The 64,261-nt window shown below is 37.4% G+C and overlaps 5 protein-coding genes and 2 long non-coding RNA genes across 10 annotated transcripts in view; 2 read left to right on the top strand and 5 right to left on the bottom strand.

The window, feature by feature from the left end:
- The window catches only part of wbp1lb (WW domain binding protein 1-like b), a 26,784-nt gene extending 24,334 nt beyond the window's left edge, over positions 1 to 2,450 (bottom strand). For both annotated transcript variants that reach the window (XM_016295331.1, XM_016295332.1), the window contains exon 1: positions 2,137 to 2,450. In XM_016295331.1, coding sequence (XP_016150817.1) covers positions 2,137 to 2,196 — 60 coding nt within the window. In that variant the 5' untranslated portion in view covers positions 2,197 to 2,450. The remainder of the gene's footprint in view (positions 1 to 2,136) is intronic.
- Positions 2,451 to 6,370: 3,920 nt separating this feature from the next.
- On the top strand, positions 6,371 to 6,649 carry LOC107602742 (uncharacterized). The gene is made up of 2 exons (XR_001611065.1): positions 6,371 to 6,409; positions 6,500 to 6,649. It is a non-coding gene; the product is annotated as an uncharacterized lncRNA (long non-coding RNA).
- A 2,229-nt stretch (positions 6,650 to 8,878) lies between these two features.
- On the bottom strand, positions 8,879 to 9,686 carry LOC107602741 (uncharacterized). Of its 2 annotated transcripts, none has more exons than XR_001611063.1 (4): positions 9,579 to 9,686; positions 9,462 to 9,470; positions 9,189 to 9,359; positions 8,879 to 9,116 (listed from the first exon to the last, which is right to left on the bottom strand). It is a non-coding gene; the product is annotated as an uncharacterized lncRNA (long non-coding RNA). The 2 variants fall into 2 exon arrangements; XR_001611064.1 differs by having other exon boundaries at positions 9,201 to 9,359.
- Positions 9,687 to 16,050: 6,364 nt separating this feature from the next.
- Positions 16,051 to 23,725, bottom strand: poll (polymerase (DNA directed), lambda). Of its 2 annotated transcripts, XM_016295329.1 has the most exons (10): positions 23,654 to 23,725; positions 23,271 to 23,402; positions 22,059 to 22,356; positions 21,783 to 21,891; positions 21,371 to 21,685; positions 20,974 to 21,147; positions 19,495 to 19,623; positions 18,233 to 18,401; positions 18,085 to 18,114; positions 17,899 to 18,013 (listed from the first exon to the last, which is right to left on the bottom strand). In XM_016295329.1, exons 2-10 carry the CDS (start codon positions 23,377 to 23,379, stop codon positions 17,985 to 17,987), a joined length of 1,362 nt encoding a protein of 453 aa, XP_016150815.1. In that variant the 5' UTR covers positions 23,380 to 23,402; positions 23,654 to 23,725; the 3' UTR covers positions 17,899 to 17,984. The 2 variants fall into 2 exon arrangements, with proteins under 2 accessions (XP_016150816.1, XP_016150815.1); XM_016295330.1 differs by lacking the exons at positions 17,899 to 18,013; positions 18,085 to 18,114 and adding an exon at positions 16,051 to 16,641.
- Positions 23,726 to 27,945: 4,220 nt separating this feature from the next.
- Positions 27,946 to 32,406, top strand: LOC107602740 (protein DPCD-like). The gene is made up of 6 exons (XM_016295315.1): positions 27,946 to 28,053; positions 28,688 to 28,768; positions 28,861 to 28,976; positions 29,061 to 29,194; positions 31,658 to 31,760; positions 32,097 to 32,406. Exons 1-6 carry the CDS (start codon positions 27,990 to 27,992, stop codon positions 32,199 to 32,201), a joined length of 603 nt encoding a protein of 200 aa, XP_016150801.1. The 5' UTR covers positions 27,946 to 27,989; the 3' UTR covers positions 32,202 to 32,406.
- A 6,055-nt stretch (positions 32,407 to 38,461) lies between these two features.
- On the bottom strand, positions 38,462 to 41,752 carry fgf8b (fibroblast growth factor 8b). The gene is made up of 5 exons (XM_016295313.1): positions 41,707 to 41,752; positions 41,575 to 41,611; positions 40,187 to 40,373; positions 39,060 to 39,166; positions 38,462 to 38,816 (listed from the first exon to the last, which is right to left on the bottom strand). The coding sequence occupies exons 1-5, from the start codon at positions 41,736 to 41,738 to the stop codon at positions 38,541 to 38,543; spliced, it is 639 nt and encodes a 212-aa protein (XP_016150799.1). The 5' UTR covers positions 41,739 to 41,752; the 3' UTR covers positions 38,462 to 38,540.
- A 12,987-nt stretch (positions 41,753 to 54,739) lies between these two features.
- On the bottom strand, positions 54,740 to 63,780 carry slc2a15b (solute carrier family 2 member 15b). Its single transcript, XM_016295303.1, has 11 exons — positions 63,655 to 63,780; positions 63,199 to 63,359; positions 62,939 to 63,063; positions 62,495 to 62,640; positions 62,184 to 62,316; positions 60,320 to 60,507; positions 60,124 to 60,234; positions 59,768 to 59,869; positions 58,355 to 58,430; positions 57,658 to 57,785; positions 54,740 to 55,480 (listed from the first exon to the last, which is right to left on the bottom strand). Exons 1-11 carry the CDS (start codon positions 63,778 to 63,780, stop codon positions 55,226 to 55,228), a joined length of 1,551 nt encoding a protein of 516 aa, XP_016150789.1. The 3' UTR covers positions 54,740 to 55,225.
- Between the last annotated feature and the right edge of the window lie 481 nt (positions 63,781 to 64,261).

Raw genomic sequence — 64,261 nt, 5'->3', positions numbered from 1 at the left:
ATCCAGTTTGAATGTTATTTTTAATGGGATGACCAAAATATACTTTGTGGTAAACAAACACTTATTTAAAATTTAAAAAATACATCAAATCACAATTATAACCAGTACGGCAGCAGAGGAGCACTTATTGGCTTATTAATCATTAATTTCTACTTTTTCTCCATATTTTGAAATTATAAAATCACTATTATAAAATATCAAATCATCAAGAAATCAGATTTTGTCAGAATTTTACACTTTGTGTATGAAGTAAGAAAAGTCACAAAGTGCCTTGAAAAACAAACTTTTCTTCAATTTGCTACTAAATCACACATAATCACTGAAGTTGTTCAGTTCCATATACTAGAAGAATAATGGTACATTTAATAAGAGTGGAATATATACATTTTCTATATAAAAATTAGATTTTGCACCTATTACTGTTGTTAATAAAAGTACATTTTTTTATGCATCTTAACTCTTTACTGTGCTTTACTGTCAAATCTGTATAAACAATAAAAATTAGAAAAACAAACAAGAAATTAACATGTAATATTATTAGTAACTGCACTTATTAATGCAAAACAACAGTCATTTTATTATTAAATTATCTATATTTTAATACTCCCTCACACCACCCCCAGCGCTACCAAATCTGCTCCTGGTGCCACCATCTGTAGAACTTAGTGGTGCTGGTGCCAATGCTCTCAAATGTTAGTCTGGAGCCCTGTTGAATTATAAAGTAGTTTTTGTTGTTCTTCTCTCCCGCACAGACTCAAACCCAGACAATCACTTTTTCTTGACTTTGCATTTACTGTATGCACTGACAAAACCCCAAGACTGACAGCTAACCCAAACTCTATAGTGATACCCATGTAAAAAGACAAACAACTTGACAAAACTTGAATGACAAAAAGGATCACTGACCCCAGCAACCTCTACCTATAGGAACTTCAAACCAATAAAGGCCTACAAGACCATCAGAACCTGCTCATGTCCTTTTGGAATGACTCTTCTCTTTCACTAAAAGTGAAACAAACATTGTATATTTCTTTTTGAACTTCAGTTACATCCAATAAATTAAATAAAATTATAATGTGGACCTCAGAACCAGTAGACAACAACAACAACAACAAAAATACACCAGTATCTCTATACACAACACAGTCTACATAATTGTTTATGTAACCATGCAACCTATAGGGCCTACTGTACTGATATTCTGTTTATCCTGCTCTATAAAATGTGAATTACATCACATGTAGAAAAAATTACTTTAATATGAAGGAGATCTATTTGTACTAAATGGAATAGAAAATGCTCTAGACACCTTGCTACTTATCAAAATATATATTTGCATATATTTGAATAAAACTGAGTATGGCGCAAACTTAAGTTTGCTGTAACAGAAAGCATAGATAAAAACCTACATTGTACTAACTCTGATCGCAAATCAGGAGGGGGAAAAAAAATCACTAAGCACACTTTATTGATGAATTCACTTCTTTGAACTACAGACAGAGAGATTAGCTTGTAACATACTTGTGACAGACTAGCCTGTTTACGTTTGTAGAGTAATGACTGCTTCATCTTAACGGGTGAATCAACAGTTATATTTAACTTAAATTGTTATTTTTCACACACACTGATTCATATTCACAACATAAACAACTGATAGTTTATTCTAGTTTAAATTTAGCCCATTAATCTTGAAATGTGTGACAGTTGAATTGTTAGCAACTGCTAACACTGTAGACTTTTGTTTACTTAACTTGGCCCAGACTTACTCTTAGGCCGTGTCTCAAAAACCTAGGTAGTAGGTGTCTATCTAGACAGCATTTTGGCCATCATATTACGTCCAAAAATGCTGCCAAGTAAGCAACCAACACAGTCCCACAATTCCGTGACCTGACGCAAGACTGGTTAGCACGCAAGACTTGTCACAAACAGATGTATCAGATTGCAAAGGAAATCAAACGAAAGTCGAACGCTGTTAAGTTAGCATGCGCTACAAACTGTGGATAAAAGATGCACATTAATGTTCAATCGGCGAGTCAAAATGTGGTAGAGCCCGCAGTGAGAATTCAAAGCCCAACAGTGTAAATAAAGTTTGACACAAACAACCGGCTGAAGACATTTGAACAAGACTTTTCTCACCTCATAGACAGTGGCCTCGGTGGGGTTGGCAAATCCAGCGCTAAATAAAAACAAGCCCATTTTAAACAGGCGGGTAGAATGTCTCAGTGTTGACTTTGGTCACAGCGCACAAGAGTTGTAAATACATGTATTGTTCGTTAATCGTACAAACGCGTAAAAGGCTCTCGCTCATGCGCCGCCCGTCTTCTGCTGTTATTGGGACATGAGGGGGGGGGGGGGGGGGCACATCAGTGGAGCAGCAGCATGAGCTCCGTGCCACTGGTAGCCCCCAACTATTACACAAGCGAGTCCCTGCGATCTGCAGTTCAGGCTCAGCTGGGTGTGGCGCAGTCACATCACGCCATGTGCGCAACGTGATGATGGGAGTATGGGACAAATTGTGCTTCGATCCGCCCACGAGCAGTAGTGGGGATTTGAATCATCTCAGTGACTCGACTCATTTGAATCAGTTTACGAAAAAGAATCACTCACTGAGAAGTTCATTGACCCTTTCTATAGATTACATCGCAACGCCAATAGGGGGCGACAGGGTGTTTGTTTGTTTATTTATTTATTTTTATTTGTGACCATGGACCACAAAACCAGTGAAAACTAGATTTATACATCACCAGAAAGCTGAATAAATAATCTTTCCATTGATGTATGGTTTGTTAGGATAGGACAGTGGTTCTCAAACCTGTCCTGGAGTACCCCCAGCCCTGCACATTTTGTATGTCTCCCTCATCTATCACACCTGATTCAACTCATCAGCTCATTCATTAGTGGAGACCGCAAGACCTGAAGTGGGTGTGTCAGATACAGGGATACATACAAAACGAGCAGTGCTGGGGGTACTTTCTGGAGAGGTTTGAGAACCACTGGGATAGGACAATATTTGGCCAAGATTAGTGTTGCTTTCGTCAACGAAAATTATGACGAAATATAGTCGTCGACGAACCTTTATCACGTGACGAAAACGAGACGAGACGAAAATGCTGGTCACGTGACGATGACGATAATTAAATATACAATGCAATATCGTTGACGAATGATCTGCTAACCGTTATGCTCATGTGTCCTCTGATAATAATAGCTTTCTAAGATTAAACATTTGGATAATTGGTAAAATTTTTTATAAATCTCTTAATAGCCCTACAAAAATACACTGAGTGAGCAAAACTTTGTTTAATTACCATTATAACTATCTCACAATGTTTACATATGAATAAAAGCCTACATTAAAATCTGTCATATAAATTGGTCTCTTCATTAGAAATTAGCCTACTGATTTTTTATAATATTAAAAATATCTGTATGACATTATATTCTGCAGTTCTTCCCTGTTGTACCAAATATCTATACTTTTCAAATTATCATATTGAAGTTAGAAATTTAAATATTGTAACCAAATTAATTTTGTAGGGTGCCACAAATTTGTAAAAATTTCCAAAGGGTGCCGTGACTAAAGAAAGTTTGGGAAACACTGATTTAGAAGACGAAAACCAAACAACGTTAAGTCTGACACAGAGAAAGGGACCGATGGCCGGCAGCCGGGGGTCGGCTTTATTTAAATTTATGTGTATGTACTTCTAACATGTTTGGTTGGTAAAATAAATGTTGTAAATTCAAATCAGAGCATCTTCCGTGTCTCTATAAGGTAACAATAATATAATAAGATAACCTTGTTTGAAATGGGTTTGGCTAAAAGAAAATTTTGGTTTCGTCTATACTACTAGGTACTTATACTATATTGACAGGGTTAAATAGAATTGCATTTCTAAAAAGAGACTACAATACAATTTTCATTGACTAAAACTAGACTAAATGTCATCAGTTTTCATTGACTAAAACTAGACTAAAATGCTCAGACTTTTAGTTGACTAAAACTTGACTAGACTAAAAAGAGTATGAACGTGACTAAAACTAATACAAACTAAAATGACAGTTTCACACAAAGACTAGACTTAAACTCAAATTAAAACAGGCCGCCAAAAACAACACTAGCCAAGACACAACTATTTGAATATCTGAATCTGAGGGTGCAAAAAAAAATCTAAATATTGAGAAAATTGCCTTTAAAGTTGTCCAATTGAAGTCCTTAGCAATGCATATTACTAATCAAAAATTAAGTTTTGGTATATTTACGGTAGGAAATTTACAAAATATCTTCATGGAACATAATCTTTCCTTAATATCCTAATGATTTTTGACATAAAAGAAAAAATTATAATTTTGACACATACAATGTATTGTCGGCTATTGCTACAAATATACCTGTGCGACTTAATTCTGGTTTTGTGGTCCAGGGTCACATTTGCAAGAGTTGAAGTACTTCAACAATAACATGACAGAAAATTAGAGCAAGGCCTAGGCCCTAGGGTATACAGAACATCTTTTAGTGCGTTTAAAAATAAAATGCTGGACAGAAAGGTTTTTGTTTTCAGTTTGTTTAAAAATGCTGGATGTTTTTCAAACTATTTTATGGGAGGATATTTACTGGTTGGGTGAAGCGGTCATAGCTGTGCTTCATCGTGAATAAAACACAGCTGTTGACCAATCAGAAGCGAGGACTGGAACTAACCGTTTTATAAGGTAATAAGAGATTTTTTGCACTTAAATCATAAAACCATGCATATTTATTGAGTCTTGTGTCTACATTAATGAGTCTACACCAGTGAGTATTTTAACAATAATGGATTGGCAATATTAACTTCTATTGTAAGTGCCTGGTTGTAACCACTGATCTACATATACAGTGGTGTGAACACACCTTCCAAAAAGTTCAACTTTTGTTGCATCAGTCCACAGAATATTTGCCCAACAGTCTTGGGGATAATCAAGATGCCACAGCCATATCACCCTGCAGCCCAAGACTGGTTGCCCACTGAAGCTAAGGAGGGCTGAACCTGGCCAGTACCTGGATGAGAGACTCCTGGGAAAACTTGGTTGCTGATGGAAGGTGTTAGTAAGGCCAGCAGGGGGTGCTCACTCTGTGGTCTGTGCGGGTCCTAATGCCCCAGTGTAGTGATGGGGACACTAAACTGTAAAAAGCACCATCCTTCGGATGAGACGTTAAACCAAGGTCCTGACTCTCTGTGGTCATTAAAACGGACTCTCTCTCCTCATCACCTGTAGCTGGTGTGTGGTGAGCGCACTGGCGCTGTTGTCCTGTGGCTGTCGTCGCATCATCCAAGTGGATGCTGCACACTGGTGGTGGTTGAGGAGAGACCCCCGACCCCCCCATATGATTGTAAAGTGCTTTGGGTGTATAGAAATACACAATAAAGCACTATATAAATGCCTCATTCATTCAAAATATTTTTTGGCAAATGTGAGACTTTATGTTCATTTTGGTCAGCAGTGGCTTTTGCCTCGGAACTCTCCCATGGATGCCGTTTTTGCCCAGTCTCTTTCTTATTGTTGAATCATAAACACTGACCTTAATTGAGGCAAGTGAGGCCTGCAGTTCTTTAGATGTTGTTCTGGGTTCTTTTATCACCTCCTGGATGAGTCATCGTTGCGCTCTTGGAGTAATTTTGGTAGGCCGGCCGCTCCTGGGAAGGTTCACCACTGTTCCAAGTTTTCTCCATTTCTGGATAATGGCTCTGACCATTGTTCGCTGGAGTCCCAAAGCCTTAGAAATGGCTTTATAACCCTTTCCAGACTGATACATGTCAACTATTTTGTTTCTCATCTGTTCTTGAATTTCTTTAGATCACGGCATGATGTGCTGCAATTTAAGCATGCTTCACTTCATCAGACAGATTCTATTTAAGTGATTTCTTGATTCAACAGGTCTGGCAGTAATCAGGCCTGGGTGTGGCTAGTGAAATTTAACTCCGCTTTCTAAAATAATGTGGTTAATCACAGTTCTTTCATGATTTAACAGGAGGGGGGGGGGCAATTCATTTTTCACATAGGGCCAGGTAGGTTTGGACAGCATTTTTCCCCTAATAAATGAAATCATCATTTAAAAACTGCATTTTGTATTTACTTGCATTATCTTTGTGTAATATTAAAATTAGTTTGATGATCTGAATCTTTTAAGTGTGACAAATATGCAAAAAAAAAAAAAACAGGAAGGGTGCAAAATCTTTTTCTATGAGATACATTTTCTATGTGTTTGTGTGTGTCAGAATGCTGGAGTCTCTCTAAAGGAGACTATGAGATACCTGGAGTCTGTCTTGAGGAGATCGAGGCCATGCTTAGGGGGGAGATACAGGACCAGGAGATCGGGATCTATTTTTCGACCTCATGGATGCCGAGATCAAATTCTACCAGTGAGACAGAGCAGGTAAACAGAAAAATGTCAGCGTATCGCTCACATATCTGACCTGTGACTTCCACTGTCTGATATTGCCTGTAACTTGTGGCTGTTTTGCAGTTGTCGTTGTGAATGTCAGTAGTGCTTGCTGATCTGCCTGGAGAGAGAGAGTCCAGAGCGCACAGATTCTTACCTGCTCAAATCCTGCTCTCCTAGTTCCCTTGATGCCATGCCAAACTAATTGTGATGTCCATGCCACGCTAACTGTAACTTAAAAAAAAACAACACTAGATGTTCATGTGAGTGGATCACCCTTATAACTTGTATATTACAAATATACAAGTTGCCTGCTTAGTGTTTAATGCAGTGTACCTTTGTACAGATATCATTATGCTAGTTGTATTCAAGTTCCTACATACTAAAACTCATTAGCCATCCTACATCACTGTGCTTTTATAAAAGAAAACTATAACGACCAACAATTCGTTGCAGAATCATTCAACGGCACCAAACAAAACAATCATCATATCAAGATAATCGCAAGCTGAATTGAATAGTGATAAAGCTTCTGAAAGACACCCGCTGGTCAAAACGGCGTGCAACGTAAACACAGACAAAGCGTGGGTTAACCACTGACCCATAAACTATTCTCTATTATAGATCAGTGGTTAAAACAACTTTTATAAAGCAAAAGTTTTTCTATAAAGTGTAACCTATTGAATGAAATATACAAATAATTAAATACTACTAAATATGAAGAGTCTTGTGCTTGTTAATTGTGTCCTCTCACCCAGCGGCAGGTAAATAGGCCAATTATATATAACAATTAACTAGCATCTATCTGTTAACTCAAAAGTGAAACTAAATGATAAAACTAACCCTAGATCAGTCACAACTATTATAAGCCACTACTACTTGTCTTGACTATATTTGGATATGACAAGGCATCGACCAATCATTTTATCACATTGTCCAACCATAGGTTAAGTCGCTTTATGTCTGCACACTACTTCATTTGTGTTTCTGCAGACTTTGGAAGGGTTCAGTGTCGGGGAGGAATGGATGGTGTATTTTTAATTGCCTAGGCCGTCCTAGACAGTTCGCGTCGTATGTTCGTTTGGTGCATTGACTGCATATTGTTTTGTAAACGAGGTACCGTGTAATGGAGAGTTCACACAAAGAAACATTCGTTGAAAGATGAAGCAGCCAACTATTGAGTCTGACAGCAGCTGCAGCAAACCGTGAGTAAACAATTTCATAATGCTTTGTCTTGTTTTGTATGGATAATGTTTTTAAACACTTATTCATGGGAGCGTTAGTACAACTGATCTATAACAGAGTTCATGTACATTTATATAGTGGATTATACTTTTTCCTATGGAGTGATGTTAGCCATTATAACAGTGGCCTTTTACTGGAGCCACCCCTTAAAATGGATAATATCGGACAGATGAAAATAATAATGAGGGTTTGTTTTGTTAACAAAGACCTCAAAGAATGCAAGTTATTGCACTAATTAAAAAAAAATCAGAGTCATGACAGTTTAAAAGATGCGATTCTGGACAACCAATCAACGTCGCGGAGAGAGGGACTGTTCTAAATCCTCTGTATGACGTAACGCGTCAGGCCCGATCACAGCAAGAACTGTAACAACCTTAATTTAATTAATTAGTTATGGTAAAATAACGGGATTAAAATATGTTAACGCACCGCCCGGCACCTAGACCTGTACATCGTCTTATATTTCATACAGTTGACTGTTGACTACGTGATGCAGGACAACAACTACGTAGTCCATAAATGCAGTTATGTGCCCCCAAAATTCAAGATATTAGGCCAAAAAAATGCTGCTGTAGGATTTTTTTCTCATATTTATATAAGCCATATCACATGAGTACTGTTTTTGTCCCCAATAGCATGCAAAAATGATTTCACTAATGATTTCATACAGCAGTTAAGTAAATAATAATTTTTAACAATAAAAAGTAAATATTTTAACAAAATGTTGTCTGTTTTTGCTCATAGGCGAATATTACCTATTAAAACCACATCACAAGTGTTGTGCAATTCCGAGCACAAAAATACACAATTTCTGAATATATCCGCATTTTTAAGAATGGGGTGAACCAATGATTCAGTTACCCATTCATAAGGATTCGTTCCTGAATGAATCAGCCGTTTGAACAAATCCAGTGAATTAATAAATTACTCAATGACTTGTTCATTAAGACATTTTACTGCCACCTACTGGCAGTTTAAGTTTCTTTTTTAGTGTAATTTAATTTAAAAATCATATTTATTCTAAAAAAAAATCTATATTAATAAAAAAAAATGATTAAAGGGATGGGTCACCCAAAAATGAAAAAAGAAGAAAAAAAATCTAATTACTGAAATATCGATTTCATGCTTTTCTCATATCTTTTGTGGGTAATTTCTCAATTTGATGTGCGATTAATATGTGATCAATTAGATTAATTTTCAATTGACAGCCCTGGTAGAAAATACTCCAAACTCGATAGTCTTCAGTGACTTGCTAATAATAAAATGTATAATACAAAAGCAGGACATCCTATCAGAAGCCAACATCTCAGAGAATTGGTAGTCTTTGCATCACAGCTTCACTCATCACAGAGTTTGATGAAGCACCTCAGTGGGTGACGGATGGGCCTCTGTGTTCAGTTTCCCGTGGGATCGCTGTCTTGGATGGTGATGTTGAGTGGCGTCCCTCCACACCCATCTATGGGAAGGAATCACGGCGTCAGGTGGTGTGACGCTCTCACTCACCCTTGCTCAGCTGAGTCACTCTTACCATAGCGAATACCTGCTTTATATCTCTCACTGACAGTGAAGATCAATAGTGAAGCTTCGCTCGGTGGGTGACGGTTGGGGTCCGATTCAGCTTCTCGCGGGAGGCTGACACCTGTTTGGGAGGTGTTGTGCTGAACTTGGTGGAGCTAGAAGGAGGTCAAAACCTCCTGTGCTGTGATGCATGATAAATAACAACAACAACAATAATAACAATATTTACAAATAACCTCTGATGCAGTGACTACCAATGGGAGAAAAGAAAGTGGTCCGCCACCTGATACAGCTGGATACAGAAAAATAAGTCATATTAAGAATGAATAAAGAATAAGAACAATAGAGAAAACTAAAATGATAATGAATCATTTAATTTAGTACTAGTAGTAAATAATACCATGTGTGAGGGTTCTGAGCGGGCAGCTTTGTCTATGTTGTCTTTGTTTGTCTTGTGTCTTAACACATTGCTTTGTGTCTGCCATGTGTTCCTTTGGTCCCACTTCCTTTCTTCCCTTGGGCACGCCCTCTTGTTTAACCCTTGTCTTGTTCTCGTTTCATTAATTGTGCTCACCTGGCCCTCATGTACTTTCCTCCTTTCCTCCCTTTATGTTGTGCTGGTTCGTCTTGTGTCATAGAGACAGTTATACTGATTTGCTGCTCTGTATTCCAGTCTTGCCCTATTATTTGCTGTGATTGTATGTCCTTACTGTAGTTTTTGCTCTTGATTTCTCTCTGTTGTTTTTTGGTTTTGATCTTCAGTTATCTTGCTTATATTTACTTGTAATATTTTCTTTAGTTCTTCTTCAGTCTCATTTCTAGTCTTGTATTCTCGAGTCTTAAAGAACTTAGTTTTTCTACCTCCACAAGTGCATCTATTATGTTGCCTTGTTTATCTAAAAGTGCACTTTTCCTTGTTTTAAACCTAGCCAAAAAGCCTGAAACACAGCCCAGACAGCATGCGGATGTGGGCCATGTAAGGCAATGATATGACAATGACACTGCTGGCCTTCTTATGGCCCAGGCAAATGTAAGCCTGAAGTGGCCCATATGTAAAACGGCAAAAATGGCCCAAATGTATCAAATCACATGTGGGCCTCTGTAAAGATGCGGTGTTGACAGCAATGTATAATCTGAGTGTGACCCTAAAGTGGCCCATGTGGTAAACAGTGATTATAGCCCAAATAGTGCCAACCCAATGTGGGCCACTTTTGGCAGAAATGTGGCATTATTGACAAAGGCTAATCAGGGTGTAAACCAAATGTGGCCCACATATGTTTCAGCAAATGTGGCCCAGGTACATTAAAACGTATCTGGGCCAGTTTTGGCAAAGATATGGCACAGTGAGCATTGGTTAATGTAGCTGTGAGCCAAAAGTGGCCCACATATGATGCCACAAATGTGGCCCAGTTATCCTAAACCATATCTGGGCCAGTTTTGGGAAAGATATGGCATGATAAGCACTGGCTAATGTGGCTGTGAGCCTAAAGTGACCCTTATATGATGCCGCAAATGTGGCCCGCATATAAAATGACAAATATTGCCCAAATAATTAATAAGTCAGTCAGCATTGGCATATCAGTGTGTAAGCCAACTTGTCCCACATTTGACATGGCAAATATGCCTCATATATTATAAAACAGATGAGAACCACTTCTGGTTGTAACACTTGACACTGGCTAATTGAAATGGAAGCTTGAAATTGTAAATTTAACCGAGACTTGTCATTTGCACTTATATATTGTTGCTCTTTTGTTAGTTTTGACTGCTTTTATTGTCCTCATTTGTAAGTCGCTTTGGATAAAAGCATCTGCTAAATGACTAAATGTAAATGTAAATATGGCCTAATAGAATTTGGCTACTTTTAGTAGGATGCAACACCGCTAACTGATGCACGGTGATCTGGATGTGAGTCTTAAGAAGGCTACATACACAGCAATTTATTTTTTGAAACATGCTTTTAATGGCAGTTTTTTAAATATGTGTACTAGTGATGTTAGGTTCTTGAACGAATCGTTCTTTTGAGCTGGTTCTCAGGAAATAACCGGTTGAGCCGGTTTACAAATCGAACTGAATCAAACTTTAGTTCCGGGTTGATGACGCAGGGCGCACAGCCGAAGTAGCACGTCCAACTCAAAAAGAATGAGCTGGTTCAACCAACTGTCGAAGTTAGTGTGCCTAGTTAATTATCCTTATTTGGTCTGAGTACTTAAGTTCCTGTATGTTCACTTTGAGTTTTTCTGGTCTTATGGTTACATATCTTAAATGTTGCTGTGCTACATTGTGTTTGGATTTACTCTTGTTGGATTTACCCTTGTTGGATTAAAGACTAATGATATATAACCTTTGGTTTATTTTGTTCATTTATTACCTAAATTGTGGCTGTGTAGTGACCTGCTTGTGGACCACTGCCAAAATGCCACCATTCCATGCAGCATGTGGGCCACATGAGGAATGTGGGGAAGACCAGGGTTAGAATAAAAATCAACTGTGGCCCACATTAGGGTCAGTTTTGGTTTATTTGGTTTATTCATGGCAAAATAAATGTTCACCAGTGATAAACTCTTTTGCTAAAAGCATTGCAACAAGCTAGTTTAGTTGAACCCAAAGTGTATTAATTGACAGCTGGATATATGCAGATATCGGAAATTGTACTTTGGAAGGCATAGCAGATGAATAAATCAGCTAAGAAAACAACACGGCAGGTGTGGGCAATGATGGGATGAACACAGAAGTAAATAAGCTGATAAACTGAGGCAGGTAAACCAAACTGACTGTGAAGTATTCAAATAAATAGTCTAGTGCAGTAGTTAGCAGGAGACAGACAGAAATCACCGGAGACTCAGGTGAATATAGGAGATCACAGGAGAGTATAGGAGATCACTGGAGGCTCAGAGGTGAGTATAGGAGATCGCTGGAGACTCAGGTGAGTATAGGAGATCACAGGAGAGTATAGGAGATCACTGGAGACTCAGAGGTGAGTATAGGAGATCGTTCAAGACTTGAAGGAAAGTATAGGAGATAACTGGAGATTTGAAGGTGAGTATAGGAGAGATCGTTGGAGACTCAGAGGTGAGTATAGGAGATCGTTCAAGACTTGAAGGAAAGTATAGGAGATAACTGGAGATTTGAAGGTGAGTATAGGAGATCACTTGAGACTCAGATGTGAAATATGAGATCACTGGAGACTTGAAGGAAAGTATAGGAGATAACTGGAGATTTGAAGGTGAGTATAGAAGATCGCTGGAGACTTGAATGTGAGTATAGAAGATTGTTGTAGATTTAGAGGCGAGTATAAGATCGTTGGTGACTCAGGTGAGTATAGGAGATCGTTGGAGACTTGAAGGAGTGTATAGGAGATCACTGAAGATTTGAATGCGAGTATAGGAAATCACTGGAGACTTGAAGGAGAGGATAGTAGATCACTGGAGGCTCAGAGGTGAGTATAGGAGATCGCTGGAGACATGAAGGAGAGTATAGTAGATCACTGGAGACTCAGAGGTTAGTATAGGAGATCTCTGGAGACTCAGAGGTGAGATAGGAGATCACTGGAGACTCAGAGGGGAGTATAGGAGATCTCTGGAGACTCAGAGGGGAGTATAGGAGATCTCTGGAGACTCAGATGTGAGTATAGGAGATCTCTGGAGACTCAGATGTGAGATAGGAGATCACTGGAGACTTGAAGGAGAGTATAGAAGATCGCTGGAGACTCAGAGGTGAGTAAAGGAGAGATCGTTGGAGACTCAGAGGTGAGTATAGGAGAGATCGTTGGAGACTCAGAGGTGAGTATAGGAGATCGTTGGAGACTCAGAGGTGAGTAAAGGAGAGATCGTTGGAGACTCAGAGGTGAGTATAGGAGAGATCGTTGGAGACTCAGAGGTGAGTATATGAGATCGTTGGAGACTTGGAATGGAACAAGTAAGACTTTGATGAAGTAAAATCACTTGAGGATCGTTTACAGTGAGACAGGAGCGATAGAAGAACAACTGACAGGTTTAATGTGAACTAATTTTGTTATATGAACATAATTACACTATTTTTAACTATCTAGGAAACGAGTTTAATGTAACTGTGGAGCTTCAATTACCTGCTAACAAGATGCCACACAGTGCTCACTACCGGCTCATATAGCATGATCTATTCAGCAGTAACTAATGGCACATTACTCACATCAATGTTTGTTAAAACCCCTCTTTACAGAAATGCTTCAGTACAAAAATAAAAAATGCTGGCAATTATTTAAAAAAAAAAACCTATCCCTCAGTTTGTGAGAAAAAAAAAACATGTATCAAGTGTACATTAATTTACAATGGAAGCCTGTGTGGGGCAAGACTTTGCATTGGAATAAACGTTAAAATTCACACAGTTTCAAAAGTATAACCATAAAACATATACATTATACGTGTTGACATAAAACTTTGATAAAATGGCTACTAACTGTATGAGCAACGTTATATTCATTTCAACAGACAGGCCACTGAGAGCATGTTGCTGGAGGAACAGTATCCTTCACTCTTTATGCGTCACACTGATTAATTCTTATTTTGTTCATGTTTGGTTTTCACATCCCATAATGATAAATGGATGTGATCATTCATTAAAAGCTTGTGGCTGTTTTGCTTAAAAGAAAAGGTATTATTTTGCCAGTAAAAAAGCACCAAAGGTGGAATGGACCAATGAGAAGACTAAAGGCAAAAAGTGAGCTTATGTTCATGAATATGTAAACACCTATACAACCATTCAAATGTTTGGTGTGTACGTAAGATTTGTTAACACTAATATTCCAGCAAAAATAGATTTAAAAAATGACAGTAAAGACGTTTACATTGTTACAGACATTTCATTTTTGAAGTAAATGCTGAAAATTCAGTTCTGCTGTCACGGGAATAAATTACATTTTAATATATAAAACTGTTAAAGTGCCCCTATTATGCCATTTTTAAGGTTGCTAATATTGTTTTATGAGTCTCCTAAAACGGATTTACATGCATGCAAGGTCAAAAAACACGTTATTTTCCTAAATGATTCGTAAATGACTCGTGCAGAGCAGTTCAAAGAATTAGTCTCTCTAAACCCCTCCTTCCCGTGAGCCCTGCTGTGATTTGTCAGGTGGCGCAGTCCTTTGTGATTGGTCCAGAGCCGTAGAGCGATTGACTCTGGATTGGTCTACCGCGTACAGCCGCGAAACGCCCATTGCCATGACGGAATGACAGCCCTGGAGACTTGTCAATACATAGAAAAGATGGTATCGATTGTACCTTACCAATTCGAGCCAGAGTCTAATGATGAAACGGTTGACCTGGCTGATTGACAAGAGACTGATTCGCAAGCACGACTGGAGCAGGACATTTCTCAGTGGTAAGTGTCAAGTGTTAACAAGTTTGTGGTAATTATAAGATGTGATAAAACAAATTTACTCTCACAGTGTAGGATACAGCGTCTTCTATTTTATATATAAAATAAATATATAATTCTTTTCAGCCACCAGTTGCTTGTCACATTCAAATTGGTTGTCATAGAAACGACACTAATTTGTGAAGATTCAGTGCATTAAGTTCCACAAATCTGAATGCATTATTTGTAAATTGACTGTTAAGATAAACATTTTGCACAATTTAGTATCTGTAATATCATTGTGTTGCCACTAGATGCCTGTATAGCCCTATGTAACAATCCCTAGTGGCTAAGACATTGCATATAATTTACACATAAATCACACATAAATTAATTTTATTACATTTTGATTTGGATACTATATACTATACTACTACATATTGTTTAGCTATTATCAATGGCTGACACTCCCATTACAACCAGTGAAGCTATCTATGCTGGAATTTGAAGACAGACATGTTTAGTGTTGGAACAAAAATAAAATAAGTGAGTGTTTTTGTGTTACGAGTGAATCACGATTCAATTCAATCGAATCCTTAAGAGTCATTCATGATAACCGAATCAAATGTGTCGACCTACTAAATGACTCCATAAAGTGTGTTTAAACGTGTTTCCCCACAAATGACAACAAAGTAGTCATCTAGACTACAAAACTACAGAAAGTCATCAATACAGCCAATGAAGTAATGTCCCCACTTGTTCTGGCGAGCAGCATGTTCTTCTTGTTTAGCAATGAGTTGACTTGTTCAGGCCATTCATGAACAAGTGCATTCCATTTGTTCATGAAAGTGACTCGTTCAGTCTCAACTATTGTTCAGAAACGAAACACCAACTCATCAGTGAAGATCGGATCATAATAAAATTCTCTTCTATAGCATTCAGTGTTTTTGTGTTACGAGTGAATCACGATTCAATTCAATCGAATCCTTAAGAGTCATTCATGATAACCGAATCAAATGTGTCGACCTACTAAATGACTCCATAAAGTGTGTTTAAACGTGTTTCCCCACAAATTACAACAAAGTAGTCATCTAGACTACAAAACTACAGAAAGTCATCAATACAGCCAATGAAGTAATGTCCCCACTTGTTCTGGCGAGCAGCATGTTCTTCTTGTTTAGCAATGAGTTGACTTGTTCAGGCCATTCATGAACAACAAGTGCATTCAATTTGTTCATGAAAGAGACTCGTTCAGTCTCAACTATTGTTCAGAAATGTTGTTTGTGTTTTGAATCTTAAGTGAATCACTCCTTTTCCGTATCTTAAATGATTTGTTCAAAAAGACTAACAAAACAGTTCCTGCCAATCGACCGACAAAACTTCAGGGTTGGGTTGATCTGTTTGAAACCGTTCCATGAGCGTGTGGAAAAAGAACCTTTTATAAGAGTTTATAATATTTAAATTAAAGCAAAAGTAACAGGTGATATTATTACCAAGCTTTGAAGATAAAAGAAACAGTTAAAAACATGTTTTGAGGTGCTTTAATAATTTACATATTTTAAGTAATATACATCAAGAGGTAATGACATTTCTCTCATTAAAAGGCATCCAATAAAAAGGTTAAGAACTTTGATGCCATATGATGCAAATTAAAACAATTCTATAGTGCACTCCCACATTAGAAATGTAATTCCATATAGTTAAAATCATAAAGTGTTGTCATGTAAAGCTTGCAGTCATGTAATATAATATATGAATGTAGCCTTGTCACCAGTCTCGCTCATGTGGTTCTCTGTAAGGTATGCCGAGGTGTTTGAAGACATCCTTCTCCGTCGGTGTGTGTAAAGGAGTTCCCGCCACCAGCTTCACACCACGCTGCCGCACCACAGCACAGTTCAGCGAATGCTCTGATAGGCTCATGTGTTTGGTCTTAGCCAATGCCCTCATTGATCTATTGAAGTGGGCGGAGCCAGTGAAGTACAGAAGAGCACATGCAAATTCAGCATAGGGCACTACAATGATGTCTAAGCGCCTGTGGCGCTGTGAAGGGCCTGGAAGCCGGCAGATGCCCATGTACTTCTTCTGTTCATCATTCTCCTCATGGCTAACAAGGTCATCTGTCAGGAAACCTGGATGAGAAAATAAAAATAATAATAAACAATATAATAATAAACAAAAATTACAAACTGGGTTTATTAAATCATAAATTAAAATGATTCTACATTTCTCTATGATATATCAGCATACCACTCTGATGGAGGAGGTGCAACACTTTGCTGAAAACACCCTTGTGTGATTCTCCATCAGGGTGAGTGATGAGGACGTCCACATCTCCACACGTGCTCTTGTCCCTGCGGTATGAACCACATGCCATAACCACCAGCTGTGTGTCCACACTGTGAGCTGCCTCCTGCACCTGTCAGTCACATAATAGTCATATATTTTAGTTAAGTAATTTACTTTGTTTTTGTATAATCGATATCATTTATATACACTAGTTTAATTTTTTTAATTACTACTTTAAACAAGGATGCATTCATTTGATCAAATGTAATAGTTAAAACTTTAATGGTGTTCTTTAGTCACTTCTATTCATAAATATATTTTTTTAATAATTTCTAAAGGCTCACATGACTCTGAAGACTGCATGAAATTCAGCTTTGCATCACCGGAAAATAAAGTATATTTTAAAATATATTACCATAAAAAAAAAAGTTTTTTTAAAATGTTAATAAAATGTCACATTTTCTTTATTGACTAAATAAATGCAGACTTGCTGAGCATAACTCAACATTTTCAAAAACACTTACCGATATATATTTAAATAATTTTTTTTCTCCCTCTCTGGCATCTTTATTTGAAAAAAAAAAACGTGCATTTATGACTATAGCAGAATAAAATGGATGAAGTTCTGAAGTTACATTTTTAATTAATTTTTAAACACTAATTTATACCTAGCATTTCATTCATTTAGAGCTGAAATGCTGAAGGTAATCAGTTTACATGCTCTACACATCATTTAAATTAAAATGATTCTACATTTCTCTATGATATATCAGCATACCACTCTGATGGAGGAGGTGCAACACTTTGCTGAAAACACCCTTGTGTGATTCTCCATCAGGGTGAGTGATGAGGACGTCCACATCTCCACACGTGCTCTTGTCCCTGCGGTATGAACCACATGCCATAACCACCAGCTGTGTGTCCACACTGTGAGCTGCCTCCTGCACCTGTCAGTCACATAATAGTCATATATTTTAGTTATAAAGTAATAACTAAATATAAATATACATCCTTCTCCGTCGGTGTGTGTAAAGGAGTTCCCGCCACCAGCTTCACACCACGCTGCCGCACCACAGCACAGTTCAGCGAATGCTCTGATAGGCTCATGTGTTTGGTCTTAGCCAATGCCCTCATTGATCTATTGAAGTGGGCGGAGCCAGTGAAGTACAGAAGAGCACATGCAAATTCAGCATAGGGCACTACAATGATGTCTAAGCGCCTGTGGCGCTGTGAAGGGCCTGGAAGCCGGCAGATGCCCATGTACTTCTTCTGTTCATCATTCTCCTCATGGCTAACAAGGTCATCTGTCAGGAAACCTGGATGAGAAAATAAAAATAATAATAAACAATATAATAATAAACAAAAATTACAAACTGGGTTTATTAAATCATAAATTAAAATGATTCTACATTTCTCTATGATATATCAGCATACCACTCTGATGGAGGAGGTGCAACACTTTGCTGAAAACACCCTTGTGTGATTCTCCATCAGGGTGAGTGATGAGGACGTCCACATCTCCACACGTGCTCTTGTCCCTGCGGTATGAACCACATGCCATAACCACCAGCTGTGTGTCCACACTGTGAGCTGCCTCCTGCACCTGTCAGTCACATAATAGTCATATATTTTAGTTAAGTAATTTACTTTGTTTTTGTATAATCGATATCATTTATATACACTAGTTTAATTTTTTTAATTACTACTTTAAACAAGGATGCATTCATTTGATCAAATGTAATAGTTAAAACTTTAATGGTGTTCTTTAGTCACTTCTATTCATAAATATTTTTTTTTAATAATTTCTAAAGGCTCACATGACTCTGAAGACTGCATGAAATTCAGCTTTGCATCACCGGAAAATAAAGTATATTTTAAAATATATTACCATAAAAAAATTTTTTTTTTTAAATGTTAATAAAATGTCACATTTTCTTTATTGACTAAATAAATGCAGACTTGCTGAGCATAACTCAACATTTTCAAAAACACTTACCGATATATATTTAAATAATTTTTTTTCTCCCTCTCTGGCATCTTTATTTGAAAAAAAAAAAACGTGCATTTATGACTATAGCAGAATAAAATGGATGAAGTTCTGAAGTTACATTTTTAATTAATTTTTAAACACTAATTTATACCTAGCATTTCATTCATTTAGAGCTGAAATGCTGAAGGTAATCAGTTTACATGCTCTACACATCATTCCTGTCAAGCTAGGAAAGCACATGTTGCACTCATCTTCATTGCCCTTTTTATCTATCAGGTCTGTTAAGAGGAAAACAGTGGGACGTTCCAAGCAATAGCAAGAAAACAACTGGCTTGGGCCCAAGACTCTGTAAGGGAGCTCAGTAGCTTCTGACTTATGAAGCGCCAGCTTTCAAGAGCTCCCACTCTTCCTATGGGACGACAGACTCACTAACAATCTCTGTTATGTCCATCAGCTGACCAAAGAAGATTGACAGTTTTGCTGCCGCCAACACAAAATTGTTTTCATTTTTTTTGATTGCTCATCTTTTTGAAATTCAGTTTTATTATTTACTGCTGTGAAAATCAAGTAGCTACATTCTTGTTCTTCACAACCGGACGATGTTGTTATGGATGGTAAGAACAAAGAAAGCCCCTCAGTTTAATTGCTTGCTTATGGCTATTTTCTTTACTGCAGGCCATAAAAAAAAAAAAAGGTCTGTACAAACCGTTTTCTCGATGGCATTTGCTTCACTTCTTGGCATCCGCTCAAGGAGGTCATCGTAGTGTTTTAGTCCAATCCTTAGAGTGTGATTCAAAACCGCCTTAGTGCGAATATCCTCCAATGTGCGAAATCCCTTTGATAGTAAAATAAATCAAATCATCCGTTTAAACTTGTAAAATATTATGGTTGTTGCTTAATATTACTGAATATGTTCCACAAAGTTTAAAGCTGCTGTAAATGTTCTGCACCACTAATAGCAAAAAAAAAAAAAAAAGTAGTTTCCCAAACATTTCCCATCTTAGCTTGGAAGGAAGGTTAAAAGGGGGGGAACCTGGCATACTGGTGAGCCTACTGCTGACTTTCTCTACTGAGTACTAAGTTCTGAGAACTTGGAAGTGTTTTAGAAAAACAGGTAGTCCTGCACTACATTCACAATACTGATTGCAGCCATTTCTATGTTTTTTTCTGATTAGATAACAGGCTCGCTTTCAGATTTATTTATTTTTATATTTTTGGCCATTTACAGAGTCTAGGGCTGTTAGACTAAACGGTTTCTCAAGACACCTATTTTAGTGTTTATATTAATTTGTGGGCATGTTGCATTAATTTGTGAAAAAAAGTGAGGTGACATGTGGCCAAGTATGGTGACCCATACTCGGAATTAGTGCTCTGCATTTACCCATCCAAAGTGCACACACACAGCAGTGAACACACACAAACCGTGAACACACAACCGGAGCAGTGGGCAGCCTTTTTTTTTTTTTTTTGCTGCGGCAAAACTGCACAGAATAAAATGGATGAAACTGCCTTGCTCAAGGGCACCTCAGTCGTGGTATTGAAGGTGGGAGAGAACGCTGCACATTCACTCCCCCCACCTACAATCCCTGCCGGTACGAGACTCGAACCCACAACCTTTGGGCTATGAGTCCGACTCTCTAACCATTAGGCCACGACTTCCCCCATTTGAAGAATTCTGAAGAACCAAACATTTGTTGATTTCCATAGTAGGGAAATAAATACTATGGAAGTCAATGGGGACCATCAACTGTTTGATTACCAGCATTCTTCAAAATATCTTCTCTTAAGTTCAGCATAACAAACTCAGGTTTCAAACAACAAGAGGGTGGGTAAATTATGGGTGAACTATCCCTTTATACCCTTGAATTCATTTTAACATTTGTTTTTAGCTAAATTGTGCCACATTGTACTAAATCAATCCCTCATTTGAGTTAAATTATGGCCACATTGTATTAATTAACTCCCTCGTTTTAGTTCAATCGTGGCAGCATTGTACCAGCTCGTTCCTTAAAACAGCTTCTTAATTTGTGGCCACGATATCTATTTTTTCCCCCCTGCATTTCATGTGTGGGGCTCTGTATAGTTTAACAAATCATGTTGCAGTACAGTGGCACCCAGCACATACAATTAATATTAATCTTTCAAATTAAACATTGAACTACAATTCCCTGTATAACAGTCTTACTTGTTGATACCACATCTGAGCAGTCTTGGCCCCAGCGCCCCAGATGTTAGTGAACATTTCAAGAACAGGCACCTCCTCCCCAATGTGATCCAGTTTACGCAAGTGCCCACTTTCCATAATTTCCATGATCTTGTCTGCCATGCGTTTACCAATGCCTGGGATCTTACATGCTTCCTATAAATAGATAGGGTTAAAAAAAAAAAAACATTTATGTATATTTACTGTATTTTTAAAATAAATAAAATGGTAATGTCGGTTATTAAAGTATTTATTTTTTAATCACTGATGCATGCTTGAAACTAGTCATAATATGCAATGACAACCATATGTGTTCTACAAATAAGCACCTCAGTGAACCCCAAAACCTCTATGGACTCGTATCTGTATCTGAACTGACCTCATATGAAGTGATGGGCTTGTGGTAGCTCTTGAGGGCGTTGATCGCTTTAGAGTATCCCAGAGCTCTCCATTTATCACCCGTGTGCGTATAGGCTTTGGCCAGCGGCTCCAGTTTGTCAGTAATGTGCTTATTGTGGTTCTCCCCTTTAGTTGTGGATGGTTGGGAACAGACCCACTTCCCAGACAAAACGGGATTCTCTGCCAAACTCTGAGTCGGGTTGCTTTCAGATGGGTGGACGCCGCTTATCAAGGCCTCCAGATCGTTCTGAGATACACCATCTTCCTCATGGTGCTCCTCCTGAACCTCTGGCACCTGGGAGTCATATTAAAAGCACTACATGAGGGGAAAACCAACTGATGGATCTTACAGATGGAGACAATTACATCCAATTCCAACCTTTCTTTCTTACCATCTCTGTGAGATTTTCAAGGATTTTCAAAGGGTCCTGTGCTGCTGCTACATCTGGAACTGAGCTGACTGCCGTCTCATTTGACTCCTCAGCAAGACCAACTGTGGGACTGAGGAGATGTTCATTTAGAATTTATATCTATGCACTTTTGCATTGAATAAACAATTACAAATGTATTCAAAAGTCAAACAGGTATCTAAATATCAATGCAGTTTTTCACATTTCTTAAATAAAACCTCAAGCAATGCCATGGGAATAAAGTCTCCAGTGCCTTACCTCTCAGGAGGAAGAAGGCTGTAGTCTTCAGGGTCTAGTAAACTTTTCTCACTGATGCAGGCACTCAACCAAGTGCATTTGACCAGATGAACAGCAGAGGACAGTCTTTCCACTTTCAGAAGTCTCAAAGCTCTCTTACAATCAACTGAATCATCAACAATGACGTGTGTGCAGCTGGGAGAGAATGTGGAAACTACCTGTCCTCCATTCTGGGTGACCTGCCGATGGAATATATCACACCTGGATTTCCCTATACCAGCTGGAACTATGTATATTTCAGTTCCCTGGAAAACTGTACCTAAGAAAAAGCAAAGACATTTAAAATACAACCACTAATACTATACATACTTGATTGGGCTGCATGAAGAAGATTGTGAGGAGGAGGAGATAAATTCTAATATGACAAATAATACTCTTTAAATTCATTTTTGTAAACGCATTGGAATCAGCAGTTGGAATTGTTTTCAAAAATGCTGATATTAGAATAGAACTACATTACACAATAAAAGTCTGATTTATTGATAGACTGATTGTATAATGTTGATCATCACATTCAAATGAACAACCCAAACCCTAAAATGACCTTCACAATTATTTTAAAAACTTTCTTTTTCAAATAATAGAAATGTTGACAAAAGAAAAGGTCAACAAAATTATAATTCTCACATTTCAATTTAAACAATTGTAAGAAGAAAACAATTCAAGTCAAAATTACATTGCATATATTTGAGAAATTGCACTGTTTTTTTAATCCAAGAATATTCCTTTAAATTTTCAAACGAGCCTCAGTCACAGAAATCAATGTGTTGATTAACAATCAGAAAGTATCTGAATACTGTGTTTTCTGAACAGGACTGCATTTCCCAAGAGCATCAAATAGGTATTAATTATACATACCATTTGCATATAGACTACACAATAGCTGTATATTTCAGTATTGACAGAAAATAGATTATTACTTATAAATCATGATGTTTTTGATGTAAAAATCTTGATAACATAAGAGGATCTTAGAGAACAGTACAAACTAAAAAGAGGCAGTTCATGACCCCTTTAAAAGCAACAGCACTTCACCACTCATCCAGGAATAATACATAATTAAGTGCAACAGGAGGATCCAATCGAAAATATTGCATGCAGTAAAACATGGTGATTTAGTCTCTGAAACTGCCCTTGTTGTTTTACTCAAGTGTGTTTTAGAGAATTATGAACCTGTTATTGGTTCAGAAGGCGTCTTTTTGAGGGGAGGCGCGTCCTTCTGCTCATTAGGCCTGGGTCTCTTTACTTTAGGGAAGACTTTCATGATGCCATGACCCTCCATTCCGGTCAGGGAAAGGAGAGGAGCTTTAAAAACGAAATGACTGTCATCAGTAGGCTTCACATAGACACAGAATACAAAAATATAGAGAGCTACAGCAGAAGGCATCATAAGACTGAAGTCCTTATATTGGCAACCAGCGCTGTCCCAGATAAGGAAGCGACTGACCATATCGTAACATTACAACGTATACTCACTTAACATTACATATCTTTAAACGCATAGTTATATTATATTAGCAACTTGGATAACTTCAAAACAAACACCACAGACGTACCTCTACCAGCACCACTTTCGAAGAACAACTCACGAGTGTTTTTAAACGGATCACCTTCCGGGTCATAGTCAGAACTGGCGCTGACGTTTTAAAAAAAAAAAAAAAAACTTAAAATTATACATTATTCTTTTTACTTCTTTTCAATACGTCCTTGTTTCTTATAATTACGTATACTGTTGTATATAGACTAGGTAAATCATTAAAAATACGAAACATATTGTTTGAGAAATAGCGGTTGCCTTGGCAACCTCTGGCATGGGATTGTTTGAGGAAATGAAACCGCATGAAGCATGGCTGTTCAACGCTGGGCGGACACTCTCAGGAAAGCCAAGAAAACTGCATTAATAGCTGATGGTGCGTATACATATTCTCTGTTATTTTTAGATTAGTTCATTTGTATGTGTATTTATGTTTATGTATGCTGGCAGTCGTGTTAATTCATCTGTTCCACCTTTATTTGACCCTCTAACTCTAACACTTTCTATTCTATTATAATTCTACTTTATCTATATTTATCGTTTTCATTTCAAAACAAAAAAAACAAAGGCTAGCTTTCTATTTTTTTCTATTCTACTTGTTTTTCTTTGTTTGTGTGTGTGTGTGTGTGTATATAATATATGTATGTATATATATATACATCTTGCTACGTGTACTGCGCTAGGCTAACCGAGACTAGTCATTTGCACTTATATATTGTTGCTCTTTTGTTAGTTTTGACGCTGCACATTCACTCCCCCCACCTACAATCCCTGCCGGTACGAGACTCGAACCCACAACCTTTGGGCTATGAGTCCGACTCTCTAACCATTAGGCCACGACTTCCCCCATTTGAAGAATTCTGAAGAACCAAACATTTGTTGATTTCCATAGTAGGGAAATAAATACTATGGAAGTCAATGGGGACCATCAACTGTTTGATTACCAGCATTCTTCAAAATATCTTCTCTTAAGTTCAGCATAACAAACTCAGGTTTCAAACAACAAGAGGGTGGGTAAATTATGGGTGAACTATCCCTTTATACCCTTGAATTCATTTTAACATTTGTTTTTAGCTAAATTGTGCCACATTGTACTAAATCAATCCCTCATTTGAGTTAAATTATGGCCACATTGTATTAATTAACTCCCTCGTTTTAGTTCAATCGTGGCAGCATTGTACCAGCTCGTTCCTTAAAACAGCTTCTTAATTTGTGGCCACGATATCTATTTTTTCCCCCCTGCATTTCATGTGTGGGGCTCTGTATAGTTTAACAAATCATGTTGCAGTACAGTGGCACCCAGCACATACAATTAATATTAATCTTTCAAATTAAACATTGAACTACAATTCCCTGTATAACAGTCTTACTTGTTGATACCACATCTGAGCAGTCTTGGCCCCAGCGCCCCAGATGTTAGTGAACATTTCAAGAACAGGCACCTCCTCCCCAATGTGATCCAGTTTACGCAAGTGCCCACTTTCCATAATTTCCATGATCTTGTCTGCCATGCGTTTACCAATGCCTGGGATCTTACATGCTTCCTATAAATAGATAGGGTTAAAAAAAAAAAAACATTTATGTATATTTACTGTATTTTTAAAATAAATAAAATGGTAATGTCGGTTATTAAAGTATTTATTTTTTAATCACTGATGCATGCTTGAAACTAGTCATAAAATGCAAACTGCCATGCAACGACAGCCATATGTGTTCTTAACACAAATAAGCACCTCAGTGAACCGCAAAACCTCTGCGGATTCATATCTGTATCTGAACTGACCTCATATGAAGTGATGGGCTTGTGGTAGCTCTTGAGGGCGTTGATCGCTTTAGAGTATCCCAGAGCTCTCCATTTATCACCCGTGTGCGTATAGGCTTTGGCCAGCGGCTCCAGTTTGTCAGTAATGTGCTTATTGTGGTTCTCCCCTTTAGTTGTGGATGGTTGGGAACAGACCCACTTCCCAGACAAAACGGGATTCTCTGCCAAACTCTGAGTCGGGTTGCTTTCAGATGGGTGGACGCCGCTTATCAAGGCCTCCAGATCGTTCTGAGATACACCATCTTCCTCATGGTGCTCCTCCTGAACCTCTGGCACCTGGGAGTCATATTAAAAGCACTACATGAGGGGAAAACCAACTGATGGATCTTACAGATGGAGACAATTACATCCAATTCCAACCTTTCTTTCTTACCATCTCTGTGAGATTTTCAAGGATTTTCAAAGGGTCCTGTGCTGCTGCTACATCTGGAACTGAGCTGACTGCCGTCTCATTTGACTCCTCAGCAAGACCAACTGTGGGACTGAGGAGATGTTCATTTAGAATTTATATCTATGCACTTTTGCATTGAATAAACAATTACAAATGTATTCAAAAGTCAAACAGGTATCTAAATATCAATGCAGTTTTTCACATTTCTTAAATAAAACCTCAAGCAATGCCATGGGAATAAAGTCTCCAGTGCCTTACCTCTCAGGAGGAAGAAGGCTGTAGTCTTCAGGGTCTAGTAAACTTTTCTCACTGATGCAGGCACTCAACCAAGTGCATTTGACCAGATGAACAGCAGAGGACAGTCTTTCCACTTTCAGAAGTCTCAAAGCTCTCTTACAATCAACTGAATCATCAACAATGACGTGTGTGCAGCTGGGAGAGAATGTGGAAACTACCTGTCCTCCATTCTGGGTGACCTGCCGATGGAATATATCACACCTGGATTTCCCTATACCAGCTGGAACTATGTATATTTCAGTTCCCTGGAAAACTGTACCTAAGAAAAAGCAAAGACATTTAAAATACAACCACTAATACTATACATACTTGATTGGGCTGCATGAAGAAGATTGTGAGGAGGAGGAGATAAATTCTAATATGACAAATAATACTCTTTAAATTCATTTTTGTAAACGCATTGGAATCAGCAGTTGGAATTGTTTTCAAAAATGCTGATATTAGAATAGAACTACATTACACAATAAAAGTCTGATTTATTGATAGACTGATTGTATAATGTTGATCATCACATTCAAATGAACAACCCAAACCCTAAAATGACCTTCACAATTATTTTAAAAACTTTCTTTTTCAAATAATAGAAATGTTGACAAAAGAAAAGGTCAACAAAATTATAATTCTCACATTTCAATTTAAACAATTGTAAGAAGAAAACAATTCAAGTCAAAATTACATTGCATATATTTGAGAAATTGCACTGTTTTTTTAATCCAAGAATATTCCTTTAAATTTTCAAACGAGCCTCAGTCACAGAAATCAATGTGTTGATTAACAATCAGAAAGTATCTGAATACTGTGTTTTCTGAACAGGACTGCATTTCCCAAGAGCATCAAATAGGTATTAATTATACATACCATTTGCATATAGACTACACAATAGCTGTATATTTCAGTATTGACAGAAAATAGATTATTACTTATAAATCATGATGTTTTTGATGTAAAAATCTTGATAACATAAGAGGATCTTGGAGAACAGTACAAACTAAAAAGAGGCAGTTCATGACCCCTTTAAAAGCAACAGCACTTCACCACTCATCCAGGAATAATACATAATTAAGTGCAACAGGAGGATCCAATCGAAAATATTGCATGCAGTAAAACATGGTGATTTAGTCTCTGAAACTGCCCTTGTTGTTTTACTCAAGTGTGTTTTAGAGAATTATGAACCTGTTATTGGTTCAGAAGGCGTCTTTTTGAGGGGAGGCGCGTCCTTCTGCTCATTAGGCCTGGGTCTCTTTACTTTAGGGAAGACTTTCATGATGCCATGACCCTCCATTCCGGTCAGGGAAAGGAGAGGAGCTTTAAAAACGAAATGACTGTCATCAGTAGGCTTCACATAGACACAGAATACAAAAATATAGAGAGCTACAGCAGAAGGCATCATAAGACTGAAGTCCTTATATTGGCAACCAGCGCTGTCCCAGATAAGGAAGCGACTGACCATATCGTAACATTACAACGTATACTCACTTAACATTACATATCTTTAAACGCATAGTTATATTATATTAGCAACTTGGATAACTTCAAAACAAACACCACAGACGTACCTCTACCAGCACCACTTTCGAAGAACAACTCACGAGTGTTTTTAAACGGATCACCTTCCGGGTCATAGTCAGAACTGGCGCTGACGTTTTAAAAAAAAAAAAAAAGAAACTTAAAATTATACATTATTCTTTTTACTTCTTTTCAATACGTCCTTGTTTCTTATAATTACGTATACTGTTGTATATAGACTAGGTAAATCATTAAAAATACGAAACATATTGTTTGAGAAATAGCGGTTGCCTTGGCAACCTCTGGCATGGGATTGTTTGAGGAAATGAAACCGCATGAAGCATGGCTGTTCAACGCTGGGCGGACACTCTCAGGAAAGCCAAGAAAACTGCATTAATAGCTGATGGTGCGTATACATATTCTCTGTTATTTTTAGATTAGTTCATTTGTATGTGTATTTATGTTTATGTATGCTGGCAGTCGTGTTAATTCATCTGTTCCACCTTTATTTGACCCTCTAACTCTAACACTTTCTATTCTATTATAATTCTACTTTATCTATATTTATCGTTTTCATTTCAAAACAAAAAAAACAAAGGCTAGCTTTCTATTTTTTTCTATTCTACTTGTTTTTCTTTGTTTGTGTGTGTGTGTGTGTATAATATATATGTATGTATATATATATATATATAATATATATACACCTTGCTACGTGTACTGCGCTAGCCTAACCGTGACTTGTCATTTGCACTTATATATTGTTGCTCTTTTGTTAGTTTTGACTGCTTTTATTGTTCTCATTTGTAAGTCGCTTTGGATAAAAGTAATGTAAATGTTTGGATAAAATGTAAATGTAATAGTCTTGCTAATAGGATTTATAAGTCGTATATACTTGCTACTCGCTAATAGCAACGGGACCTATGCTAAACATCATAAAATTACCAGTTAAACGAATTGTTTATTTAGTTTAAAGCATGAATAATGTTCGATGTACGCTTACGTATAAATTGAGAGCCACTTTCATATGCCTTTCTCATTAGGGAAAAGGAAAGTTCATTATCTGTTTGAGGATGGCAGTGAGATGGCTGAGGAGTATGAGCTAAAAACAGATGAACTTGTCTGTAAGTCACTTTTCTTTTCTGGTTTTACCTAATTAAAATGCATTCGAATTCAGTTTTGTATTATTTTGTTATTTCATGCTTCTTTAACTTAGTGCGAAAGTGGCGACGTAAAAGCACTTTTGGAGGCCAGGGACAGTGGACATTGGAAGTTGGTGAAACAAACCCAAACGGTGTTACCTCAGATTTAATAAAAGAGAGCAGTTCAAATGTAAGGTTACTTTTTTACTTTCTTACACAATAGATGCCGATGTTCTTAATCTGTGTATAATGATGTCTCTTTTTATGCACACAGCCATTGTTCATGCGTAAGGACACAAAGACCAGTTTCCGGTGGAGGGTCCGTAATATTTCTTACCCTATAGAAGTTTACAGTGTGTCAGCAGAGCCAGCGGAAAGATGTTGTGTCATCCGAACCTCAAACAAAAAGTTAGTTATTTAAAATTGATATAAACCATTGGAAAACCCCAATAGTGTTGATTGTGGTTTATGCAATGAGTGTTTTAGAATAACTTGGTGTTTATGTGACTGGTTGAATTGGACAAAGAATCACTTTTTTTTTTTAAGTAGGCAGTTAATAGTTCACCCAAAAATGAAAATTTGTTGAAAATGTAGTCATGCCATATAAGATGTTTAAGAGTTTGTTTCTTCGTGGGAACAGATTTGGAGAAATGCATTACAAAAGCATTACATCACTTGCTCACCAATGGATCCTCTGCAGTAAATGGGTGCCGTCAGAATGAGAGCCCAAACAGCTGATAAAAACATCACAATAATATACAAGTAACGCACACGACTCCAGTATGTCGATTAACATCTTGCAAAAAGTTAGTTATTTAAAATTGATATAAACCATTGGAAAACCCCAATAGTGTTGATTGTGGTTTATGCAATGAGTGTTTTAGAATAACTTGGTGTTTATGTGACTGGTTGAATTGGACAAAGAATCACTTTTTTTTTTAAGTAGGCAGTTAATAGTTCACCCAAAAATGAAAATTTGTTGAAAATGTAGTCATGCCATATAAGATGTTTAAGAGTTTGTTTCTTCGTGGGAACAGATTTGGAGAAATGCATTACAAAAGCATTACATCACTTGCTCACCAATGGATCCTCTGCAGTAAATGGGTGCCGTCAGAATGAGAGCCCAAACAGCTGATAAAAACATCACAATAATATACAAGTAACGCACACGACTCCAGTATGTCGATTAACATCTTGTGAAGCGAAAAGCTGCATGTTTAGAAGAAACAAATCCATCATTAAGACGTTTTTAACTTGCTTCTGGCTAAAATATGAGTCCACAATCCATAATAACACTTCCTCCAGTTAAAAAGTCATCTTGTTGTCACGGTTTACAAAACAAAGTAGTCCAAAACAGTTGTAAACAAAAATGTGGGTGAATGAAAGAGGACAACAGGGGATGGGCTTTTTCACTGGAGGAAGTGTTATTGTGGATTATGGACTCCTGGATTTTAAAAAAGTTAAAACGTCTTAATGATAGATTTGTTTCATACAAACACACAGCTTTTCACATCACAAGATGTTTATGCGTTGTTCTTAAAACTGGAGAAATACATTAAACATATCAAATAAAATTAGTCTAAAAAGGCAACTTCTGCTTATAAATCATCTTTGTTTTCGGTCATACCAAGTAAAAAGTGTATTGATTAACCAATTGTTTAGTAACCCTATAGGTGGCACTGTTGAGCTAGATGGAAAATAGATGTTCTTCGTGAGAACAGATTTGGAGAAATGCATTACATCACTTGCTCACCAATGGATCCTCTGCAGTAAATGGGTGCCGTCAGAATGAGAGCCCAAACAGCTGATAAAAACATCACAATAATATACAAGTAATGCACACGACTCCAGTCTGTCGATTAACATCTTGTGAAGCGAAAAGCTGCATGTTTAGAAGAAACAAATCCATCATTAAGACGTTTTTAACTTGCTTCTGGCTAAAATATGAGTCCACAATCCATAATAACGCTTCCTCCAGTTAAAAAGTCATCTTGTTGTTAGAATAACTTGGTGTTTATGTGACTGGTTGAATTGGACAAAGAATCACTTTTTTTTTTTAAGTAGGCAGTTAATAGTTCACCCAAAAATGAAAATTTGTTGAAAATGTAGTCATGCCATATAAGATGTTTAAGAGTTTGTTTCTTCGTGGGAACAGATTTGGAGAAATGCATTACAAAAGCATTACATCACTTGCTCACCAATGGATCCTCTGCAGTAAATGGGTGCCGTCAGAATGAGAGCCCAAACAGCTGATAAAAACATCACAATAATATACAAGTAACGCACACGACTCCAGTATGTCGATTAACATCTTGTGAAGCGAAAAGCTGCATGTTTAGAAGAAACAAATCCATCATTAAGACGTTTTTAACTTGCTTCTGGCTAAAATATGAGTCCACAATCCATAATAACACTTCCTCCAGTTAAAAAGTCATCTTGTTGTCACGGTTTACAAAACAAAGTAGTCCAAAACAGTTGTAAACAAAAATGTGGGTGAATGAAAGAGGACAACAGGGGATGGGCTTTTTCACTGGAGGAAGTGTTATTGTGGATTATGGACTCCTGGATTTTAAAAAAGTTAAAACGTCTTAATGATAGATTTGTTTCATACAAACACACAGCTTTTCACATCACAAGATGTTTATGCGTTGTTCTTAAAACTGGAGAAATACATTAAACATATCAAATAAAATTAGTCTAAAAAGGCAACTTCTGCTTATAAATCATCTTTGTTTTCGGTCATACCAAGTAAAAAGTGTATTGATTAACCAATTGTTTAGTAACCCTATAGGTGGCACTGTTGAGCTAGATGGAAAATAGATGGCCAGTCATGAGGAACATTCTCTCATTCTTCATCTCCTCATTTCCCAGGTACTATAAGAAGTTCAGTATTCCAGATCTCGACCGTTGCCAGCTGCATTTGGAGAGCGCAGCCTTGAGTTTAACCCACGCCAACAACACTTTAATCATCAGCGTGAGTGAACTCTCACCGCTAGTCTCACTTAATCACTTTCTCTAAGCTCTTTCTGTAGTGTAAGGTATGTAGTCACAGTTTTTTCCACACGATGTAGAGGAACTTTCCCTTTTGCATGGATCTGGGACCAGGTTGCCAAAGCCCTAATCCACACTAAGAGAGCACACAAATCTGGTCTCAGATCATCAAAAGGGCAACTATGCCGTCACTTTTTATTGGTTCACCTAAGTAGAGAAGGTTGGACTGAACTGCTCTCACCTCTGTCGTCTGCTCCAGTACTCGGCTATTTCATCCAGCAATGGATTTTATATGGAGTTTCTCTCACTTGTGTTGTAGTACAAGAAGCCCAAGGAGGTTTTAACACTGGAACAGGAGCTGCTTGGGGAACTGAAGAAACTGAAGGGGACAAGTGAAGGAGATATTGACTGTAAAACTCAGTGAACTGCCATAGATCCGGAGCCTTTGCATTAATGTATTTGTCTGGCTGTTATTCTTCATGTTCATGTAGACTTGGAGTCTCACATTGGCATGTTTCTGTCAGCCTGGTTGTGTCCAATTAACTCACTTTCAATGTGCGTTCTTTTTTTTTTCCCAATGTAAAATTTCAAATGTTATGCTGATTGATGTTCCTACTGTACAATTGTTCTTTGAGTCTAAATAATAAATTAAAAGAAAAACATTATTATTAAAATTATCATAAGAAGTTTGCTTTATTCCAGCTATTTCCACACTATAGCTAAAAAAGAATAATCTAAAGACTTAATCATAAAATAATTATAGCAGATGCATAGGAAATAAAAAATAATAAAATGAAAGAAATAACCTGCAAAAAATACATCAAAAACAAAAAGAGAACAATATATAAATAAAATGATACAGTACAATCTGTAACATGCAGCAAATGTACATTCAGGGAATGTACAGCTTAAGACAATTAATTGAAGCAAATTCATGAAATGACAACTTATGCATTTAACAGTAGTACAGTTGCATAATGGAGATTCATCATCATATTTCTATTACATGAAGGTCACTAACCTTGAGCCTCAGTATGCTGTAATTACTGCCATCTCGACTCCTCAGGTTTCCTGAAGTGCATCGTGGGAAAATTAAACATTTCCTTCATCTGGGTTCCTTGATTTTTATCTGTATTCACCTCATGTTTATGTACGATGTTTGGCATGGACCACAGTGCTGTTTGTGTTTCTACTGTAAATAGAAGACTACAAATAAACTCTTTTTTGGTTTAAGGCAAAGACAACAATACCATGTGAATATACTGTTTCTGACTCTGGTGATTCTTTGCTTCTAGTTCCCACTCCACAGCTTTTGTGCCAAACCAAGAGACTGTATGCATAAAACAGGCACTAAACCACAAGTCATTCTCACTATTGTGTATAACAGCCTCCGAGGAGGATGTTTTCTGCCCTGGAATTCACCAGCCAGCTTTCAGGGCTGACACTGCAGTCTCTTGTTCTGCTTTTTAACATGGAACACGTAATATTTTAAAGTGACAAATGTGGAAAATATCACAGATTAGATATGTTTTTAAGCAATAATAATTATTTTGTTAAAACTTGCATTATATTTAAGTAGTAAAACTGTCATTTTTCTGGGTCATTTTAGGTATGTCATAGCAAAAAAACTAAAAAAAGCATATTGTTTTCGTTTTGTGGCTTTACTTTTGAAACATTGATTATTCAAACATTTACTAAAAAATATTATCGGTTGTTATTTAGATGGAGGCAGATTAATTTTTTTTAATAAGAACATACAAATCCAATGCCAGGGGTAACTACAATGAGAATTCAGTTTCAGGTTGAATGGAGGCAGATCTGAATGAGAGTTTGCAATCGATTACAAGAAAGGGGCGGAGTTTAAGGAGACTAAATGATTGGAGAAGTCTTGTTTATTTCATATGAGAGAAGTCTGTCATTTTACCAAGATGTATGACATTTTAATGCAAAATAAAATATTATTTAAAATAATAGCCTATATATCTGGGGTGTCCAAACCTGTTCCTGGAGGGCCACTGTCCTTCAGAGTTTTGCCCCAACCCTAATTAAACTCACCTGAACCAAGTAATCAAGGCCTTCAGACTCCCTAGAAACTTCCAGGTAAGGGTGTTGGAGCTAGACTGTAAATCTGACCTCCAGGAGCAGGATTGGACACCCCTGATATATATTATAAATATATTCATATTATTATTATAAAAGCCTTTAATAGCTAAAAATAAGCTTTAATGCTAGTTTCCCATTTCATTATAAGCCCAGGACTGACAGAGAGATTAATTTAGCCTGTCTAGGTTTAGCACGTATCTGTGCATCATTTTGTCATATAAACTGATCAAGGTCAGTCTTTGGACTAAAGAGTCTACCTTAAATGAACTAATTGTAGAAGCAGTCAAAAATGAATACATGTAAAGTTTCAAGGTTTTTAAAGCAGTAAACTCTGACCTGCTTGATTTATTCAACATCCTGTGACGCATATTGGAACCTAAATTCTGGCATCAGTCTTCTAGCTCTGTTGATAGTAGCAACTTGCAGGGACATGCCCTTGATATGAATTGTCAAAATGATTAAAAACACGACCGTTCACCTGAATCTGGAGCTTTTGCAGTGTGGCAGCCTCTCATCGTTATGGCCTTGTATTTGACCACAGAGAGACGGAAACCATTGTGCATCATTACACTCGTGTGTTGACAAGCAGTGCTGTGAGCCAAACATCTGCACACATCATTGAAACCTTCTAGGAGCAGAGCAAGAGTCCTGGTGCTGTCTTCACCCCTTCTCACACTGCCCAAAGATGGTACGCTCCAGTTCACAGCAATATGAGATTCCAGATTGAACCAATACCTAATGTCTGGGGGAGATTGTTGGCCTGAGGTCTGTGAAAAAAATTATATAGAAATGTCTTACATGGAAAGAATCAGATGTCTATGGGTTAACTGCTACCGAGAGAGATTCTTATAGTTCCTCCAGTCCTTGTTTTTTTTTTAGAAGTACCGCATTTTTGACAGATTGCTTTGTTTACTGTTATCTGTAGGTCATTGGGTCCTACATGAGCAATCTTTTGCTAATGCCGTTAGCATTTTGGAGCGAGCTCTTGATTTCTGATACTTTTTTTTTTTAAACTGGATGGTGGTCGACATTGATTTGCATTGTTTTGTTTTTACATTTTCTCAAGTAGTTTGACTGGATGTCTGGTCCACATTACAGCTCACTCTGGTAAAGAAAGGCCTACTTAGAAAGGAAGAGTGATCAATCACAGTTAAAAGTAAATTATGTGCAGTTAAATACAGTGCTGCAGGAATGAGTCCTTTAAACCCAGAAACAAGTTAGCATTTTTTAACTTCCGGTTCCATCGTCCTAAAGTCAGTAGGTTTTTTGAATGAGTTTTTTTTTGTTAGATGCCTAAAGGTTTCTAGCCTAAGGTTTGTATTTAACACAAGCTCAAAATATGTTCACATTTCATTCTGTCTTAAAGCACAAGTAATAGTGTCTTGAAAACAATTGTCTAAATGGGACTACAGAGGTTGTCTGGGACAATAAACATCATCATAAACATTTCTAATTAGGCACTGAACAGAATAACCATTAAAATATGTCTTATTTGACCAGGCAGACCCATTTGTTAAAAATCTGCAAATCCAATTGCGTCTTACTAGCTCTACAAATTGTTTTCCAGTCAGTATGCGTCAGACTGACTGCTATTGACTACACAACTTTTGCCCAGATTTTTGCAACGATTTGCAGTCTGGAGGAGTCAAGTCTCATTGCTGAAAGTCAGAGCCGGTCTGCAGATGTTGGGCAGTCGGAGTTTCAAAGAAAATTGTGAAAAGTGTAGACTATGATGAGCACAGACTCGTGCATCTCTTAGCAATGAGGTGCATGCTTCTCTTATGGAGACCAAGGATCGATAGATAAAAATACCAGTAAATTTTGACATTGTGGGGACATTTTTGGTCCCCATAAATCATTCAGAATGAGGTTTTTTGAAAATCTAAAAATGCAGAAAATTTGGTGTGAAGGGTAGGTTAAGGATTAGAGTAAGGGGATAGAAAATACAGTTTATACAGTATAGAAATCATTAAATCTATGGAATGTCCCTATAATGATAGGAAAACCAGCGTGTGTAGTATTTTTAAAACATTGATAGTCAATTTGGTCTCTTAGAAATTTATTATCAATATTCAGACACAAAAACCCTTTTAAAATACTAATTTCTTGAATGATGCAGGCCTAGTGTTAGCCGTGCAGTCTTTTGACACGAATAGAACAAAGCACCGATTTAAAGAGTTTTATTAGGTCAATCAAACGCTTTTCTAGATGCTTTTCTACCGAAACATGGCCGTGCACGTGGAAGTGGTCCAAGGTCCAACTGACAAATCAGAAGTCCTGGGAAAAAGGCGACAGGGGAAGAGCTCAGCGCTGTGATTTTTGTTCAGTGTCTCTTCTTCCCTTTCTCCCTCCCAATCCTGAGGCCTCAATGGTCATGCTCAACTGCTTCAACAGAGAGAGACACTCTTTTTTTGGCCCTTTTCATTCGTCTGTGCCCCTCTTTGCCTCTTCCCAGCCATTTGCCCTCTTTCAGCCCCTCTCGCCCACATCTCAACCCATAACACCCCCTGAACGTTTTTTCTTCCCCCGAGTCGCTCTTGGTTTCTCTCTTTCGCCCGCCCTCACCCCCTCTGTGTGACTGGGCTTCCTTTTTTGATTGCTGACCCCTCCTTGTGTTATTATTCAGGCCCACCATTGTATGACATGTTTCTTTTCTACGGCGCCTACAAAGAGAGCATTTGATCAAGGGGTTACGGTGCGCGGGTCGCAGAAATGCAACTACACGGTGGTAACCTTTGTTTGGGACGGCAATGGTGGGTTGACCTCATCTCTTCTAAAGCGAAAGACCCAAGCTATTCAAAGGCCCAGTCTCACTTGCTGAGCACATTCAATCGAGACCGGCCTGTCACAGATATTGCTTCACAGTTATCTGAGGCTCAGGCCTCTTTTTCTGGGAGTTCGACTGCTGGGCCAAAAACATAACAACAGCTATACGGTCCTGGAAGTATACCTCTTGAATAGACCCGATCATGCCCTTGAGGTTTCTCTCAGGCTGCTGTTGTTGTCAACTGAATAAGCCTGACTCTGAAAGAAACTGGCTCCCAATTTGGCCGACTTGTTCCTGGAGGCCTTCGACTTTAACCCACACTTGTCGTGCTCGTGTTCTTGATGCGCCCACACACATACAGAGTGATCTATGAGAGAAGGAGAATTCGACCTGTCAGCTAATGATCGCTGACTCCTTCAAAGCAAATTCGGCGTAGAAGCGCATCTCAAAGGATTCGAATCAATCACGGGCCGAATTTAAAGTTCCCACAAAAGGCGTTAGGGAGTCAATGAATCACACATCCCGAGACCCTGTTAAATCAATACTTTTACATGAATTTAATACACGCTCTAAAATAAATATTTTCATTTTGAAGTATCTTACAATCTTCCAATAAAAATATATAGTCATGTACAAACAATAAAGATGCTTTTTGATAATATCACTAAACATCATGGAATCATAATGGAATGTGTATCTGCATATGCTTGGGATCATCAGTAGGTAGCTGCCATGTTCACTGTCAGAATAAAGTGTGCAAAAGTTGTACAACAGCTTGTGACCGGGGCAGTAATCCTTACAGGGATTACTTTGTACCTGACCTATCTTTAAAGGTGCATATTAGTGCCTTCGAGGATAAAATGTACCCCTAAGCTATGCAATATATATATATATTTGAATCGTCACCATACATTTGCCGGTTTATTAATCACAGTACATGAAGACAATTGTTTTGTATTCATGTTATGTTAAGTTTTCAGAAATGTTATGTTTAGATATGCAAATGAGGCATATCCAATGAAATCCAATTATTCGCATTCATTTCTAGAACAGAAGTCTGAATATTGGATAAAGCCAAGTGTAAAATTCTTGTTTCATTTTGATGACATATTAAAGGTTTTTATAGAGTTTTTTTTTTTAATCACTCCATAAATCAGAAAATACTATCAACAGCCAAAAATATATCTATTTCAGCCATATTTTATGCATTTTAAACTTATATTTTGCATATAAATCAGGCGAATGGTGTATGAACAAACTCCTTTGTAAAAACTTTCAGAATATAGATAGGAATACAAGTATAACGTTTGGTTTATGGAAGTGGAGAAAAACTCATTTTGAGAAAACCAGCTTTAAAGATATGTGTTGTAATTGATATCTACAGATGCAAATGGATAAACTGTAATAAAATGAACACTTAAATGTGACTGTTTTATGATTTTTTTTTTACTAGTAGTCTGAAATAAAATATGTTATGGAAGCAAAACAGCCCAAAAATCAAAAAAATTGACCAGTGCCTGAAAAAAACAATGGTTTTGCCTCTAGTGTCTTAATTCTGCCCCAGTGACGAGCTGTTGTACCCCTGAAGATAGAATTTTTGCACATTTTTCTGAGAGTGTTTGTGTGTCGTGTGTTCTTTTGTCTTGCTTCATTCCCAGAGATGCGTTGCTCATTATTACAAGGCTTACAGTGTCCTTTGTTCAGTCAACAGTTCAGTAATTGTCCCAAAACAAACTGTTCTTGGTACTGCGATTCATCTCAGATCTGAACCTGTGCAGACTCCTTCATTTTTACACAACATCAGTTCGGCGTGATGTCCAGTAACTCTGGATGCACATAGATTAGATAAACTCGAATTAAGAGAGCACTCCGGTATAAGATACGATTCTGTCCTCAATTCACGCTTGTGCGCTGATGGTGCTTAGTCCTCTTGTTTGGGGGATATGGGATTAAATCAAAAGGCTTCTGTTCTGTTAACAGGTGTCCTCGAGGAAGACGTTTCATGAAATGGGCCTCTCGCTGATGCTGCCGGGTCTGCGTGGCTTTCCTGGGTCGACCCTTACGTGTAAAAGCCATGTACCAGCCTTTGTACTTGGCGTTCTGCAAAGCCGTGTAGTTATTTTCCAGAACAATCTCGGTGAATATGCAGTCCCTTCCACGGCCCTTCCTCTGGCAACAAAAAGAGACAAACAGCGGAGGACTGAAATGACAAACTCGGAAATCTGCTGTTCAAGCCTGAGAGATTTATGAGGCTCAGTTTTGTTCTCAGGGCATGATGGGTTTACCTGTGATATCATTATTGCCATTCGAACCAATTTAGTTGTCTATATTTCTTAACGTATGATTTCAACAACATAATTTTGCAGAATAATTCAACATAAACACACCAGATGTTTAATTACTTAAACTCACCCGTCCAGTAAGTGTGCCTCTCTTGTTCATGCAAATGTAGTATCCTGTTTTCGCTCCTCTGATTCGAACCCGGCTTCCAAATGTGTCGGTTTCCACAACAAGTTTAGCTGGAATTGTTAAACCATTGCAAAGTCTGTTCATTTTCCACTTTTAGGTGATATGTATGCTTTTGATTGTATATTGGAGAGTTTTGGGATTTGCATTGTTGTAAAGTAGTCTGTGCTGAAAAAGCCAATATTTAGTCTAGATGTGTGAATGGGTGTGTGTTAGGCCAAGACTACAAAGAGTAAGAGTAACAAAGAAGGGTATAAACCGATGACGCTGACCTCACCTCTCTTCATAAACGTACTCATACGTTGAGTTGTAAAGCTATGAAAATTCCTCATAAAATGACCCTCCAAAAAAGTGGGCAAAGTGGATGGACTGCACGAGTGGAAAGATGGCTAGACGCGCAGAAATACTTCGGTGACAGGAATTCGTTCCCAGCGGACAGGATTCTAACCACTGTTTTGTTTGGAGAAGAAGTGCCGCAGCTCACTTAAAACAGGTGCCTTACTGAATAGCTTTAAAATTACATTGAGTTCAAATAAAAACAAGATTGACTTTTCATTGCCTATTTGCAGCGTCACTGCACACTATGAATCATATGTCAACCATCCATTTAGCAAAGAAAAAATACACATATAATCTTGGAGCGAATAGCTCTCGACAAGTGATTGAAACTTCAGATCATCATCTTGCCTCACACATAATATAGGAACATTTGCAATAACCATATTTGTTTAGGAAGAGATGAAAGATGAAAACTAATGATGCTAGAAAAGGTTAGAAAATTGCATGTCATATTTCTGTCCTACAACTCTTTATTATATGGAGAACTATTCAGGAAATGTTAAGACGGCCGAGGTAAGATGACTACTGATGTGTTTTCCAGAACCAAAACGGGGTTCTCTTGAGATTCCCAAACTCATAACAATATAGAATCCATTTCAAACTATGGAGGTTACTTTTTGGCAATGACATTTACTGGATTTTCTGAAGTAATACCTTCAACTGACATGTTTTGTCCTGTTGTTTCAAGCTGTAAAATCATGCAGAAAAGTGTGTTTGCAAAGACTGTGACTTGCCATGAATATCTCCATCATCGCCATTGGCGTTGACCCTCTTATTGCCCAGGACTTGTACATGTTTACCACTCGTCCGGCTATAGAGTTGATAAGTCCTTGTTAATCTCCGGCTCATCCTGTCCGACAGACGACTCTGCTCCGTTACATGGTGCTTAAAATTTGGTACAGAGACGGATTGCATTGTCATCTATGAAAATGTGACAGAAGAACATACAGATTTGTGGTGATGTATATAAGAACAACTCTTTTTAGGGACAATAAAGGTGACACTGTTTCTCTTCAGATTCAAATCATTCTTTTTGCAGCGATGGTTGGCACTCTGAGGGCAAGTGCCCCGTCCACACTCTGAATGACATGCCAATGAGGGGTCGACCAACACTGATCTTTCACCCCGTCTCTTTGGGCCCATTCTCATAACGATTTTCTTTTGTAAGTCAGCTATACGCCGTGCCCACATGTTAGAGCCATTACCTTTAAAGTGAGGGGTTTACGTCTTTTCAAGATGTTTGCCAATTTGCCAATGACTCTATTAATAATGAGTTGTTTGCACGGTTATAACACATTTACTGCACACATATAACAGTAAGAGTAAAGGTTTTATCGCTTTCAGTGTGTCCTGCTTATATTTGACTGGAAAATATTCGAATGGGAAGACTGAGTAGTGTTGTAACACTTTTTTTTTTTTACTTAATTGCACTATTCCTATATTTATTTACAGAATTTTATACATTTATGAATTATTCCTAAACTGTAAATATTATTGTCAGATTTAAAAAAAAGTGTTGCTTATAGGTGGGATGTAACACAAATAGAAACGGGATTTTGCTATGGATGGAAACGTATTAAACATAAAAGAAACATTTAATTGAACACAGCACATAAAATATATGATAACAACTCTTGAGGTGTGTTTGTCACTCTCACATTTATCACCCCACTGTCCTATTTTGTTGATTTTGCATGCACTGAAAAGTCGTGTCACAATCCTCCTTCTCTGGTCGGAAATGATATTTATATTTTAACATGAAAAGAAAAAGTTGTGGACGTTACAGGGCTGTATATAATTAAAGAAAACAGCCTGCTGCTTCAGATGAAATCAGTTCTGTCTTTTAACATCCACCAACACTATCGCTAAATTTATAAACCAGATCTAAACATTTTACTTTCTTTCTTTCAATCTTCCTTTTTTTTTTTTTTTTTACAGAGACACTTACAAATTATACAGTCTCCTGAAGGGGTTGGTTGTCATGTATGATGGTGATTTCAACCCTTAACTCATTTCTAATTGGTTAAACCGATTTTACACTCTATTACACATAACATAGTCCCATCAGTTTATCTATTAGATTGAGATGCTTGATTGCAAACACAAAATGCAGAAGACTTACCTGAGTGTAAAAACACAGAGTCATAAATTGAAGTAATCTGAAATGCAAAAAAAACCCAGTTAATTACGGAATTCTTTTTTTTTTAAACATAAAAATAACTCTTCAGCACAAGTCTATATTAAGTGTACTTACAGGTAACCTAACCTTGATGATTTCAGCCTCATTGTGAGATTTCCAAGCCCTGTCTGATTATTATCCGAAACAATAAGTTCTTCATTAATTCCTCTGTGCGTGTATATTATTGTGTGAGGATGCTCGGTCCATCGGACGTTTAGCAAAAATAACAATAAACTGAGTGACAGGATACTGGTATCGACAGTGATTTATTCATCCGCTGAGTCCATGTCAAATTAATCCGTCACGTAACTTTTATTCCTTAGAGTTCAAGCGCATTACAGTGACTCTTCTCACACACATAATTCATGATCGATGTCCGATTACAGGCGAAGATACGAAAAATAAAACATTCTTCATAGAAAATCAGAGACAACATCCGGCAGCGTGCGCACACCCGTCTTGAGACTTTGCATTATGTTTCCTCGCGGTATCTCCAGCGCTTATGTAAATGTTACTGGAAGAGTCTGAAGTCACATGTAGGTTGATAAACTGTGATGTTTCCCTGGCGAGAAGCTGAGAGCAGAAGCCTCACTGTGTTTCTCTCCACTTTCAAACTCCCAATGTCAAACCCACCCTTCACGTGCAGTCTGACTCCCGTTACCTCCACAGACGCGCCATCCCACCCCTCAACATTTAAACACCTTCACTGAGGGAGAAAGACATTTCGTTTAGCCTGAACAATACTAGAAGAGCTTATAAAGTTAAAGATACACTCACAAAACTGACTGGATTTAACCCCCTATTCTAGTCACAATGGTTTTTAACAATAAAACAAACTTCAAGGCTACATGTTACATGTTTTTGTATGTAGGCTATGTATATATATATACACATACAGGTTTGTTTTTGTGAAAAGTGGGGACATCCCATAGGCGTAATGGTTTTTATACTGTACAGACCGTATATTCTATTGCCCTTTACCAACCCTACACCTAAACCTACCCCTTACAGGAAACTTTGTGCTATTTCAGATTTTCAGTACACTCCATTCTGTGTGATTTATAAGTGTTTTGAAAAGTGGGGACATGGGGTAATGTCCTGAAAAGTCATCTTCTCCTTGAAATACCTATGCCATACCTTTGTCATTATACAAATGTATGTCCTCATTTGTCACAAAAACGTGCACGCACACACACACACACACACACACACACACGTGTGTAATTATCAATAGGATGGGACTTTATTTTACACTTTAAAACAACTTTTGACCCATTTACGTTTGAATAATAGTCTGAAAAGAGTTGATGAATTTTAAGTTTGTCATAATGCACACACAACTATTTAAGACATATTTGATGTTATTTAAATATGTAAATGGCCTTTTATTCATGTAGTCTATTATAAAGTTTGCTCTGTCTCATAGGCCTATACATCATGAAATCAAACCCAAGTGATTAATTCACATTAAAAACTGTATTAAATGAAACAAAGTGAAACTCTTCCCTCCATATTTCCAAAGTAATAAAAATATTAATACAACTTAAATTGTTATTTGTTTCCAGTTACAATTCTAGCAAGAAATAAAACATACTTTCACTTTTTTGAAACTTTATTAGAAAAGATAAGCTTCTAATAGCTTTCAGACACACTCTCTCTGTTTAAAACTAGATTAAAGACACATCTCTTTGGCCAAGCATTCAAATAATGCATCTCATAATCTTTTACTGGCGTTATATCTGATCAAATGCATATTATTATTATTTAGTTTGGGTTAAACACATCAATTTTGCTTGGTTGGAACAGCAGCTACGCTGATTATGTCTCTATTTGTTTCTCTGTTTTTTGCCACGGCTAGGATTTACACAAGCTTCAGTCTGGATCCAGAACATCTGAGAAGAGATGATGCTAACCCCTCAGAGGATCTCAGATGATGCCAACCCTGAAACAACATACAGAACTACCATATTTTGCTATAAGTTTGATTGCATCATATAATAATTGCTGTTAATATTATTCATCGTCTGTTTTATTACGTCTTATATTGATTTTTCTGTACTGCTGGTTCGTCTGGTCAGAGGAGAACTGGCCCCCCGACTGAGCCTGGTTTCTCCCAAGGTTTTTTCTCCATTCTGTCACCGATGGAGTTTTGGTTCCTTGTCGCTGTCGCCTCTGGCTTCCTTAGTTGGGGACACTTCATTTCCAGCGTTATCGTTGACTTGATTGCAAATGATTGCAAAGATACTATTTAAACTGAACTGAGCTGGATGATGACATCACTGAATTCAATGATGAACTGTCTTTTAACTGAAAAATTATTGTTTCGATTGTCATTTTGCATTATTGACACTATTTTCCTAATTAATGCTGTTCAGTTGCTTTGACACAATCTGTATTGTTAAAAGCGCTATATAAATAAAGGTGACTTGACTTGACAAGCTATTTTTATTTAGCTATCCAATGATTAACACGCATTTGCTCACTAAAAATGATTATAAGAGTGTTAATTAAAAGAGGAATCACAGCACCTACAAAAATCTAATAATAATCTTCATCATTGAAAATATATATTGATTTTTTTTTTTTTTGCAATGTAGTTAATATTACCTGAATAACATTTTAACATCATGACAGACTTAATACTCATCAAGTACTGGTTTAAGTACAGCTCTCAACCAGCCCAAACCAAAGAAATATATAACCCAACCCCTAATAGGAATTTTTGTAAAAAAAAAAATCTCCCACAAGAAAAAGGGGAAAATTGCAAATATTCTGATATCCACTCCAGAACATATGCAGCTACATTAAGCTATTCCCTGGCTGCCTGTAAGATTTTGCCTCACTGTGCCTTTGTGGTGACCCTCATTTTTTTTCATTCACACACTGCATGTGAAAGTAATATATGCTCCACAAGAGTTCTTAACATATAATGGCTAGAAATGTGCTGTCAAATACTCCCAACAGCTTAGTTAACTTTGATACATTAGCGTATTACATAGCGTATATTTCTGCTTGATAATGTAATCTGTCGATTTCATATCATGATCCCAATTGTATGCAATAAAATCAGCATGCATAATTCAATGCTGATCTGTCACAAAGCTGTAAATGTCCTTGAGGATCAATGGACTGGAATCCAATGGTGTGTCTCAATTGTATATTGAGATGTTTTCATCTGCTAGTGGGATTTTTTTTTTCCTTCACATTCTCTACTCTAGCATTCAATATGCTGCAATGACCATAACACGGATCACTGCAAGTACCACCAATTTCAAACTGAGACTATAATTCCCATGCATGACTCAAACCCCAAAAAAGAACCATTCTCACACCTTTGAGCACACATAGGAGCGACAAACCAGCTGCTAAGCAGCATAGAAAATGTCATTATCGGTATTGGTTTAATTCCATCCCGTAAATCACTCATATCAGTCTGCGTGCTGGCTTAGAGGGTGAGAATGTACCTGATTGATTAGATCCAGAGGGAGACGGCCACGGGTGATTTTGCCACCTGGAATGATTCAGTGCAATAGTTAGTCAGGTCCTCTCTCAGATATTACACTGAATTTGTGTGTTGGAAACATTTGTTCAGGTCGTGTCTTGGATTTTAATGTGTTGCTGCAATAAAAATATGTTGAGGTCAAGAGCACTGACAGTGCTCATTTGAGAAACTTTTGGAGCAGCTCTTTGGTGCAGATTTACTAACTTAATTTAGCTAACAATATGACTCAAATGACAAATGTCCTGACTGATTTCCATTCAATTTATTGATAACATTTTACAACAAGGTCTCATTGACTTACTACATTAGTTATTGACAACATAACACACATATAGCATAATCAGCAGAAATTTGATTTCCCAGCTGTTTTATAGCTAAAATTATCCTTATGTACAAAGAAAATTTGACAAGACTTAGATCAGCTATGTGTAATGACACTATACTACTTTCACTCGTTTCCTACTTCAGTATATTACAAATTGTATATATTGTTTTTCCACAAAATAATGATATATTGCTGGGAAAGTCACCTCATAAGACCTCTTTCAACAATTACATTTATTCTGCAGTACATTCACTGACTTGACTCACTATTCACAATTGTTTTAACATTCTCTGTGTTTTCTTGGCTTTTGAGACCTCACCTTAACACATGACTTGTATTCTTATCTACACACATTACAGTATGTTTATTTTATTGTTATTCACTTTTACTAGACATAACTGCCTCCTTCTAATTGTTAAACTGGAACCCATAAGTTGTATATATAACAGAACACAGTGTCTCCTTTATTTGACCCTGTCTTATTTCATAGCTTTTAAACACCATCTACAACAATGTAATATGTTCAGGGTGAGAAGCTTGTTTTCTTTCTTGTTCTCTGTATAACTCTGTGTGGTCAAACAGCCAAAATAATTCAGCAGTGGTTAACCAAGGGTCATGCTTTTGTCAAATTTGAGGAAACCCAAGGGTGCATTTTAATATCACAGCCATGTTTTAATCCAAACTTTTTTCTTCCCATAGACTGTCTTTATTACATAGTTGTATTACCCCTGTTGCTTAACCAGTTCTGGTCCTGGTCTGCCATCTGATGTCTGGTCATTGAGTGGTTGATGCTCTTCCAAACATTGTCCCTGTCCTTCTAAATAGCCGCAGGAAAATAAAAGTGAGAGACAGACTGAAACAAGAACTCTGGCACGGGGATCTCTGGTTATTCTTAGAGGAAGAGGGCAATGAGTAAATGTCTGAAGCAGCTAATATGAGCCCACTCCATTAAGTAAAGTATTATTCACTCCAGTTGATGCCAAGCACAAAAATACACATGACTGTGAGACAGAGAGAGAGAAAGAGAGACAGAAAGAGAGAGTGGTGGAAAGGTAGACACCATGGAGGAAAATAAAACGGAATGTGCCTGAAAGTGGAAACAAAGTTGGCAGTAGATCACAGGTGTCATCCAGTAACACCAATCACCTTATACGCTTGTGGATGATACATGCTGTCGGAGACGGTTCTAAACACTGGATTCAGCTGTGATTGTGCTGTAACTGCCTGGATAGCAGACATGTGTTAATGGTTTTAGCACAAGCAAATCTAAGCTCTGTGACCAATAAACGTTTATGTTTCTTACACGTTTTGTTCATCATGATAATCTTCACAAATGAACATTTCTAAATTTTGAAGCCTAAACACAATTGCCAGAATTAAAAAGCTTTTAAAAATGCTATAAACAAACTACTTTAACACTATCAGTCTTTATTTAAGAATATAGTTTGAGTAAGAATAGTTTGCAAGAGCACGATTATTAACATTATGAGGCTGTGAAAGTGACTAATGAGTTTATCTGTTCAGTGTGATCATGTTTATTGTCTCCGACAACCTCTGTAGTCCTATTTAACCACTTATCAACCACATTTTTCAAGACAAGTAAAAGCTTTTTAAAAAATCACAAGTTAGATATTAGTGATGTAACGTGCCACAGAATAAAATTTTTAAAATTTGTTAAGTTTGTGTTCACCACAGACCTTATTTTGAGCATTTAACCAAAAACCCATTGACTTCAGGATCATGGAACCAGAATTGCTAAAATACAAGTTTTGGGATGACGCCCTGAACCCCCCCCCCCCCCCCCCCCCCCATAAAAAAACAGCTCAAACCCCCGTTATAAAAACCAACAAAAAGTGGGCTCCCCCAAAGTCCACGGTATAGTTCGAACACTGGTTATGCTTGTATGCTATTTTAGTCTGTAAAAAGGATTTTAATCATATAATCATAATATTAATATTATAATATATAATTATATATTTGTACAAATTATTCTCTGGCTGCAGGTGCTTCAAAGTGAGGTTACATATGAGGTTATATACCATAATATTAAGTACTTTTAAAGTTGTAATAACTTCTAATAATGTTTTTCACAGATTTCTTGGTAATTATATAAAACTATATTACCAGTGCAACCCAACTGGTTTTAAGCATTTATTTATCATTCATACTGATGAAAACTGACAGCAAACTTAAACATATTTTCTTATCCTAGAGGTTTAAAAGGTTTCTTATATCCATCATTAGTATTACACCCTGCATCTTTCATTTGAATTGGCTGACAGTTTAGAATTTACTGTTATCCCTCTGAGAATCAGAAATGCATGAAACTATGTCAAGGCGCCGGTCTGATCTGGGTTTGTTTATGTTGTCCTGGTCTGTCTGGAGCACATGGCTGTCAGTTGGTAATTATGTTGCCATGTGCTCTATTGTCTATTGTTACCCCGCCCATCTCGTTATCTTATCGCATTAGGGGTACACCTGTTTCTAATCATTAGTCACCCTTATATTCTCCTCTTGTTTTCTGGCCTGTGCCAGATCGAAATCTCTGCTCTGCTGAGTTAACCTGGCTGATGTCGCTGTTGACTGTTATCCTGTTGGTCTAGCCTGGTCATGCCTAGTTGCCTCAGCTTTTATTTTACTTTTGAGATTAGGGGTTTTCTTTTGATCCAGCCCAGTTCTTTCTAGTTCCTAGTTTTGCTCCAGCCATTTAGTTTTGTGTTTGTTCTTTCCCTTCCCCTCTGCCCCCTACAGCCCCCTCTGCCCTGGCTGCTGGAGTTCCTCTCCCTCTCCCTCCCACCATCGCCACTCTCTGGCCCTTGGAATTACTTGGAGAGCTGGACTGTCTCGTTGCTCGTGGACTGGTACTTGTGGCCATTTGCTCTGGAAACCCCCTTTTCCTAGAGACCTGCTGTTGAGCTGACTTTCTCTTCCCCGGACCTGGTTGGGATCTCCCCAGATTACCCTCTCAGACAGTGGCGTTGTTCCTGTTTGTGTTGAATCTCAAATAAATCCTTGTTATCCCTGCAACTGATTCCTCTTCCTTTACCACCCCTGACAAACTAAGCATATTTGACAGAAGTTTCAACTTTGTGCACACAATATATAGCTAGACATTAGTTATAATGGCCCATGGCAAATAAATAAATAAACAAACATTTATCTGCTAAACCTGGGGTTCTTAACTCTGGCCCTAGAGGTTCACTTTCCTGCAGAGTTTAGCTCCAACCCTAATCAAACCCACCTGAACAAGCTGCTCAAGGTCTTCAGGATCACTAGAAAGTTACAGGTAGGTGAGTTTGATCAAGATTGGAGCTAAACTCTGCCAGAAAGTGGACCTCAAGAGTCAGGGTTGAGAACCCCTGTGCTAAACGGTTTGATATATCAACATGCATTTGAAATCATTTTGCCAGCATTGTCGAGAGTTGATGTGCAAAGTTTGGTGAAGATCTGACAAGTGGCTTATATAGGAGTTCGAAAAAGTGTTTGTCAGGGCTTAAAGCAAGGAAATAATTTTCATTCCATCAGCAGGTTTGTAGAATTATCAGCAAAAATAGCACCACCTTTTGACCGATTTTCACAACAATTGGTACACATACAAAAATGTATGAATGTGTCCATTTAAGTAACAGTAGCTAAGTCATTCAGATTTGCCTTTATAAGCCACTGAAATTTGATTGGTGGTCATGTTTTAGCTGAATCCTATGAGAGGACATCCACTAAAGAAGATGCATACCAATTTTTAACTTCTCTTAATGGTTTGAAGAAAATAGATGTCAACTCAACAGACACTGACTATTTTCCACATACTATTTTACAAGTACTTCTATTTAGAGCAATTACATTTTATATATAAATGGCTTGAGAATATAAAGGCTGACTTTATATTTTAGAAAGGGGGTCCCTCGTCATATTAGTGTGTCCATGGAAACTAAACATTTAAAAACCAACTCTAAAATACTCCTTGATAGTCCAGCATTAGTAATACTTGGAATGTCATGATTCATTCATAGTCTTACATATGCTTTTATAGATAAAGAAAACATTCTTTATTGTTCAGAAAAAGAGATTTTTATATAGCCACTCTTGTTAAAGACAGACAGAAATGTTTGTAGGGTAAAATACGCAGTGATCTGACATGATAAATCTTACCTGGTGGTTTTGGTTGGTATTTGGTATGACATTAGTTTGCTGGCATCCCGAGTGCTCCAGATATCCCATGGTGCACCAGTCTCTCTACAATTGTAAAAGTCACTGTAAAAGTCAGCTATTGCATCATGGAAACAGGACTCCTCTCTCCCTCAGCCAGCCTGGAGAACTAATCATCTGTCTGTCACAGAGGTGAAACTGTACATGAGTGTGTGTGTGGCAAGAGGGTTAAATGTGACCCCATCTTGCGCTGTGACCCCCCAAAAAATTGTTAGAGGATGACAAACCCTACAGAACCATGTTCTTCTGACCCCATCTTCACTCCATCCTTTAAATTCTTCATCTCAAACAGACCACACCTGTAATGTCTATAAAATTATGAATCTCCTAAAGCTCATACACAAATTGACTTATGTATTTTGAATTGGCAAGGACCATGGGTTCAGCCAAAAATCGTCTTCACTGTTTACTGAGAGTGAATAAATAAACAGCACATTGACATTTTTCGGTGAACTCTTCCTTTAAAGGTACATTTAAAAGTAACTTTTATTTAGGCTTACTCACCTTTATGCTGTCCATAATGTAAATTACTTTTATTCTTCATATGAACAAAAAAGGAGATTTCTCGAAAAATAATCCATCTCTGTGAGTCTATCCATATAATGCAAGTGCATGGGTCCTTCAAAGCTGACACTACAAAAACCACGCAAAACGAACATAACAATAATCCATATGATCCCAGTTGATGAATCAATATCTTCTAGTGAATAAATAGCTTTGCTTCTCATTTTTTAAGCGTCAACTTTTAGGATTTCATCCTCTCGCATTGGATGGAATCAGAAATATGGATTGTTTTTTTTCTAAAAATCTCTGTTCATTTGAACAAAGAAAGTCATACAGTTGGTCTATACACTTGGGATGACATGAGGATGAGTAAATGATGAGATAATTTTCATTTTCACTTTAAGGCCAACAAACCTTTAAACTTGAAGACTTTTTAACTGTCAAACTAGGTTCTTGTCTCTAAAACAACTTTTGCTTTTCTGGATAAAATGTTTAATTATAAATCTATTTCCTTCCAATCAAATTCAAATTGCAGATACACATTTATTTTAAATCCAAGAATTGCTTAGAATTTAAAAGTAATTCTCAAATTCATTTCTGAATGGCACATAACCTAGCCATAAATATACACATAGCCTGAATGCACTGTAAGTCGCTTTGGATAAAAGCATCTGCTAAATGCATAAATTATAATTAAATGAACCCTGCAGCCTCCACAGTATGTACACCATTTACATGTAAATATACAATAAAATATTTTTTGTTTTTGCTGGGTCGTGTCACCATAGTCTGGAATGCTTTCAAGAACATTTTGAAGGACACATTCGAACATGAGACTGCCACATACATTCCAGAGGCATTTCTGTCCCTCTTCAGGCATCCATCATCTCCATTATCTGTACACATACGCAGTCGCTCTGTAGCACCAGTTTGAGACTGTCGATGTGTTAATCACCTAAGAATGCTTGCATGTACACTCACACACACACACACACACACACACACACACACACACACACACACACACAGTTATATGTGTCACAAAAAATACAGTAACAGTGATATACAGATGATGTAATAATAATCATAATAATCATTTATCAATAAACATTTATTCATGTTTATATAATTTATATAAATTTTTATTCATTATAATATAAATCATTGTATAATAATAATACTGATAATCATTTGACTTTATCAGAGAAACAGCATAATCCTTAAATAACAGAACATATCATTCTGTGTGCAGTAATCTGATTTTTTCCCAGCAAAAATACCTAACTGTATGAAAAATAAGACTTGGCTCTCCAGGGTTTCCTGTGGATGAAATGTCTGGAGTCACAGGAAGCTTAGACAGGTATGAAAAACATGCTGTGCCATACAGGAGAGATAAGACAGAGCTGGAATTCCATGGTAAGTTTTTCGAGTGTTGAAAGCACCTGACTGGTATGTGCTGGTACTCTTGACAGTGGATGGGTGGGGGATTTGGGGAGATGGTGTGTGTGTGTGTGTGTGTGTGTGTGCTTAGTAGGGCCGAAGGGCGGATGGACTGATGTAAGTGATAAGGACTCAGTGGACACTCGACACAATCTGTCAGTGACAGTGTGTGCTTGCATGTCTCTGGTGGAACTGAGAGGAGTGTCAATCGATCAAACACTCTCTGTATCTGCCGCTCTGTCACTCAAAGCCCAGCATGCCATGTGATTGGATACTCCACCCCACTCTCAGAGTGATGCCAATGGTACAAGGCGATCAGGTGACAACTTTTACCATTACTGTTATCTGAGGTCCTGGAAGATGAAAAACTGAAGACTGAGTTAGTTGTATGTCTTTAAATAAAATGTTTAAAAATGTTAGGGGAAAAAGTGAGGCAAAGAATTACAGTGCAATTCCTTGGATAAGTAACAGTTTTTTGGCCTTAAAGAGTTCATCAGATGCGACATGCTCTTTTACAATTAGTTTGAAATGAAATGTGTGCTGGCAGTGTGTGTTCACAACCACCCTATAATAATAAAGATCCACCCAGTGTTTTTTTTTTAATCTTGTTAAATCATGTCCCCTTTCTCAAATCGAGCCAATCTCAGATGCCCCTTCCACGATTGTTGATTGATACTTGCGTTTTATCTTAGACCCGCCCTGAGTGAGCTGTCATCAATCCGCCATTGTTTCACCGCCGGAGCAGATGTAGACAAGAATGGCTCCTAAGCGATTGAGGTGTTCTGTTGTTGGATGAAATAATGAACATAGCAGTCGTCATTTACTCCCCACATCTGAGCCACTGAAGATGCAGTGGATTACCTTTGTTTTTGAAGGTAATGCGCCTCCCGATCTACCTAAATGCGTCTATGTTTGCTCGAATCATTCGTGATCCAGCCTTATCTACAGAAGAAGTGAGTATAAGGTTATTTTATGAATCTTTGCAAATCGCCTTTCCTAATAACGTGTTAGTTAGCAAGTTCCGCGGCTAAAGTAAACAGTCTCATGAGATTGGCTCTTCACCCCGGAAGAGAGGGGCGGGGTGAGCAGAGCTCATTAACATTTAAAGAGACATGCACTAAAATGGCTTGCTGTGTGCAGAGCTGTTTTTGACCGGGTAAAAAGGGTGTTTTTTACACTACCATTGAGAATTTTTAACCAAAGTATGTTATAGATTTTTTCATTAAGACCCCAAAGCAGTGATCATCAAATCTGGCTCGCGAGATCCATTTTCTTGCAGAGTTTAGCTCCAACCCTAATCAAACAAACCTAGCTGTGATTTTCTAATAATCCTGAAGACATTGATAAGCACACTCAGGTGTGTTTGATTAGGGTTAGAACTAAACTCTGCAGGAAAGTGGATCTCGCGAGCCAGATTTGAGGATCACTGCCCTAAAGAATCATATCAACTTGTGGAAAATGGGCATCCAATGACCCATTTAAAACTGTAAATAAAAACTGATTAAGATTAAGGTTTTTAAACTGCTGATGTATATTTTTAGCTTCAGGTTTATACATTTACGCTATATTAAAAAAATCCATAGAAAAATGGATAATGTCCTGGCAAAAAAATTACCAGTATCATTTCTGTTAAGTTAAGTTAACTTAACACCAGTGGAAGAGCAAAACAGAAAATTTCTTCATATTACAACAGTACATTGTGCTACATTATTTTTCTCTAAGGTCTAATATTTAAGATAATATTTTCCAGATAATATTTTTTATATTTTCAATTGGCTTTAGTCCAAATTAAATGTGAACAATATAAGAGCTAATTATTTAATTTTACAGACATGTTGTACTGTATTTACAGCATGACACCTTTCCTCAGACAGTATACATTAATCTTAATACATGGAAATATATAGGACAGCTGCCTTTATTTTTTAGAAAGGGGGTCCTTCACATTGGGATCATCACATTGAAGACCCCTGTCCTATATCATCCAGAAAATGTTTTAGAAAATTGTGGTCATATTTATGTCCTGGTGCGCCCTCTGCTGATTTTCCTGCACATGTCAGACTGAATGTCTTTGACCAATACACATACTACATCTTAATAAAGTCAGTCACATGACATGACAAAAAGATGTTGTATTTATACTTGAAAACAACATATTGACTTGTTGTTAAACAATATCTTACAGCACATTTAACATTTACAACATTGATTTTCAGATACTTGATTTGCTTTATCATAGTTTGGTTATCATTATTTTGTTATCAATTTTATTACATTCATTAAAGTCAATTTACTATTATTATGTGTACCCCATAAAGGCAAATAAACTTATGTTCTGGAATAAAACTACTAATGTAGCAAGAACATACTCCCTTACATAAATAAGGGAGACAACTGTATAAACGATATAGCTTAAGGAAAATACAATCCATTAAGATACTTTGGCCACGTTATAGCTTTCATAAGGCTGCAAATAAAACTACTGAAGGGACAGTTCACTAAACTTCAACAACATCATCATCAACACCAACAAAAACAACAACAATAATACTTTTAGCCAAGTTATATATGACAGGTCACAGATTTCAACAGGTAGGAGGAATATAAATCCTCTTTTTCTTTTTTCTGTCATTTAGCAGATGCAGTCTTATTTAAAGTGATTTGCAGAACAAGAACAGTTTACCTGCAATGCAACCTGAGGTTATGATAAAAAAAGACTATCATTTTCTATACTACAAAAGTACACCACTGTTCAAATATTTGGAGTCAGCGAGGTTTTTTTTTTTTTGGAAATAAATTATTTCATTTCTTTTTATTTCAAATAAATGCTGTTATTTTGAACTATTCATTAAAGACACAACATTGATGATAATAGTAAAAAAAAAAAAATATTGAGCAGCAAATCAGCATATTAGAATGATTTTTGAAGGATCGTGTGACACAAGACTGGAGTAATTCATCTGAAAATTCAGCTTTTCACCATAAATTACATTTTACAATATGTTAAAATAGAAAACAATTATTTCAAATTAACAATATTACTGTTTTTCTGTATTTTAGGTCAAGTTAATGCAGCCTTGGTGAGCAGAAGAGAGCTTGCTCAAAAGCATAAAAAATCTTACCAACCCCAAATTTTTGAACTGTACTGTAGTCCATGGCATATGCTCTATATTCTTAGACTTCAGAAGGCCTACGAAAGCTTTGTGTGAGGAACAAACCAAAACTGAAGCTCTCAGGAAGTTCCTATTTGAATATGCTGCAATCTTCCTTGAGAAAAATGCAGTTAATGACATTATAATATGAACAGGAGAGTTTTGAAACTCTCAAAACATGGCATCTATTGTACAGATTTGACATTTGGTTACTAGTCGAACAATAATATGAGATGTTGATTTCCAACTACTGCATAAGCTCTGTTTTTAGTCTGTTCATTACACAAACGATTGAATGGCTTCAGAAGACTTGGAAATAAAAGCTCTATATGGGCTACTTTAATGGTGCTTTTATAAGTGATCTAATGACACAAGATAATTCAGGAAAACATCACATTCTCGCAGTGCACAGAAGAGTGGCTTGTAGCACCAGAACACAGCATATACTGGCCTCTTTCTTCACAACTATTTCTCGGTCCTGTCCATTTTGTCCACATCTCCAGGCACCAGTGCACCATACCCATTCATTTTTTTGAGCCCGAGTTGGTCAGTGATTCCCAGCGGCTGGTTTTCAATTTCACAAGCATTTCTTGAAGCGAACATCTGACTGATCTCCACAAAGGTTTTGTTCTTTGTTTCAGGGATGATGAAGAACACGTAGGCTGCCACCCCCACACACACAGCACAGAACACCAGATAACAGAACGCACCAGCTGACATCTGAAAATTCAATGAAAATCTGACATTAAAAGTCCAATTTAATGTGAAAATAAACAATTAGTATGCTAACAATATAATTTGCAGTTAAACACATAGGGAAATGTAACATATGACAAATATGACCCTACATAAAGAGTGATATTATCATATATGATACCTATAGGGCGATATATAATTTTCATAGATGAAGATGTAAGTTTATAACAAACCTAAAATCTCCATAAAAATGTGTATGCTGTATTTACTAACGTTAATAATATCTATGTCACATTTATGTTCTGTGTTTCTGTTCTCGCTGCCTTGACCTAGTTTTCCTGCGCTGCTTGATTAGTTCATTAGTTTCCACCTGCGCTCATTAATCATCTTATTAGTCCATCGTTTGGTTTAATATTTATAGCCCTGCCTTTTCATAGTTTCTTTGTCCTGTCTCCGTCGTGTAAATAGGTTGTTTTTTCCTATTTTCCCATGTGGATTTATTAAAGACTCTCCCTCCAGTGCCCGCTCCTCCAGAGCGCCCTCTAGTGCCTGGAGCGCCCTCCAGTGCCCGCTCCTCCAGAGCGCCCTACAGAGCCCTCTCCTCCCGAGCGCCCTCCAGTGCCCACTCCTCCAGTGCCAGCTCCTCCAGAGCGCCCACCAGTGCCCGCTCCTCCCGAGCGCCCTACAGAGCCCGGTCCTCCCGAGTGCCCTACAGAGCCCGGTCCTCCCGAACGTCCTCCAGTGCCCGCTCCTCCCGAGCGCCCCCCGGAGCCCGCTCCTCCAGAGCGCCCTCTAGAATCCCTCCGGGCATTGAAAGACCTAGTTTTTCCCAAGAATGGGAAAATGGCCATATATCCGTGGCCATAGTGGCCGAGCCGGGGGACCTGGACAAGGCCACGAAGGCTCCACCATGACCTCCCGAATGGCCGGCACCTCCGTGGCCTCCTGGACTACCTGTTTCCGCCATGGTTCAACTAGTTTTCCTGTGTTGCTTGATTAGTTCATTAGTTTCCACCTGTGTTCATCAATCATCTCATTAGTCCATCGTTTGGTTAAGTATTTATAGCCCTGCCTTTCCTCAGTTTCTTTGTCCTGTCTCCGTCGTGTAAAAAGGTTGTTTTCTCCTACTTTCCCATGTGGATTTATTAAAGACTGTTTGACTATCTGCCTCCTTCAAGCTCCTTTCCCCAGCAACCCGTGACAATCTACAGTATATGATGATTTTTATAAGGTATTATATGTAGCAATCATATATGTCAACAATATAATTATATTTTATTTATATATGCAACTTTATTAAAACAACATATACAGTGGGTACGGAAAGTATTCAGACCCCCTTAAATTTTTCACTCTTTGTTATATTGCAGCCATTTGCTAAAATCATTTAAGTTAATTTTTTTTCCTCATTAATGTACGCACTGCACCCCATATTGACAGAAAAACACAGAATCGTTGACATTTTTGCAGATTTATTAAAAAAGAAAAACTGAAATATCACATGGTCCTAAGTATTCAGACCCTTTGCTCAGTATTTAGTAGAAGCACCCTTTTGATCTAATACAGCCATGAGTCTTTTTGGGAAAGATGCAACAAGTTTTTCACACCTGGATTTGGGGATCCTCTGCCATCCCTCCTTGCAGATCCTCTCCAGTTCGGTCAGGTTGGATGGTAAACGTTGGTGGACAGCCATTTTTAGGTCTCTCCAGAGAGGCTCAATTGGGTTTAAGTCAGGGCTCTGGCTGGACAATTCAAGAACAGTCACAGAGTTGTTGTGAAGCCACTCCTTCATTATTTTAGCTGTGTGCTTAGGGTCATTGTCTTGTTGGAAGGTAAACCTTCGGCCCAGTCTGAGGTCCAGAGCACTCTGGAGAAGGTTTTCGTCCAGGATATCCCTGTACTTGGCCGCATTCATCTTTCCCTCAATTGCAATACACTCTAAAAAATGCTGGGTTGTTTCAACCCAATGTTGGGTCAAATATGGACTAACCCAACTGTTGGGTTAAATTTTGGTTACATTTTTAAATGAGCTTTTTAACCCAACAGTTGGGTTAGTCCATATTTGACCCAACATTGGGTTGAAACAACCCAGCATTTTTTAGAGTGTATGTTTTGTAATTTTTGTTTTGTAAAATTATGTTTTTGTAATTTTTTAGACATTTTATAAAAGGTGTATATGGTGTATTTTTTAACAGACTTACCTGAAGGAATGGAAAGACAAATCCCACAGTGAAGTTAGATATCCAGTTGAGAAATCCCCCTACAATGTAGGCAGAAGGTCGATGGGATTGTTTAAAGAGCTCTCCTGTCATGAGAAACGGGACACCAGCTGTGCAGGAACAAACATATAACAGCATTAAAGTCACATTAATATGATGCATTTTTTAATTAATTTAAAAAGCAACACTGCTATATGATAAGTTATGTATCATATAGGTCTACGTGATTCAATGCATTTTTTCTTTTCCATAAAACAAATACTCTTTCACTAGCAGGTGGCACTAGTCTATCCAATAAAATGCTTTATGCAGGGGTGGCGAATATCGGTCCTGGAGAGCCGCAGCCCTGCAGAGTTTTGCTTCAACCCTAATCAAACACACCTGAACAAGCTAATCAAGGTCTGAACGGTTATTAGGAAGCTACAGGCATGTGAGTTTTAATTAGGGTTGGAGCTGAACTCTGCAGGGCTGTGGCTCTCCAGGACCGGAGTTCGCCACCCCTGCTTTATGGTAACAAACCTTGGCTTCATTTTAAAATTAGTAATTCTGTTAACATCGTTCCATGATTATGACCTATTTAGCTAGACCGTTACAAATATAAAGGGCAACCTTTAAGAGTCTGATATAGAGGAAAGCATGAAAATGACTGAGATAAATTCCTGTTTAGTGAAATCCTCACCAGGCCCAATGCAGAATCCTGCGATGATTCCAACCACACAAGCCACACTGACATACCGCATGAAGGATACGTGAGCCTAATACAGACAAAAGAACCAGAGATCAATATATTTATTGAAAATCTTACTGCCCCCTTTTGAATGCTAGTGTATATATATATAATCTTGTATACAGGACAGTTTTAGGCTCACTCAAAACCATGGAAATAATGGGAATATAGACTTTATAAAACCAGTCAAAAGTTTTTGAACAGTAAGATTTTTAATGTTTTTAAAGAATTATCTTCTGCTCACCAAGCCTGGATTTATTTGATCCAAAATACAAAGGCAGTAATATTGTGAAATATTTTCACTATTTTAAATAACTGCTTTGAATATATTTCAAAATGTAATTTATTCCTGTGATCAAAGCTACATTTTCAGCATTATTACTTCTGTCTTCAGTGTCACATGATCCTTCAGAAATAATTTTAATATGTTGATTTGCTGTTCAAGAAACATTTATTATTATTATTATTATTATTATAAGCTCTAATTTTAGTCTGTTCATTACACAAACTATTGTATGGCTTCGGAAGGCTTGCAAATAAAATCTCTATAGTACTTGTCATATGGGCTATTGTAATGGTTCTTTTGTAAGGGATCTAATGACACAAGATAATTCAGGAAAACATCACATTCCCGCAGTGCACAGAAGAGTGGTTTGTAGCACCAGAACACAGCATACAAACAATACTGCCCACTTTCTTCACCGTTATTTCTCTGTCGAAATAGCTACATTTTCAGCATTATTACTTCTGCCTTCAGTGTCACGTGATCCTTCAGAAACCATTTTAATATGTTGATTTGCTGTTCAAGAAACATTTATTATTATTAATAATAATAAGATATAATTAGTAATAACTAATTAATTAATAACTAATAACTAATTATTACTCAATGGTCAATAATATTCTTGAAGTGATTAAGAGTAAGTAAATATGTTCATAATTAGCAAGTAAATATGGTGTTCATATTTACCTGTAATAGTAGGGAGAAAGTGATTCCAGCGCAGCACACACCCATAAAGCTGAAGCCACCAATCATCAGAGGCCTCCTACCCACACGCTCAATAGCAAAGCACTGGACAACATCCAGAGAATTAAAAGATTATGAATTACTCACAGTGTTACTTAGGAGACATCTATATTTGCCATTCTAGAGCATTTTTACTCAGCATAGACTCTGCAGTCATATTGTGTGTTTATACTGAGTTTTTACTGCTGCACAAAAACAACCTAAATGTATGCACACGAGAATCACAATTGTAAGAGACAATGAAACATGGTTTCCCAGTATTTAATGTATGCCTTTGGTAGCAGTCATTGTGTTCTCACCCCTATGAGTCCAGCGATGAATATGGTGTTCATATTTACCTGTAATAGTAGGGAGAAAGTGATTCCAGCGCAGCACACACCCATAAAGCTGAAGCCACCAATCATCAGAGGCCTCCTACCCACACGCTCAATAGCAAAGCACTGGACAACATCCAGAGAATTAAAAGATTATGAATTACTCACAGTGTTACTTAGGAGACATCTATATTTGCCATTCTAGAGCATTTTTACTCAGCATAGACTCTGCAGTCATATTGTGTGTTTATACTGAGTTTTTACTGCTGCACAAAAACAACCTAAATGTATGCACACGAGAATCACAATTGCAGGAGACAATGAAACATGGTTTCCCAGTATTTAATGTATGCCTTTGGTAGCAGTCATTGTGTTCTCACCCCTATGAGTCCAGCGATTACCTCTATGGCTCCAGTGCCCACGGTTGTGTACTGAATCTGATGGGCAGGAATACCCGCATTCTCAAAGATGGCATTGGTGTAGAACCAGATCTAGGAATTGAAACCATTTTATTATCTCAAATAACGTTATAGTCATTTTATGTTCATCATGACCATGCTAAAAACACACACACACCGCATCGATTCCAGACAGCTGCATGCCAGCATTGACCACAAGGACTGTAACAAGCTGCCAGCGAACAGACGGATCCCTGACGAGCTGCAATACTGAGACAGTCTCTACTGAGGACAGAGAGCGCTGCTCTTCCTGCATCTCCTCCACCTCAGCTTGGATGTTACTTTTGGGACGGTACCACTTCAGTGCTGCAAAGAGGAATCAGAATCTGAACATCATTATATAATTTTATCAGATTATATCAGATCACATCAGCAGCAACAGCAGAATACTCTGGTACCTCTACAATTTTAAGAAGTTCCCCTTTTTAATAATGTTTTAATTTAAAGTACAGTTTAAATTGTTTTAATATTATTTTGTTGTGCTTTAATGCACATTTATTGTCATGTTTTGAACATACTAAAGCAGATGTGAAGTACTTGATTATCATTTTAAATGTAGTGTTATTCGATATTACATTTAAAGTTAGTATTTTAAATGTATCACATTGAAACTTCATTGTGAAAAATGTGGAATTACAAATATATTTAAATACATGACATAAAGGTTTCAATAGAAATGCCATAAATGCTTGTCAGTAAATTTGGCAGTGCACTTTAACCATTTTTCAAAGACAATAAAAGTCATTCTGAAATTACATATAAAATGCATGTAATTCCTACTTTACAATACACAGTTCAAGCTAACTGCATCTTATATAAAAGTAAACTATAATACATTTTCATTTAGTGTTGAAAACGTTACATTTGCTCGCACTCAAGTAAATTCTTTTAACAAATATTGTTATGCAATACATAAACATATTTTAAAAGTACGATAAAGTGTCCCTCATAAATAAAATAATAATAATAATTAAAAATAGTCCATTTTATTAATACAGTGTCTTTCACAATGCACATTGTTTTAAAGCAGAACAATAGTGTCAGGGTCCTGTCACCTTCATTGATCTTATTCTTAGTTTGGTGACAGGATCCTGACATTCATGCATTGTGTGTCTTGTCCTTGTGTAAGCGTACAGATTTGAGGTTGTTCTCTGAGCCGTAGTTCTCTGAGCTAGTTATCTAAGATATGTAAATGTTTCATTAATTATCTCATTCATCTAGTCATCCTTCAAGAAGTACATGTTCTTACATTTAAATCACACAAATATGTAATGATTCTGTATTGAAATGATTGAATGTTTCTGCTACTCTCCTCTAATCCTGTCTCACATTCTTTGCTGCAGTCAGTGAGTTCTCCTGCCTGGTAGCTGCTGTATGACCGATGGGCCTTTGTAGTGTCGGCTTCTGAAGCCTGAGATCACAGTATGAACAATAACAGCTTATGAGAGTCTGCTGGTGTGGCCACTAATCCCTCCAACACAACTCAATCAACCTTAATGCAGTGAACATTCAGAAGAATTTCTAGATTTTGTTTTTTCATGGAAGATATTAAGTTGTAAAACAGAGATAGATTTCTTTTTTTGAAACTTCCCTATAGTGAAAAATAAATATACTAAATGAATTTGAAATACAAGTACTTCATGCTAAGTATATTACATATACATTTACATGCAATTTAATTGTGCAGAAATAGTGCTGAACTCCAACTAAAGACATACTGAAGTATATTTGATTGTGTTTAAGTGTAACTATTGCAAGTATACGTCGGGTACACTTTAAATATCTCGCATTTAAAGACCGATATTGTTCAAAGATCATACAATCCTCATCAACACTGCATAAAAAAACCTTCATATTCATGACATGTGTCATGTCATGATTATGTAGGTGTCATGTTATGATTATGAAGGTGTCATGTCAGTCTTATGCACACCCCTTCAAGTAAAGTGTAACCAACTGTTCTTTTAAATATAAGTCTTTACCTGTGATAGTGGCATGAATGTTCCGCTTTTCCATCAACAGATATCTCGGACTCTCTGGGAACCATGGCAACAGCATGAGCTGTATGAATGTAGGCACCACAACTAGAGAGAGGAACAGAGGCCAGTGCTCTTCCTGTGTGGAACAACCAAATGATCATGATAAGAAGACTTAACAAGACTGAAGGTAAAGCAGAAACAGTTCTGTTTAAAACATGTTGCCACAACAAAGGTTAAAAAAATATCAATTAATCTCTGATGTTCATAACAGAGAAAGACAAACAATGTTATAAAATAAAATGGAGGGGAACCACCTTGCCCAAGATCTCATGGAGTCCCAGAATCTGAGCGATAAACACTCCTATGCAGATGAAGATGCTGGGCACGAGTCCTAGGAAGCCCCGGAGATTCTTTGGAGCAATTTCTCCCAGATACATGGGCACTACGCTGAGAGAAATCCCTGCAGAAGCACAACAGAGAAGCATATATCAGTACAGCAGCTCAATAAATTCAAAGGAGAAAATTAAAATCCAATATAAGTAGACAAATTGCTGTGTACATATTTAAGAAAGAAAGGACTACACTAATATTGTTAAATGTATTCCGCTGTTCATAATAAAAAGAAAAAAAAACTGAGTCAACCATAAAAAAAATCTTATTTTATGTCCCACAGAAAAAAAAGAAAGTCATGTTATGGAAATGACATGGTGAGTGAGTTTTGGCATTGAAGGCCTTCCATATTCAATGAAACTAATAACCTGAGTGTATCCCTACAATGAAGCGCCCAATGATGATCATCTCTGGAGATCCGCATAATCGGCTGAAGCCCATCAGCACTCCGGCGATAAACACCAGAACTGTGCTGTGTACCAGTGTCCCTCTCCTACAAATTAGAAAGATGCACAACACATTCAAGTAGCTATTGAACTCTGGCCAGCTGATTCAATGAGTCAACATTTCAGAAACTATTCGTATTAAGTTTAATAGAGGGGAAACATTTATAAGCTGCATACTGTACCTCCCAAATCTGGTAACTTGCATTCCCACTGTGAGAGAGCCCACCAGGCCTCCAATGGCAAATATAGACACAGTGACTGAATAAATAAGTGTGAGAGACTCTTTATCCATTCCTGACCCATTCCGCCTCACAATGGTTTGGTTATAAAAGTCCTTTATGTACTGTGTGAAAAACAAATGGACATGAATGGACATTACCAGTCATGCTTAAACAGTTATAATATATGTTAGGCAGCAATATGAGAACCAATTATCTAACGATTTTTAACTAACTTAAATCACACACTTAAAGGAATAGTTCACCCCAAAATGAAAATGTACTCACTCTCAGGCTAGCTAATATGTAGATGAGTTTGTATCATCTGGATTGAATCACCAAGTAGGTGATTCAATCCAACTGCATAAAAAAAGAGTTATGTGAGGCTATGTGAAAAATTGTGTTTGTGGTGTCACTCACCTCTGCAGGAGAATTAACAACAGCCAGGTTATAACCATACAGCATGGAGCTCCCAAAGGAAGAGAGGAACGCTACCGCCAACAGGGATGAGGTTAGATGCTGGAGAAACAAGTGATAGACAACCATGAGTCAGGTAGCCATTTATAATAACAGACATCCTTGTTTTTGGATGTACACTTTTCATAGTATGTCTGGCACTTAGATAAATCACATTATTACATTGTTTATAACATGAAGCTGCTTTTACAAGGAAGCTGTTTTGGCTTAAAAAACTATATGGATATAAACAGACTTTTCTTTAATCATCAATCAGGTTTATAAGCAGCTTTGGGTGTTCAACACTGCTGCTTATATAGGCACAGGGACATTGTGATCAGGGGGAAAAGGGGAACTGTGTGCATAGCTTCCAGAGGCTTAGAGGGGCCAACAACGATGTCCTAGGGCAAGCCAGGCTAAGATCAAACACAAATTTGTGCAAAGGACCCAGAATTCTATGGCGAAACCAATGTATATAGAAAGAATGAGTAATTTACAGAAATATTTGATTCAATACACACTGCAATCAACGTGCACAATAAAGTAAGAATTTTCTCTTTGGAGTACAACA

This window comes from Sinocyclocheilus grahami, unplaced genomic scaffold, assembly GCF_001515645.1.
Source record: "Sinocyclocheilus grahami isolate Dianchi unplaced genomic scaffold, SAMN03320097.WGS_v1.1 scaffold334.1, whole genome shotgun sequence".
In the NCBI taxonomy this organism is placed as follows: domain Eukaryota; kingdom Metazoa; phylum Chordata; class Actinopteri; order Cypriniformes; family Cyprinidae; genus Sinocyclocheilus; species Sinocyclocheilus grahami.
The sequence above is the reverse complement of the archived record's forward strand: the minus strand, read 5'-3'. Positions and strand labels throughout refer to the sequence as shown.

What these genes read in the sequence shown, in the direction of transcription:
- poll (XM_016295330.1), bottom strand. Translation starts at nt 23,379, where the DNA reads ATGGAGGGTCATGGCATCATGAAAGTCTTCCCTAAAGTAAAGAGACCC. An exon ending in TTGAAAATCTCACAGAGATG is followed by an intron (nt 21,686 to 21,782) that starts GTAAGAAAGAAA and finishes TATGACTCCCAG; the next exon opens with GTGCCAGAGGTTCAGGAGGA. An exon ending in CAAATGCCATCGAGAAAACG is followed by an intron (nt 18,402 to 19,494) that starts GTTTGTACAGAC and finishes TGTGACTGACAG; the next exon opens with GTGCAGGAGGCAGCTCACAG.
- LOC107602740 (XM_016295315.1), top strand. Translation starts at nt 27,990, where the DNA reads ATGGCTGTTCAACGCTGGGCGGACACTCTCAGGAAAGCCAAGAAAACT. An exon ending in TAAAAGAGAGCAGTTCAAAT is followed by an intron (nt 28,977 to 29,060) that starts GTAAGGTTACTT and finishes TTATGCACACAG; the next exon opens with CCATTGTTCATGCGTAAGGA. An exon ending in ATCCGAACCTCAAACAAAAA is followed by an intron (nt 29,195 to 31,657) that starts GTTAGTTATTTA and finishes CTCATTTCCCAG; the next exon opens with GTACTATAAGAAGTTCAGTA.
- fgf8b (XM_016295313.1), bottom strand. Translation starts at nt 41,738, where the DNA reads ATGAGGCTGAAATCATCAAGGTTAGGTTACCT. An exon ending in TCATCAAGGTTAGGTTACCT is followed by an intron (nt 41,612 to 41,706) that starts GTAAGTACACTT and finishes TTTGCATTTCAG; the next exon opens with ATTACTTCAATTTATGACTC. An exon ending in CTCTGTGTTTTTACACTCAG is followed by an intron (nt 40,374 to 41,574) that starts GTAAGTCTTCTG and finishes ACATTTTCATAG; the next exon opens with ATGACAATGCAATCCGTCTC.
- slc2a15b (XM_016295303.1), bottom strand. Translation starts at nt 63,780, where the DNA reads ATGGTTGTCTATCACTTGTTTCTCCAGCATCTAACCTCATCCCTGTTG. An exon ending in CATTGTAGGGATACACTCAG is followed by an intron (nt 62,641 to 62,938) that starts GTTATTAGTTTC and finishes GTGCTTCTGCAG; the next exon opens with GGATTTCTCTCAGCGTAGTG. An exon ending in TTGTCTTTCCATTCCTTCAG is followed by an intron (nt 55,481 to 57,657) that starts GTAAGTCTGTTA and finishes TTGAATTTTCAG; the next exon opens with ATGTCAGCTGGTGCGTTCTG.